This window comes from Danio aesculapii, chromosome 12, assembly GCF_903798145.1.
Source record: "Danio aesculapii chromosome 12, fDanAes4.1, whole genome shotgun sequence".
NCBI lineage: Eukaryota > Metazoa > Chordata > Actinopteri > Cypriniformes > Danionidae > Danio > Danio aesculapii.
Genome location: NC_079446.1, coordinates 12,698,386 through 12,770,474, shown reverse-complemented (window position 1 = coordinate 12,770,474; position 72,089 = coordinate 12,698,386). Strand labels below are relative to the sequence as shown.

Genomic DNA, 72,089 nt, shown 5'->3' with positions numbered 1-72,089 from the left:
TTTCATACGTGTCACTCCTGGTCCATAGAGAGCGGTGTCCTGTTCTTCCCTTTCTGTCTCTGTTCCTGTCTCAGTCTGCCCATCTGAATCTCCTGCAATTTCTTCCTCTTCTTCAACAACTTCTTGTATGTTACATTCAAATTCATCCTCATCTCTCTCATCATCTGACAGCTCTAAGTCTCCCTCAACTATCTTATAAAGAATCCTCTTTGCTTCAGTTCTGCCTCCTACAACATGAAGTCATTAATTACATTAGGATGGTCCTTGTGTCCACTAGTCGACATTTAAAAAAGGATGATATTTTGAAACACAAACCATTTAACAGCTTTCAAAGCTAAATGAATTGTTCCTAACACTTTAATAAACAAATATATATGTAATAATAATAGTAAAAAATCATTTAAAAACTAAAATGTTACATACCTCTCTCCTTCCCATAAAATTGTTTGTATGCCGGCCATTTTGGATGCAGTGTAAGAAGTGGTTCCTAGCCTGCCAGTCAATCAAATGACATATCACAAGAACAGGACTTGACAGAGTAGCTCAAAATTTTTAAAGAAAATTCATGAAAACACAAGGTCCACTACAGTGGACACAAGTCAATGGGCGGGGTCTCAGGAGGATACTGTTAAATGCAAAAGAGGAAAGCTGAAAACCTATAACTAGGGCCAGACAGAATATGCGGACATTTTTTGCTATTTCTGCAAAGAATTTTTTTAAAAATAAAAATTTGCAGATTTATGCCGGAAATTATTTTGGGAGTATCGTAACCAAAATCTTAATAAATGAAATAACTAATTTATATAATAAATGAAAAAAAAAATTTATTTATTTATTATATAATTTATTTATGCAATGCATATCTATCTAGATCCACTTATCTGAGTCTCCTGCAATTTCTTCCTCTTCTTCAACAACTTCTTGTATGTTACATTCAAATTTATCCTCATCTCTCTCATCATCTGACAGCTCTAAGTCTCCCTCAACAATCTTATAAAGAATCCTCTTTGCTTCAGTTCTGCCTCCTACAACATGAAGTCATTAATTACATTAGGATGGTCCTTGTGTCCACTAGTCGACATTTAAAAAGGATGATATTATTATATGAGTATTCATATATTATATGAGAGACTTGCTATATAATATATAGATAATATATCTATGAGTATTCTATACTCATATATCTATGATTATCTATGAATATATTTATGAATAAATTAAATGAACATTTGCATATTAGTCAATATTATTACTAAAATTAATCTAAAAACTGAATAAATATAATATATTTATAAATATATGATATAAGATAAATATATTTACACACAATTATACAAGTTAATAGACTCAATGATGGGATAAAAACTGCAGATTTCTGCACACACAGATTTCGTGTGGACCTACATTTAACCATTGATTTCCATAGTATTTGTTTTTCTTACTATGAAAGTCAATGGTTACAGGTTTTAGCTGTTCTCAAAATGGCTTCTTTTGTGTTCAACATATGAAAGAAACGTATAAGGGTTTGAAACCACTTGAGGGTGAGTAAATAGTGAGTACATTTTCATTTTGTGGGGAACTATGCCTTTAATCCAACACGAGCTCATTCTGAAAACATACTGCTACATACATTTCTGGAGAGCGCCAAATACGTCCCAGGAGCTACGTTTTTTGCAGTTTTTGGTTTTGCAAGTGACCGCTTTTTGTGATCTTAAATTTCTCTTGCCATTCTCATCTGCAAATCCACCAGAGGCCGCTGTCGACTGACTGAATGACTGACCCACCCTCGTGCAACCCCACCGATCCTACAGCACCAAACTTGCTTTGAGCTGTGAACGAACCGGTAACCTTCCGCATGGGAGTCAGTTGCTCTAACCAGGAGGCTAAAGACCATCACCCCTAGTGTCTGTCGCTAGAGCACCTTTAGAGGTCAAAGGAGTGAGGTTTACCTGCACAGCAGTTCACTAGCTGTCCTCCATTACACTCACTGTGGTCAACTCCTCTCTTCTTCTCAAGTCTGTCAACATAAAGAAACGGCATCATACCACCTTGTAGCATTCGTTTAAAAGACCAGATGCAGCCATACATACTTCGTGGCTACATAATTCACGATCTCTTGAAATGTATATAGGGGTATGTTTTCAGATTGAGCCTGTGTCACAACAATCTGTGTTTTTTCACCCCAAAGCTTTATAGTGGGGGTGACATGGTTGTGACTGACTTCTCCAAACAAGCCATTCGGTTTGGAATGATGTTGAATCAGGTGCAGTACATTTGCTTTCTACCCTTTGTTCATGCACTGTTACTGTCTTTACAATAAGATAAAAGTAAGTCAGTGCTCAGCCTTTCATGCAAATGCCCCCTTTTTTTTGATTGACTCATCTTTTGGATTTTTTTTTGTTGTTATTGTGTCACCATACAGGAACAAGAATGCTGCACTCAAACCATCAACCTGTATGGCTTTTACTTTATTCTCCAAGCTTCCAAAATGGGTGAATCTGATACATACATTTTCTCCATTGAGGTAAGATCACTGTTTAATATTATAAACAATAAGGCATTTTTGATTCATTTTAAATTGCATAAGATTATGTTGGGGGTGACACGGTGACTCAGTGGTTAGCACTGTCGCCTCACAGCAAGAAGGTCGCTGGTTCGAGTCCTGGCTGGATCAGTTGGCATTTCTGTGTTTGGAGTTTGTTCTCCCTGTGTTGACGTGAGTTTCCTTTGGATGTTCCGGTTTTCCCCACAGACATGCTCTGTAGGTGAATTGGGTAAGCTAAATTGTCCGTAGTGTATGAGTGTGTGGTTATAAGAGTGCATGGGTGTTTCCCAGTACTGTGTTGCAGCTGGAAGGGCATCTGCTATGTAAAACATATGCTGGATAAGTTGGTGGTTCAGTCTGCTTTGATGACACATGATGAATAAAGTGAATAAGCTGAAGGAAAACAAATGAATGAAAAATATTATGAGTCGAATTTTTGTAAATAGAAAATACTGTGATGTGTAAATTGTACAGTATCTTTATATAACTAAAGTATCCACCAGATGGCACATTGGGATTATAATGTGTTCAACTGTTACGTAAATTTGAAGATAAAAATTTTTACCCAGAATACTATCAATTATTATGTCCTAATAAGGCTTTTGGGACATGCATAAGTAGCTTTTTAAAATGGCTAAGCTGTTATTTTCAATGAGAGCTGGAGCTGTCAAACTAAAAAAAGATTTTTTTTTTTACTGAAGTGTGATAAAAGTGGACTACCCAATGGCTGTTTGATAGTTTAAAATTTAAATCATTATTCATGTTCATTATTGAAGCCAATGTGGTGTGGCACACCACACTGGAAAAAAAAAAAAGATTAATTGGATTTACTCAATTTTTTAAGGTAAGTGGTTGCAAACAGTTTATATGGGCAGAATTTAAACCAACAAATAAAATTTTAGAAATGTTCAACTTTATTTGTTTGACCACCTACCTTAAATTTAGTAAATCCAATGAATAATTTTTTTAGTGCATACTTAAATGTGTAACAAATTAACAATTTTTTTTATTCTTATTTTCTCTAAAACTGTGTTTATTTAAAAATATGATCATTCAAATATGATCATTTAAAGCATTTATTTTTCAACAACTGACAACTATATATTTTTGTTTGTTTGAAAATCAGGGTTATTCCTATTATTTTCTCTTCTGATGTTAAAACATCAGTATTTTGTTGTCTAAAAATGTTTTTGCTGTTTTATAAATAAAATGCTCTAAATGGCAACACTGTTATTTCGATTCAGAAGGAATGTTATCAGTAGTTTACAGCAGGGATGCCCAAACTTTATTGTATGAAGGACCAAAACCCAAATATCATTGAGAGCCATGGGTCAAAAGTTCAAGTTCATTCATTCATTCATATTCTTTTTGGCTTAGTCCCTTTATTAACCAGGGGTTGCCGAAGCAGAATGAACCGCCAACTTATCCAGCACATGTTTTGCACAGTGGATGCCCTTCCAGTCGCAAACCAACACTGGGAAACACCCATACACTCTTGCATTCACACACATACACTATGGTCAATTTAGCTTATTCAGTTGACCTATACCACATGTCTTTTGGACTATGGGGGAAACCGGAGCACTTGAAGGAAAACCATTCGAACACGGGGAGAACATACAAAATCTACACAGAAATGCCAACTGACCCAGCCGGGGCTCAAACCAGCGACCTTTATGCTGTGAGGCAATTGTGCTACCCACTGCTCCACCGTGACGCCCAAAAGTCTCTATAGGTAATTTCCTAGTTTATTTCCTAATGTAAAAAAAATATACAAAATAGTACTTTAAATCATATTAACTAATGCAGTATTATTTTAAATTATAACTTATTACAATAAAAACATAAACTATTCATAACACAGTAGAGTTCAATGCTGAATACACTAGTCAAGCAGAATTTGCCTTTGCTCACTGATGTGTCTGCATTGTCCTCTATCCGTCAGGTGACGTACAATAAAAAATTGAATCTGATTTAGTTACAACATTTAATTGAAACATTTCATTTCAGCTAAAACAAACAAACAAACAAAAAAGGTTATATTATATTAAATTAGAAATTGCAGTCTCTAAACCATCCTCATAATTCTCCTTCTCATATGGGATGGTGGGCCAAATCAAAAGCCCCTTTCCCCAGTAATACTGGTAAATATCCGGAAAATTTCCGGAATGACTTTACCGGTAATCCTCCTGCGTTCACACAGCGCGGCGTTCCGGCAAATTACCGGTAATGTTACAACTTCTCTTTCTGAAAAATAGAGGAACGAATTTACCGGTATTTTCAAAAAGGGCCTGTTCACATATACAGATCTTTCCGGAAAATTGCAGGTAATTTTCTGGAAGGGTCTGTATGTGTGAAAGAGGCTAAACTAACTTTGGTCTGTGGGCCCTAGTTTGGGCATCTCTGGTTTACCGAATAAAATACAAATTATTAATTAACTCAAATGAACAACTATAAATCGTAAATCCAGATAAACATAGACCTTTAGAGTGTTTTTTTTTTTATTATTGTTACCTTTTATTGTTTTTTTTTTTTTTACTAATTGCTGTGCATGGACCCCTTGGATGAGGAAAAATTCATAATGTCATGTAATTATTTCTGAGGGTAATTATTACTCGGAATACATCCTTTCCCATCCTACCTTCTCTGTGTGTAGAGGTTAAGACACTGGGATCCTGCTGTACCCCAGTCTTCCGCTGTGAGCCATCCGTACTGCATGAGAGCTGATCGATCAGTGCGCTTTCACATCACAGTGCAAAGCTATGCCAATGGAGAGTGGCAAGAGCACAGCAGTGGACCTGTCAATCAACACTTTGGCTTATGCAAGCGACTCTGCAGGAGCAAGGTACCAGCACAGAAAGCTGACAATCAACTAAAGAAAACTTCAACACAAAGTTAGACAAAAACAAAACAATAATCTAAACAGCAGTTGCTGATTGCCCAAAACATTGTTAAGATTTAGATTGCAGAACATTTTATAACAATAATAATAGCAATCAGTCTTTAGTATTAGTATTATTCATGCTAATGGGTTTTTAATTAGAAGGAGGAAAATTAATAGTTTCATAATTAGGATCAATCAAAGGGAAATAGAGAAAGTTAATGATTTTAAATATCTAGAAGTTTTAATTAATTAATTTTGCACGTGTAGTGGCTGCGTAGAACCACCTGAGGGGTACTGCATAAAGCAAGAAAAGGGACTAAGCTGGGATTTTCAAGCTATGGGGCATTGCTGGTTGAATAAAAGTAATGTAACTAGTTAATATTTTATATATATATATATATATATATATATATATATATATATATATATATATATATATATATATATATATATATATATATATATATATATGTATGTATATATATATATATATATATATATATATATATATATATATATATATATATATATATATACATTTGAAGTCAGAATTATTAGCCCCCTTTGATTTAACAGAGCAAGGACATTTTCACAGTATGTCTGATAATATATTTTCTTCTGGAGCAAGCCTTATTTGTTTTATTTCGTCTAGAATAAAAGCAGTTTTAAATTTTTTTAAAAGCTATTTTAAGGTCAAAAATATTATCCCCTTTAAGCTATATTTTTTTTTGATAGTCTACAGAACAAACCATCATTATACAATAACTTGCCTAATTGCCCTAACCTGCCTAGGTTAGGATAATTAGGCATATATAGGCAAAAAAATATATATATATTACATTTAAATGAAACATTTCATTTCAATTAGCTTTTTTGTATCTCAGCAATAAAACAAACAAACAAAAAAGTTTACATCAAATTAGAAATGTGATGATCTGTCTTAAAGGCATTGCCCCAACCCTCTCTTATCATTCTCAGATGGTATGGTGGGCCAAATCAAAGGTTACAATGGGCCAACTTTGGCCCGCGGGCCCTACTTTAGTCATTTCTAGTATATATCCATAAAAGCAACTGATAAAAGAAATCTACGTTTTCTTTGTTTTTTTTTACATATATCTGACTGTATGATTTGTCTCTCTGGAGTCAGGTTTTTCAGTTGACAGTTAAATCTGTTAGACTTAAATAAACAATAAAACTTGTCAAAATGATTTAGCTTCAGACATATTCCAGTTAACATGGGATCGATGAACATCACTGAACAGTTTAAACTGAAATGCAAGTAGAGTTTCCTTGAAATCCTAAGGTGCGTGAATAATGATAACTAAAGAGCCTCTTGTTTTTATAGTTTTTTCTTCAGTTATAAGTGTGTATACACCATAAGTAATGAAAACCATACATTTCACACACCCACACACACACACACTTGCCATATGTTTTGGTATAAATTTTGTAATTTTATAATTTCTTTTTTCTTCTAACAGCCATTCCAGATTGAAGGACTTTCTCCACCCATTCTGGTGACCTTTGCTTTGGCTTTTCCATTTTGTTGATGCATTTCCCTGTGCCTGTTGGAAGATATATAAAAGTAATATCAAACTGCTTCATTGTAAATATATTAATGTGTTACTATAAAATGCTTTTATGTTTATGCATGGTGGATGTCTGTGTAGCAGCAGCTACTTTACATCTAATGCCCTTAGAGTGAATTATACAACAGAAATTCACATGCTTGATATGCGTGTTTACTCAATAATGCATTATTCCAATACCAGTACTAAACAAAAGCAGCTTTTTGTGGGTTCAGCATGAAAAATTCTCCTTACTGCATTTTTTTATTTAACAGACAAGAGGTCGTACTATATGGAGAGCCACGACTGAACGGTGTTTTTCGGCATGGTAAATTGAAGTATTTATGCTATTGTTATGTTATGCATATATTCTGAAGCACACTGTACATACTGTATACAGTATGCTTACAGATATTTGATAAAGCACTGATCAACTCAGACAAAAATTTCTGATTCCTCCCAGTTATTAGTGTTAATTTGGCACTTAATTTCCTTAATTATCGGACAAATTCTATTTAGTTGACAGCCAATTGTAATAGAAGCTGGTTGTTTCATAATCTAGAACACAGGTGTCAAATACAGTTCCTGGAGGACCGCAGCTCTGCACAGTTTAGTTCCAACCCTGCTTTAACACACTTACCTGTAGGTTTGAAACTATAGATATTTACATTAGATGTCGCCTACGCTATTGTTGTCTATTGCGTTTATAGGAATGCATCAATAGAGCCCATATTTTAGTACAGGGTAGCTCTCTTTTGAAATGAATGTGAGAATTAGGCATACCTGCCAACACTCCCAGTTTTCCCAAGAGCCTCCCGTATTTCAGACCCAACTCCCGCCACCATCCCGTCTGGTTATTTTTCCTGGAAAACTCCTGTAATTTTTACTCAACAGTCAGCAGTGTTATTCAGACATCTCACCCCCGAACCTACCAAGACCACCCCCCCCCCAAACTCGGATTTTTATCCGCAGCGATAGATATATAAAGACATATACATGTAACTATGATGGGGAAATTTCCCGGTGGTCAGTATGCAAATATTTTTTTCAATTACGAATATTTTAATTTTACATAATTTTTCTATATCGATGGATAAGTGACCGCACGGGCATAGCCGAAAAAGACTCCCTACCTGTTAAATTTAATCTAATCCATGTCCTAAAACACACCTCCTCTCTTGCTTTCACTTCTCATTCTAATGGAAGGAGCAATTCGTTTGTGAATGAATCTCCATTATGAATGACTCGTTTAAACCATGGATATCCCTGCGTCTCAATGTGCTCATCCACCTTTCTGACCTATATGGTATATAACATTTGTAATATTCAATAATTTAGGGTGGACAGTATGCAAATTGAGGCACAGGCACTGTTATGTTATCAGGCACCCTTATAAGTTACTTTAAAAACTAGCTGTTACTTCACTTAGCCGACAATAATACAAATTTCTGAAACCGCAGCGTTTTGTTGTCATATTTCATTTACATTGTTTGCTGATTTTATTCAACAAAACTAGCATAAGCCTAGAATTTAGTGCATATTGGTGGTACTCTGCCTTATGGTGAATGCAGTAACTTACTGTAATAATAACTTACTTGCCAGTGAGTGACTGTATTATCATCAATAACGGTACTTGTTTAGCACAAAAGTTCGTAACTTGCAAATTCGTAAAAAAACTATATCTTACTTATGAAATGTTCTGCCTTTGTGCTTTGTTTGCTTGTTACAACACCCGTGCGCAGCACAAAATCCAGCATGTTTAGATTGGTCCTGGGAGCACTGAACAAATATGGCGGCGGTATTGATGCATGTTCAGGGTCCGTATGCGATATCTAGTGTATATATGGTTTCAAACAAGCCTTAAGGACTCAATTAGTTTGATCAGCTGTGCTTAATTAAGGTTAAAGCTAAACTGTGCAGAGCTAAGACCCTCCAGGAACTGGAATTGACACCTGTGATCTAGAATATTGAATCTTTACAATAGCCCATTTCAAACAGTACCAGTAAATATCCATAAAATTACTCGGACGACTTAATCATTACATTTAATAATGAGTTTTTCACACAGGCAAGGATGTTCCGTATTTTTTTCAGAAAAGCAACATTCACACATCCATTCCAAAATACTGGTGATTCTGATACATCAATAACCAGAAATTACCTCTATATGACTTGGCTGGTACTTGCAAGCATGAAGGGGTCAGATTTTTTGTTGAAGGTTTCATTTTTATTTCAAACTTTAACATTCATGCAGCTGCTTTTGACCCAAAATACTGAACTAGGAGAAAAAGGTTGTCGCTATTTGAAGGCAGAGGGGCCACCTGTTTTGTTTACACATTACACAATTCTACCAAATTCTACATGGCAGCAAGCAGCAGCTAAATGACAAAGTATTTAAAGGTTTTTGTTTTCATGAACAGCGTGGAAATTAATACGTCATCTGCATCAGGAAGTTCTAATTGGCGTGAGCAGATTTCTCACGTCAGTGCATTCTGAAGCTATTTTCCTTCTGCTTTTTTACAGAGCAGAATTCTGGGAATTTACTGGTAATGTTGGAACTTCTCATTCCGAAAAATTCCAGAACAAATTTACCAGTATTTTTAAAAAGAGCCTGTTAACAAATGAGCCCCTTTCACACATGTGTAAAAAAGTCCCTTTTAAAAATATTTGTAATATTTAAGTAAAATTACAGAATGTTGTTGCCTGTGTAAACAGGGCATTATTTTATTTACCAGTATAGTCCTTCTGGTAATTTTACAGATAATTACTGGTATTATGTGTGAAAGGGGCTATGATCTCTTTATAGGAATTTACTGGTTATTTTCTTTAAATGTATGCACGTGTGAAAGGGGCTATGGTCACCAACTTGTTCAAGTTCCCCTGGTCATTTATGAAAGACAAATGCACAAGAAGACAGGATAAATGCACATAATATCAATGAGCAATCAGATCAACGCTGCAGTTGATTGCAGAATTGCTCACCAGGTCATCTCTGAACAGGCAAAAAGTCTCTTAAAAGTTTTCATGATGTTTAAGAAAATCTGTAGTGAAAGCCTGCAGTGACCAAATTCCACTTCAATTTAGTCATGAAAGCAAGTTTAATTTATTCAAGTCCATTTGTAAAAAAAAAAAAAAGATCTAAGTCATCAGTCCAGAGTCCTGATCTAAACCTGACTGAAAATCTCTGAAAAATCCTTGTTTATGGCTAAGAACTGTGGAGCAGACTGAAGAAAAGATGATGAAGATCACAGCAAAGCAGTGTGAGTGAGTGATGTCCAGTGATGGTGTCCTGGGAAAGACTGGTAATGTCCTGAGAAACTAGCTATGTCCTGTAAGACAAGCGATGTACTGGGAGAGACTAGCGATAACCTGTGAAGGGCTTGCAGTGATGTCTCTGAAAGACTAGTGATGTGCCGTGTTAGACTAATGATTATCTTAAAGAAATTTGTGATGTTCTGTGTTATAACTTGTTCATTGCTATTTTATAATTATTTTTAATCATTCTGGTTTACATAAATAAAATGTATCCTTGTTATATACAATAGATTTATCGATGTTGTTGTTGAAGTTTCTAGGTTATTTACTTCCGTTCTATAGCCACAACTAATTTTTTTTCAAATTTGGAATGGTGAATATTATATTTCTAAAAGAAAATCAGGTGTTCATAAATTGTTTTCCAATTTTGATCTCAACTATATGTACATATATTCAATGTACACATAATTAGACTTCATTGCACCAATAGCTGTTGTTTTTAAAGCTTGTTTCTCAGGTCAGGCCACGTCAGTTCTGTGGGCTGTCGTCATTTGGCTCATGCAACCTCAAAATAGTTTCCCTCGTCTTGAAATGGTCTGCATTGCTATTGTTTTCAGGGGCTGCGAATTGAGGGAAGAGGAAGCGTGTTTTGCGTGGTGCGCTCTGTGTTTTCACATGGGCAAACTGCCACTGAGGAAGCAAAGCTATCCCGATCACAATACAAGTTGGAAAAGGCTCAGCAGTGCGGTGCGGATATACAACAGTCGTTCACAGACTACTGCCTGACCCGCTGACCTGCTGCATGCTTTAAATAAAGTCTGTCTGCTGCTTTGACCCACCAAATGACTTCCCATGACCCATATTTTCATTGGTAAGTGACTGTGAGAAAGCTAAAATAAATTAATAAATTATAAAAACCAACAGATTCTTATTTTTTTTTTTTTTTGTCACCAAGGAGGTTTAGGAATTAAAAATTAAAAAAAATGAAAATACAGAAAATACAATATATATATATATATATATATATATATATATATATATATATATATATATATATATATATATATATATATATATATATATATATATATATATATATATACACACAACTTTTAAAATTAAAATATTAAGAATGCTTTATATTATATATTAGACGTGTTCATAATTTTTTTATTAGAATTCAAAATTACTTAGTGTTTTTTATGTTTAAATATTTCATTTGTGATAGCAAAGCTGAATTAAGTTAATAGGATTTTTCAGGAACATTTTCAGTAACAAAACTATTCAATAACTTTCAAATGTATATATATATATATATATATATATATATATATATATATATATATATATATATATATATATATATATATATATATATATATATATATATATATATATATATATATATATATATAATTACGTGTATCAGGTCACTACAACCTCCAATAACCTTTACTCAAATCTGAAACGTGCACCTGAACAATAAGACACTTAAGAAGAGACCAGGCGAGGGGATTTCCAAAAATACAGCACTGTTTCCTTCTTTAGCACCGTCTCTTCAGTCATCACTGAAAGAAATATATAAAACATTTTTATGTTTTATATAATTAACAATTTGGCGAAATAGTGATATGACCGACTATAATTAAAATTTCTAAATAAAAGTGGATCAATAAACTATAAACAACTTACACATTTCGAAGCTGAACATTATTGTTATAGGACTACAATTCCCATCGTCCTGTTTTCTATATCCGGAAGAGGCCTTTTCCGCCTTCGTTATGAATTCCATAGACATTCTACTATGGCGAAGTCGTGGCTCATAAATAATAATTTGATGTCTTGAGATACGTCACCTGATAGGCTGAAAGAAGACCAAGAAACGTGGGTGTTTCTCAACCGCAAAACTGTCGAATCCAAACGCAGCGAAGGCTCGGCTCAGTTTTATTAATAAAGAAACGTGACTGGACGCTCTGGGAAGTTTATCCAGTGACGTACGCATTAAACTAGTTAATATTCATCAGCTAAACCTTGGTCATAGTAGAATTTGCAATTCCGCTCTCCACCCGTCAGTTGCGGGATAGGCAACCCGTCGGAAGTTTGTGGGAGATGGGCTGAAAGTCCAGCACAGGCAGACCGAAAACTGATGCACAGGAGTTTCACAGCTGCTTAGAAGTGTGTAAGTTATCTGCACATATACTGTCGAGATATACCTTTAAATATTAAACTTTGAATGTGGTGTTATTAATAGTAGCACCTATTTACTTAGAGCAGTTGACTAGCTGACTTTATGCAAAACTTGTCGCTATTTTAGACGGTGGGTCAAACATTAAGTTCGTTAGCTAACGTCCGGAACGTTTGCATGTAAAACCACTTCTACTTCACAAAAGGATAGATTAATTATGTCTGAGAATATGCCATTGATTCTTTATGCCTGTACATGGCTCCGTGCATCTCTGATTGCATGTCTGTCTTTCGAATGCTAGTGTATTACCTAACTAGACAGAATTTTTGGACATCAAAGAAATTAATGGAACCCATAAACGTGTCTATGATGCCCATAGTTGGTGATTTAACTGTACTAGCGTAATATCATGGTTCTGCGATGTAGGTATGGTATTATTACCATGTTACTGGTACTGCAGTGCATGATATAACTCGTCTGTGTTAGTACCATTTTTCTTTCTTTCTTTCTTTCTTTCTTTCTTTCTTTCTTTCTTTCTTTCTTTCTTTCTTTCTTTCTTTCTTTCTTGTTGGTGTAGTGTTTTACTAACAGCTGTCAATCAATGTTTTGATATATTGAGTTTAATAGTACACGCCCACTTTTTCAGCAGCCTTGGCTCTGGAAGTTTTTTTCTCATTCATTGTTTTTCCATAGGGGTTATAAAACGACTTGTTAAGTGCTGAATGTGTGTTTAATGCATGTATGGGGTCAAAGACAAAGAGGGGTTTTCAAGCATCATCAGCTTTTAGTTTTTCACACATTTGATTGTACCTGGTTTGATTTTATTGCTAATATTAAAATTAATTTTAAAAAGATGTAGATTTGAGTTTAATATTTTTATCTCAAGGCTGCAATTATGCAGTTGTTTAATATTATCATAAGTATATTATGCTGAATGAAGATTATATTACTAATAGGGATGTCCTGATCAGGTTTTTTTGCCCTTAAGTCATTTGATTTTGAATATGTACTGATACCGAAACCCGATCCGATACTTCTATAATACATAAAAAAAGAATAAAGAAGAGCGAAGAAACAGATCCAGGAGGTTCCTTGTTTTTTATTTAATTCACGTTATTTCAACATTCAACAACTCTGTTAATAAACAGAGCATTTCTTTGTGTTAGCTTGAAGTAATGAATAACATAAATTTTTCCCTTTTGGACTTTAGTGCAACAGTAAATCTAAAAGAAATCTAATATAAAAACAAATAACACCTCAACTTAAAATACCCGGCAGACAATCCCAAGTTTACATATCTCACAGTTTGCTATGGCAATGTTGTCGTCATCAACTTTATACTACCTCCAGACCGCAGACATACTTGCACTTACCGCTTTAATCTGCTTCCGTGTTCTACTTTACCGGCATTTAACCAATAGCGTCTCTGCAAACAAAGTGATGTCATGCCGCACGCATCAAGAAATCAAGAAAGAGGTCTAACTTTGTTTCACCACACACACTATAGATATATAAATATATTAGAGGCGTGATAAGACACTTACTCCACGAGAACGAGACGATTCTCGAGAAATCTTCAATGATGAAATTTATGAATGGAAAATATTTTATTAAACTGAAAAAAAACAAATTGCAAAACTATTTAGGTGGTTTTTTGAAATCAACTTGTAATGGATGTTATTTTACTTCTATTTTAATGGATTTTATGCAGTAAAGGACCTGCAAACACAGCAAAATATTTTAGTGATTTATGAATGGAAAATAGACTTTCCACAAATTGAACTTAAAAAAAAAATGAATCATGTCATTTTTGGTTTTTGATTTTCAACAGTTTCACTTTCAATTAGCAACAGCTTCCGTTTTTTTTTCCCGGACAGCATAATCGTGTGTTCGGTCATGATGATAATGACGACGACGGGTGTATGTGTCTCCAGGAGTTCACAGTGTGTGAGTGTGTGCACGCACTCGGAGGAGATGTGTCTGTGATCTTTTACTGACTGGATGGGTGCAGTGAAGTGTCAAACAGCTGAGTGTGTATGGCTTATCTTGTAGCAAAATGCAGCTAAAAGTCCTACACAACTGTAATAGTTTGATTACGTCATTTACATGTGCACTTCAATAATGCGACTGAAATAGGCATACTCCACATGTCTTAATTCGATTAGTGTTTACAACGATTATGGCTTTAAGCAAATCTTCAGTTCTGTTCCATCGTATGTTAAGAGTAGGCCCACACGGAATCTGCACGTGCAGAATTCCGCAGATTTTTTGCAGATTTCTGCAGATTTTTAGCCCATCATTAATTCTGCTTATTTACTTGTGTAAATGTGTGTAAATCTATATTTATTCAGTTTTTAAAATAATTACAGTATTATTATTGACTAATATGAAAATGTTCATCTGATTTATGTACTATGCAGTTTGTACAGTAATATTTTCTGTCTTTTAGTAGATATATTATATGAGAGACTTGCTTTGTTTACCAAATAAAGTGGATCTAATTGGATTTGCATTGTAAACATTAAATAAAGGTTAAAAAGATATATATTTTTTTTATTTTACATATTAAGGTTTTAGTTACGATACTCCCAAAATAATTCCGCAGATTTTTACCAAAGTTCTCAGCAGAAATAGCAAAAAATGTCCACAGATTCTGTCTGGCCCTAGTTATGAGCCGTGGTTAACACGTGTGGCTACAGTTGTAGCAGCCTCTACTTTTGAACACGGCAACGCTTGAACTCCAGTTATGTCACACTCACCCGCCCCAAACGAGTGACGTGCAATTCTGAGGCCAGCCTGTCAGGTGTGTGCAAAGCACTTGATGTGCGGTTCTAATCCAATCCTTCCTCCAATCTTCAGTGCTAAATTCACCCTCACGCTCCATCATAACATCACTCATAGACAACTTTTCACCTCGACGAGAAATCTCATTGTGATTTAGTCTCGCGAGATCTCGTGGCCCGAGATCTTGTCACATCCCTAATGCGTATATATATATTCAAGTTCTGATCATGAGGTAATGTCCGATTCCGATCGAGTCTGAAACCGTGTGATCGGGCCCATATTCCGATCATGTGATCAGATCTGGATATCTCTAATTACCAATATTTTGACAGTTTATTTTTACAGAAGTGAAAATAAAAGTTGAAGCACTAAATTAGACAGTTTACTTGCATTTAATATCTCTTCTGTTTGTATATAAAGTCACTTTTGCTGATTTCATTTGATGTGGACACCAAAATGGGATGTTTTGTCTCATGCATGTAACTCAAATCAATGGCAGGCATCCTTTTTAGAGAATAAAAAATTCAGAAAACAAAAACAAAACATGCTTGTGCTGGTTGAGGTTGAGGTTGAGGCATTGAGGTTTCATGTAATGATCACTTGGTGTGTGTGCATGCAACATTACTTTTAGGTCAGTGTGATTTGCTGGATAACCGATATCGGCCACTATACCCTTATGCACTATTCCCCATGCCTACATTACTCCACTGATTATTACATTACCTACATTAGTCTGATGATTGAATCAAGTGAGCGAATTCACCAGTGCTGCAAGTCATGGGAATTTAATTAGCAGTGCTAACATTGAATGGTCGTTCTCTAGTGTTCAGCCACTGAGAATATATTGGTTGTATACACAGGTGTATTATAGGGATTAAGTATATATGTTTGTACTTGATAATATCAGGTGCTTTTGGGTAATTTACAGTCAGATTGCACTATATAAGGGTGTAAAGCAGGGGTGTTAAATCCAGTTTCTGGAGGGCCGCAGCCCTGCAGAGTTTAGTTCCAGCCTTGTTTCAACACACCTATCTTAAGGTATTAGACAAGCCTAAAGAACTTAATTAGTTCGATCAGGTGTGTTTAATTATGGTTGGAACTAAACTGTGCAGAGCTGCAGCCCTCCAGGAAATGAGTTTGACAACCTGTGATTAAAATTATGTTAACTGATGGCTTCAATAAAAGAGCATACTATCATAGGGACTATACTCCTTATGGGAAAAAATGATAGAATTTTTATTATCGCAACCCAACTTTTTACCCTTCTATTTTTCAATGACACAAACACTATTCACCATCAAAACGTTCCATGTTAATACCATGCTAGTGGATGTATACAGTGATAGTACTATTGTGTTCTTTTTGTTTGTTCTTCACATTAGTCATATATGCTCTTTTCCACACAACACTCTTTCTCTGCATCCAAATATGCATGCTTTACTCTATAGTGTTCTAGAACTGCTTGATTGCACCAGATGAAATGAATAGCTCTATTTGGAAAGAATATAAAATTCTTAAGGGAGAAAAATATGGTAGGGAGTGCATTTAAAATCTAATAAACCAGTCACAAAGATACTGTACTAATAAAAATGCAGTGCTTTATGAATTTCTGGAAGACTAGCAATATTCAGATACACAAATTTAATATCCAAATGTAAATAACACCGGATAGTTTGCATCGTGTGTATACGCTGATATAAGTCTTGTCACCTATTCAAGTTTTAGGAACGACAAATAATAACTTGACTTCTAGTTGATCATTTGGTATCATAAGTGGCTAATATGAAAGGCAAAGGCCTCTAGATTATGCTTATTTTACCAAAATAAAATATGATCATGCCTTGATTTTTAATGATTTAATTAGGACAGTAATGTCTGACTTTATTTAGACAAAAGTCACTTAACATAAATAATGTACAGTATAGAAAATAAAGTCATGGTGCAGTGGAAAAATAATTAATAATGTGTATGACTCCCATTAGCCTGGCAGACTGCATCCATACATCTCTGCAATGACTCAAATAACTTTCCCAAGATTCTTTGAATTCATCTTTAATGACTTCTCCGTTTTACCCCAGACATGCTCAATGAGGTTCATGTCTTGTGACTGGGCTGGCCAATCCTGGAGCACCTTGACCTTCTTTGCTTTCAGGAACTTTGATGTGGAGGCTAAAGTATGAGAAATAGCGCTATTCTGCTGATAGATTTGCCCTTTCTCTTGTGATGTTTTTAATGTAATGGGCAGCACATACATCTTGATACCTCAGGCTGTTGTTGTTGCCATCCACTCTGCAGATCTCTCGCACACCCCCATACTGAGTGTAATCCCAAACCATGATTTTTCCTTTACCAAACTGGACTGATTTCTGTAAGAATTTTGGGTCCGTGAGGGTTCTAATAGGTCTTCTGCAGTATTTGTGATGATTGGAATATAGTTCAACAGATGATTCATCGGAAAATCCTTCTGACACTTTTCCAAATTATCAACTAGAAGTTGAGTTATTAATTGTTGCTCTTACAACTGGGGTAGAAGACAAGACTTTTGACAGGTAGTGTATATTTACAGTTGAAGTCAGAAAATCTTAGCCCCCCTTTGATTTACATATTTCCCAAGTGATGTTTAACAGAGCAAGGAAATTTTCACAGTATGTCTGATAATATTTTTTCTTCTGGAGAAAGTCTTATTTGTTTTATTTCAGCTAAAATAAAAGCAGTTTTTAATTAAAATTATTAGTCCCTTTAAGCTATATTTGGTTTCGATAGTCTGCAGAACAAACCATCGTTATACAATAAATTGCCTAATCACCCTAATCTGCCTAGTTAACCTAATAAGCCTAGTTATGTCTTTAAATGTCACTTTAAGCTGTATAGATGTGTCTTGAAGAATATCTAGTCAAATATTATTTACTGTCATCATGGCAAAGATAAAAGAAATCAGTTATTAAAAGTGAGTTATTAAAACTATTATGTTTAGAAATGTGTTGACAATCTTTTCTCCATTAAACAGAAATTGGTGAAAAAAATAAACGGGGGCTAATAATTCAAGGCTGCTAATAATTCTGACTTTATATACATACATGTATATACAATACGCCTGAATACTTTAAACTGACTTTAAATGTTCACACAATCAGGCCTTAAAACACACATAAATAATAAACATTTTGGTAAATTTATGGCTTAGCGCTGCAGTAACTCCACAAATTATGAGTGTTTTCAAATGTGGCTCCTGGTCAATTATAATGCGGATGACTTTGCAGGTGCACCTATTGCGATATCGATGCTGAAACGATATGTTGTGCAGCGTTAAGTGGCAGTTTGAATGCAGATCTGAATGTCTGTCCACTGTGATTATACTTGTAAAAGATTGAATGTCACATGAATGCTTTAATTGCCATCTTTAATAATAAATTATATGTGCGGCTCTGTTTTTTAGATTGTGAAAGGTGTGTAGAATGAGTAAATCCAGGCAAAAGAAATATGGATGGATGGATGGATAAATGGATGGATGGATGGATGGATGGATGGATGGATGGATGGATGGATGGATGGATGGATGGATGGATGGATGGATGGATGGATGGATGGATGGATGGATGGATAGATAGATAGATAGATAGATAGATAGATAGATAGATAGATAGATAGATAGATAGATAGATAGATAGATAGATAGAATAATTTTCGTTTTGTGTTACATGTAGCTGTCTGACACTCGTTTCTGTTTCCACAAATGCTCATGGGCTCTGATTTAGGAGCTGTGTGCACTGATGCATGCATGTGTTGTTTTATTATGCATGTTGCATGCATGCCTGCTAGGGCTGCACAATATATCAAACAATTATTGTTAACACCATAATAGTATATGCAATATGATTTATATTGCAGAGAGGTGTTTTATTAACATTTATTTGTGTGCCAAGCATTTGTGCATTGCATGCATAAGTCTTGTCCAATCAGATGGGAACTTATTTACATTACTTTGTACCCAACTCCCTAGTATAGGTGCTATTGGCTGGCTTGATTGTCAGGCCCAAAGGTGAACCTTCTAGTGCCTAATAGCAGAGAGCTGAGAATACATACTAATGTTAGGAGAAGCAAGGAAAAATACCATCACACAACTAAAACCTGTCAAGCAGGTAAGTCTAGGCTATCAAATATAAAAGTTCCTGGTGCTGTGCTGATATCTATCTTTACAGTTGTTCACTTACAGTAAAGCAACATTGTACACACAAGTTCTGCAGAGGGACAGCTGATTTATAAAATAAATTAATAAATTGACAATAGGAAATGCTTCATAGCAGCCTATCAGATTGATTTCTGAAGGTTCATGAGACATGAGGGGTATTGGCTGCAAGAAAATCAGATCCCAGTTGTAAGAGCAACAAATAATAACTTGACTTCCATTTGATCACTTGCAAAAGTGGCAGAAGGTAGATTAATCATCTGTTGAACTGCATCAATCATCACAATACCAAATCTTTCTGATACCAAATGACTAGACCCACACGGAACCTGCACAAACAGAACTCAGCAGATTTCCGCAGATTTCCACAGATTTTTAGCCCATCATTGATTCTGTTTATTTACTTGTGAAAAAGTGTGTCAATTTATATTTATTCTGTTTTTAAATTAATTTCAGTAATAATATTGACTAATATGAAAATATTCATATGATTTATTTACAATACAGCTTGTAAAGTAATATTTTCTGTCATTTAGTAAAGATATATGAGAGACTTGCTTTGTTTACCAAATAAAGTTTATCTAATTGGATTTGCATTTTAAACATTAAACAAAAGTTAAAAATGTATTATTTTTTGTTTCACATATTAAGGTTTTAGTAACGATACTCCCAAAATAATTCCACATAAAAAACTAGAAAACTTGGATAGGCGACAAAGCTTTTGTCATGTAGTGTATTTATTAAATTCACAAATTTTGTAATGTATTTAATTTACAAAACACTGGCTGTACTGTACTATTATATTGCTAAATGTCCAGAAAATCTTGGTTGTATCATGGTACCTATTGAAAAAACACAGGTATGTGGTACATATCCCAATTGCATAGTGATAGATGATTACAGAACAGATTATTGATTAATAATAGAACATTTTGACATGGCAATCTCAGTGTACCTTAAGTTTACATTAATTAACACTGCGTATGGGTTTTAGAGTAGTGTTTTGTATAGGGGTTATTTATTTTTAAAGACGCAATAGATCACCATTCTTATGCCATTAAAGTGCTTTACAATTGTGTAAGGGGGTCTTTCCTCACCACCACCAGTGTGCAGCATCAACTTGGATGACAACAGCAACAGGACAACGGTGGCAAATGCGCTCATCACACACCAGCTGTTTTCTACTCAGTGCATCTGGAAGCATATGGCATATATACTAATATTGGAAATAACGAACTTGTAAGCGGAAAATAAGCGATATGTGAACAGCCCGCTGCTATAGGTAATCCAGTGTGCGTGTGTAGTTGCCTTGGTGTAGCTATAAGCTCGGAATTTTAAACTAGTGCACAGGTGGCGTAACTGGCATTGGGAAACCTTTAAGCTTAAGGATCCAAATGTTTTCGGCTGCTCGCGCCACTCACTCGCTTAATGTCAGGTGACTCACGCTCTGCTTTAATTTTCTCATAATTGATTTATCAACTTTTAATACTTTTTAAGACCCTGCAGATACACTGTATTCAGGAAAAAAAACTATCAGCATATTAAAGAAGTGACATTCCAAACCAGATCTTTAAAACACTGCATCCTACTGCTGTCTTTGTAGTTCAGAACTTTTTCAAGAACTGTTCTGCTGTAACTCCTGGAAGTTGACACTGTGTATATAGGACCAAAAGATCACAATTGTACATTTTTCAGCATGGATGCTGTGGCTAACTGTGATTAGTTCAATTATAATCACTGATGGGCTGAACCATATCATGGGCTTCCATGTATTGATGTTTGTTTGGAGCCTTTTCTGCACCTGCTTTGCAGCCTCCAGAAGGAAATCCTGACATCTGGTCTTCACATTTGTTTCGACAGTGTTTCGATAGTGCTGTCCAGCTTTGCTTCACAAAGATCAATAGAAAACTGCTTGATGGAATTAACAAGAAACACAGGTGGATGATTGTCTATGTCATTTAAATTTACCTCAAGGAGTTTGGAATCAGAAAACGGAATGGCCGGTACTGGGTGTGATTACTCGTGGGATAAGCGTATGAAAAAAAAAAAACGGTAGGCAGTCCAACATTGTGAATGCATTTTAATGCTGGAACAGTTTGATGGGAAAACTCCAGCCTGATCTCACAAGAAAATATAAGTATTTTACATTTTGTCAGTTTGGTGGCTAATTGTGAATGTAAACTAGGGCTGCACGATACAACATGTATGTCGATTCATGATGTCGATTCATGCATAAATGCGATCTCATTTAGAAATGACAGCAATTCACTTCCATGTTTTCCGTACATTTAGGCCCAATCCCAATTCTACCCCTTAGCCCTTTCTCTTGCCTTCACGTGAAGGGGTAGTGGTGTCCCAATTCTCTTTAGCTTGAAGCCTCTAAGGGAAAGGGCTAGATAGCCACTGAAACAAAGATTTTTCAGGACCACACTCGAAACCAAGGGGTACGAAAACTTTCCAGATTACACCAGCGAAGCAGATATTTTTAAATCTTAAATTTTAAGCATATAATCAGAGTGTCATTTTTTAACAACTTGACGTACATGCCTGTGGATACAACTGCAATCTGTACATCACTAGATGGTACACGACACTTGTCTAGAAAGTAGGGCTGAAACGATTCTACAAATGTTGACCATGAAAATCTGTTGACAAATTTACTTGTCGAGTAGTCGTGTGATCACATGACCTAATGTAACATCCTGCAATATCACAATTTGACCACTGTGTTGTTGTGGCTCTAAAGTGGAATTCAGCCCTCCCAAATTTACAGAAAATATTAGCAATTTTTTTAAGCAATTAATTAATGTTGTTTTTTTTGTTTTGTTTTGTTTTTTTTTTTTTCCTGGGTTCTGCCAGTTGAATTACTTTTCCTGAATTTTCATGGTCAATCTTGAGCCAATCATTATAATTTATTTTGGTTCAATTTGGACTTTCCACACCCACTAGAGCCCAGGGGATCAGAGAGAGACTCTAGCCTGGCCCCTCCCTGATCCAGAATGTTATGTTTTAATAACTTGACATGCTCGCCTGTGAATAAAACTGCTATCTGCACACTCTTTTTCCTCATAAATGCAAAAATGTCAAATAAAAGAAAATAAATGATTTTTGTTCCATAGAGAGCCAACTATAGACTGTAAAAGATATGGACATAATATCCGTGACGTCCCCCATATGTTTCCGAAGAGCGCAAATGAGGCTACAAGTAGGCATGGCCAACTGTCGCCATTTTGTTCGTGCGTCATCGCACCCACCGGGGGTGACCAAATAAGGGCAAAGGGGCGGAGCGTCAGTGGAGCTATAAACGCTTCCTAGCGTTTTGCTTAGACAGGCTTTTATTTGGGAGAAACGCTTAATACGTCATTATCTGCAACTTGTTTGTTTTCTGACCACTTGTGCTTGGTTGTACACTATACCAATAAAGTGTTTAGTCTTTAGAAAACATGAATTACTTCCAAATACTTAGAATATAGTCTGTGTTAGTAAATGCAAGGCTATTTGCAGCTAATCAATCTGTCAGATTCTGGAGTGCATTTAAGTTCTAAAGAAAATTATAAATGATAAATGATCCTAAATAAAACAAAATACTTATAGACATCGTATAAAAGTATATAATTTCGCTCACTTGGAAAATCGAGTCAACTTGAACGGTTTGGAGCACAATTAAGTGCACACAGCATGCCATATCAACTGATAACTGTAGGAAATTTATGCAAAATGCAAATGACTGTAAAAAAGCCACATAAAACTACACAAAAATATTATGTATTTGCAGAGTGGCCATGCCCTTAATTATGCAGACTTAATAAAATTTAATAAAAACGAAACGGATGCATTATGAAAAAAATCTGTAAATCATCTGTAAAATTGGCCAACATTCAGTCAGTAAACATCTGGATTTCCTGGGGCAGCCCCGAAAGGCGAGTTGATGAATTGCAGTTTTAGTTACTTCCGTATTGGCTTCCTGAGGGAAAGCGGGTGGTTGCCGTTTGGAGCCGACTCGTATCCTTTTGATCGTATCCTCGCTGCATTCTCGCATACTTTTTTTGGTCACTTCCATGACGCATGCTTATTTGCCTGATTTAAAATAAAAAATATGCTTACAGATGAATATTTTTTCTGATCCCGTAACTCAGTGGTTAGCCTTGTAAAATGTAAACAGATGTTTGTTTCAATACAATGTTAACCCTTTTGTGCTGTTGGGGATGTTTCCATCCATTCTGTGGTGATTTTGGCTCTTAATTTGGCCACTACTTTCTCTGTTTCAGAAAATGGGATGATTTTTGATGACAAATCTTATTTTGACACATATTCGGAAAAATGCTTCAAAATGTTTCCAAAATTTTGCAATAAACTCTTGGCAATTTTAACACCCTTTCATTATGTTCAGGGCTGTTTCGCCCCATTGACTTTTATTATAATGATATTTGTTTAATTGCAAAACCGTGACACCATATAATAAAGCATTCTTGATTGTTGCTAGTTTTCCCTGTTGGTAGGAAATAAAATTTGTCATTTTTATTGTTAATCATCAGTTGCACTGCAAAATAAATCTTAGTTTCTGCCTTCTGTATGGAGTAAGTGTATTTATGCACACATGCTATAATCTGCTGTTTTACTCCATAGAACTCAATATAAAAGCCAGAAAGAGGGTTAATGCTGATGATCAACAGCAAAAAGTACACATTTTACCTCTTTCCAACAGGGAAAACAAGCAACAATTAAGAATGTATGATTATATGCTGTCATAGCTTGAAATGTCATTATAATGGAAGTCAATGCAAAAACATCTACAAACATAATGAAGACATAGTAAATTTGAACAGTACACAAGGATTAACATATACTTTTTCTGTAAATTTATGCTTTAAGTTTTTATTGCAAATGTCACTTTTATAACGCTGAATTTGCTCAATGGTAACCTTGTGGTATTCCCTCAAATCAGGTGATCAGTGGTCTTTCAGTGCTAATTGTAAAAAAACCTTCATCCAGTTATATGAGCAAACTCTGTCTCATCAATAGTAAATGGGTCCTTGGTAAATGAAACTGTGGTTGTGCTCAATCCATAAACCCTTGCAGCAAAGTTTCATCATATCTCTGCTAATTCTGAGGTGGTTACTCTATGAAGATCTGCAGTGCTGGAAAGGGTAGCTTGTATAGGGGGAAAGAAAACCTAGATCCATTGAGTGTTGCCACAATATTGCCATCCATTTTATTTTATCCTATCTCTAAAATCCCAGATTTAGGCTGTCGGAGTGATGGAAGCTGTCATTCAGAAAACACACTTTGGCCATAAAGTTTTCATCAAGGATTTGAGATGTGTGAAACTTGACAGCTTTTTTTTATTGATGGGAGCAGTGGTGATAAGCAACACTGACCTGTCTGAGTCCAGATCTCCTCCATTTCTCATGGCGTTTGCCATGGCCAAGGCAAGACTAACTTTATTTATAGAGCACAACTGTAGTTGATCTGAAGTGATTTATAATTAGGGATAGAATTCAAAATGGAAGGAAGAAAAGTATACAATAACAAGCGTGCGTCACTCGAAAGTCTTGAAATAGGATTTTTAAAAGAATCCAATGATGAATAAGTCCAGATGTTCTTTGTAGCTGCAGCACAGAAAGCTTGTGGTGAACCTGGAAATATGTTGTCATCACAAAATTAATTGTCCATTAATTAGACCATCCAGAGTATTTTCATAGACACTTTCCTATTAAGCTCATGGATCTACAGTTAGGTACATAAATATTGGGACATAGACACAATTTATTTTTGGCTCTTTACACCAACACAATGGATTTAAAATGAATTGACAACAGTTTGCATATGTGCCTCCCACTTGTTAAGGATCCAAAAGTAATTGGACAATTGGCTTATTCCCAGGTGTGTGTTATTCCCTCATTATTCCGATTACAATGAGCAGATAAAAGGTACAGAGTTCATTTCAAGTGTGCTATTTGCATTTGGAATCTGTTACTGTCAACTGTAAAGATGAGATCCAAAGAGCTGTCATTATCAGTCAAGCGAGCCATCATTAGGCTGAAAAGACAAAACAAACTCATCAGAGAGCTAGACCACGGAAAACAACTGTGGTGAATAACCAAAGAATAATTTTCCTGGTGAAGAAAACACCATTCAAAACAGTTTGCCAGATCAAGAACACTTTCCAGAAGGTAGGTGTATGTGTGTCAGAGTCAACAACCAAGAGAAGACTTCACCAGAGTGAATACAGATGGTTCACCACAAGATGTAAACCATTGGTGAGCCTCAGAAACAGGAAGGCCAGATTAAAGTGCTAAAAAAGCCTTTCACGGTACTGGAACAACATCACATGGACAGATGAGATTAGGATCAACTTGTACCAGAGTGATGGGAAAAGAAGAGTGTGGAGAAGAAAAGGAACTGCTCATGATCCGTAGCAGTGAAGCTTGGTGGTAGTAGTGTCATGGCGTGGGCAATGGAACTGGTTCTTTTGTGTTTATTGATGATGTGACTGCTGACAAAAGCAGCAGAATGAATTCTGAAGTGTTTCAAAAAATACTTTCTGCTCAAATTAAGCCAAATGCTTCAGAACTCATTGGACGGTGCTTCACAGTGCAGCTGGAGAATGACCCAAAGCATACTGCAAAAGCAAACAAAGAGTTTTTGAAGGGAAAGAAGTGAAATGTTATGCAATGGCCAAGTCAGTCGCCTGACCCAAATCTGATTGACCTGGCATTTCACTTGCTGAAGACAAAAGTATTAAAAAGTGAAAGTTCAATTTATGATTATTATTCTGTCAAAGTACTTTTGGACGTTTAACAAGTGGGAGGCACATATGCAAACTGTTGTAATTCCTACAGCGTTCACCTGATTTGGATGGAAGCACATCTTGGTCGTTTCATTTCAAGTCCGATATGTTGGTGTATAGAACCAAAGATGATAGAATTCTGTCAATGTCCAAATATTTATGGACCTAAATGTACATCATGGCGAGTTGCGGTCACCCATGTTTGTGGTCAAACACGGGCGCACCCAATGTAAGCCAATGGAAATCGCGACAGAAACACAGGGTTCCCACGCTTCTTAAAAGTCTTTAAAGTACTTGAATTTCAGACATTCAAGATCTGGAAACTACTTAAAAGCAAACATAGTTCTTTGAACAACAAATGGGATGCTGCGGGGGGGGGGGGGGGGGGGTGACACCAGCCCCCGTGTCAACAAGCTTGAATTTACAAACAGTGGGCAAGTACCAGAGAACAGATGCAACACACTGATCAAGTTTAGGTTTCAGTCACACTCATGTCAAAGTAATATTCAACTCGTTTAGTTTTGCCTTCATTCATTTTTGTTTTCAGTCGTGACATAAAGCACGAGTCTTCAAACACATGATTTATTTACAACACATTTTTAAGCATAATAGTTTAACAAATTTCTAATAACTACTTTTTTATCTTTCCCATGGTGATAGTCAGTGCATAATATTTTACTAGTTATTTTGCAAGATAGGTATATTCAGACAAAGTCCCTTTAGGTATTCTATAGTCTTTGATTTAGATTAAAGTGTAATTTAAAAACTTAAGTAGGTTATGTAAAATAGTAAAGTTAGAATAATTAGTCAAGTTATTGTATAACTGGTTTGTTGTGTAGACAATCAATAAAATATACAGTAAATATTGCTTAAGGAGGCAATAATACTGACCTAAAAAATTGTTTTTATTTTTTAATTAAAAACTGCTTTTATTCAAGACAAAGAAATAAGACTTATTATGATTCCAGAAGAATCATTTTTGTTTTACAGTAAATAGTGCGAAGATTTCCTTGGTTTGTTAAAGATCACTTTAGTGTTATCCCACTACAATACAAAATTACTTGTCAAATAAATTTACATGGAAGATTATTTTAAATTTTAGTTTTTTAATTATCTTGTTTATGAAGACTGCAGAGTGATGCATGAAAAAAAATGACTTTGAATAATTGTTTCAGTAGTTTGTGATGTATGTTAAAGTGTGCCCCCTAAAAGTACACTGGCCAAAGTTAATATAGGTCAATATTATGACCTTGCAATTTTGAAATTATTGTTTTTTGTTTTTTTTGTTTTTTTGAATAGGCTATTCTAAGATCAGTTCAAACTTTTATGACATTTTTAAATGTAATATATCGGTTATCGGCATCCAAATCTAAAGAGTTATCGGTTATCAATATCGGCCAAATAATCCATTTCGGTGCATCCCTAGTCAAAATTTTAGAAAATTACTTTTTAACTTAGATATTAAATCTGAGTGAAATGTTGGGGTATAAATTACAAAATTGCTTGATTTTTAAAATTGTGCTTTAAAAAGTCCTTAAATCTGCTGTTCATAGGAATCCTGGAAAAAGCTGACCGTTTTATACTAACATATTTTAAAAAACATCTCACACATCACTGAAAAAAGTGGACAAACATGTAGATACTTTTCAAAATGCTTTTTGTGTGTCTGAGAAGCTGAAAATATGCATTCCATAACTGTCTCCTGCGGTGAAGTGGAGCAAGCCGAGCACAGATGCAGAAAATGCGGAAATTAAACGAATCAAATTTTTATCCAAATCAAAGTTTATCCATAACTGAAAGGGCATCAACAAGCTTCCACAAGAAAACATTTGAGTATATGATTTTCTTGTTTATTTATTGCGAACGCTTATGCTGTGTTCACACCAGACGTGGCACAGGCAAATAAATTGCGATATTCGCGTGTCAAAAGACACATGAATATTTTGAGTTTCCTTGCTTCATTGCCGTGTCAAATTCGCCTTACAATAGAAGTGGATTCGCGTCATGGGCAGGGCTGGTGCCACCGTGTCAACAAGTTTGACCTCCCTAAATTCACAACTAAAACGCCATGTAGAAGCGAGATCAGCCATCGGTGGCAGACTGTGAAGATAGCGAATTTTATTTATTTATTTTTTTAACTTTAATATAGAAAGTCCTTGGCTATGCAAAGGCTATTATTAATCAGAAATTGAGTGTACATTGTGTTGAATTAACAAACAGTTGGCAAGTACCGGAGAACAGATGTAACACATTGATCAAATTTAGTTTTCAGTCACTCTCATGTAAAAGTAATATTCAACTCATTTGGTTTTGTGACATAAAGCACGAGTTTTCAAACACATGATTTTTTTACAAACCATTTTTAAACATAATAGTTTAACTAATTTCTAATAACTACTTTTTGTCTTTCTCATGCTAACAGTGCATAATATTTTACTAGTTGTTTTGCAAGATAGTTGTATTCAGATGAAAGTGTCATTTCCTTCTTTCCTTTCCTTCCTAATCTGCAACTGCCTCTCTGGCTATATCACTAACTGTACTCTCTCTCTCTCTCTCTCTCTCTCTCTCTCTCTCTCTCTCTCTCTCTCTCTCTCTCAAAAAAAAAAAAAAACATTAATATTGCTTTGCTTATTAGACTTTACACACATGAAACTTGCCTATAGCACTTATTCACTGTTGCTCTTATAGTTGTGTAAATTGCTTCCTTGTTCTCATTTGTAAGTCGCTTTGGATAAAAGCGTCTGCTAAATAACTAAATGTAAATGTAATTTAAAGACTTAACTAGGTTATGTTAACTAGGAAAGTTAGAATAATTTGTGAAGTTATTGTATAACTGGTCTGTTGTGAAGACAATCAAAAAATATAAATACTTCTTAAGGAGGCTAATAATACTGACCTTCAAATTGTTTACTATAAACTATAAGAAATAAGATTTATTATAACTCCAGAAGAATTATTTTGTTTTACAGGAAATACTGTGAAAATCTCCTTGGTTTGTAAAAGATCACTTGGCAAACATTATTTTAAATTAATGGGAGGATAAAAAAATTACTTCAACTGTATGTGTTATGCTGTGTTCATTCTGCGTCATTCACAGCCACTAGACATTACTAACAGGGTATTCGAGTGTCAGAATGTTGTGGGACTGCTGTACAGGAGTTATTATTAGGCATTATAGATCGTGAAAGTTAGCGGGTTTTATTTTAGCGTTTTTTTTAAGCATGATGGTAAAACATGAACGCGGTTATGAATATATTAAAACATATGCTTGTTTGTTGTAAAAATTCATAATAATGACAAAAAATACTAATTTATGGATCTCCTTACTTCCTGGTGCAGCTGTGGCTGGTGTATTCTGGGAAATTTTCTTACCCCTTGGTTTCGAGTGTGGTCCTGAAAAATCTTCGTTTGAAGGGGTGTGTACCCCTTGCCCTTAGCCCTACGCCTTTAAGCCAAAAAGAATTGGGACACCACTTCCCCTTCACGGGAACACGCAAAACGAGGGGTGAGGGGAAGGGCTAAGGGGTAGAATTAATATTGGGCCTAACTCCTCTAGAAACTTAAGCTGGATGATGGAGGCTTTCGCCAGTGCTTCTGACTGAGCCAAGCCCTGTTTGATCAACTGTTGTCGCTGTCAGCAGGAGGATTTCCCCACGGGACAACAACAACAGGCGTTATGTCATAATCATGCCCCTACAAGAGAAAGCTTCTGATTGGTTAACGCGACCTAAATGTCCGCTGAAGTTCAGATTTTTCCAACTCGAGCGTTTCGCGCAAAACACCTCTCAATCGCACAAAACGCTCAACTCGCGCCACAGGATGTCTATTCGCATCTTTGCATTGACTTAACATGTAAATCACTCACGCTTCTTCCACATCTGGTGTGAATGCAGCATTATAGTTTACAGGTGCAAAAATGTGCCTTGATGTACTTGAATGTTAAAAATGTGTTATCCTACACCAATACAAAGTTACTTGTCGAATAAATTAACCTGGAAGATTATTTTGAGTTTTAATTAGCTTGTTTAGGAAGACTGCAGAGTGATGCATGTAAAGAAATGACTTTGAATAATTGTTTAAGTAGTTTGTTAAGGATGTTCAAGCGTGCCCCTTAAAAGTACAAGTGGCCCATGCCATTTTCCCCTCGGGACACCAACAAAAAACAACAACAAACTCATGATTGGTTAACGAGGCATGAATGTCTGCTGAAGTTCAAATTTTCTGACTTGAGCGATTCAATACAAATTGTGCAAAATGCTCAACTCGCGCTGCCTCATTTGTGTGAATCATGCCGCAAAATGTCCATTCGTGTCTTTGCATTGACTTAACATGTAAATCACTCACGTTTGATGCTTGCTATTGCTGATGAGTATATATTTGATACAATAAATCAATATAGATAAATAGGAATCAAGCTCCCTTTTCCTAAACACCCAGAATGCACTGCACTGTAACGACACATTCCTATTCCCTTTATCATATTTACAGCTAGTGGCATTCTCTCTACAATTTATGTGTCTGTACGAGTGACAGTCATCAGTATTTTCTGAATAGATATGATGATGTTGTTTCTAACAGCATCACATCTCATCTAGAGTAGAGAACATCCAATCTTTCTGTGAGCCATAAACAGTTTCTTCTTCTTTTTTTTTTTTTTTTTTTTTTTGAGCATCTATGCTAGAAATTGTAGTGCCGAAAGAGCTTTTCTCTTTTGCTTGAAACATGATCTGACCGTGATAGCTTGTTAGGCTTTGCACTTTATGACAGCGAGCATAAGAGCCTCGAAGAAATTGTGTCATATTTGAGTGCTTAGACTTGAAGTGCCTTCTCGGGATGTAATCCTATATCACAGCACTTGAAACACAATTTTTTTTACTGAGTTGTTGTACTGGAACTCTGTCTATTTTTCTCTCTTTAAAGTTGGCAGGAAATCTAAATTTGCTCTTTTTAATTTGTATATTTATAGAATAGTGCTTGTTATTAATGTTGTATCTGTGCACTTCATTATTTTGTAAAAATGCCATTGCCATGATAATCTTTAATCAAATACCATAACATTCCCTGTCTCCTCAAAATGACTTTTGTTCACATCTGGTTATAGAATGCCTTTCAGAAGGGGTTATCAAAGCGTGTCTTGTTTCTGTCCTACTTTTGTCAATTTGTCAATCTTCCTTCATTTTATTAGCAACACCCATTTTCCAAAGATCCATTTGGTTCCCAAGGGATGAAATCATGCACTGCCCTACATTTTTTTTTATCATTTCAGGACCAATTGGATACCAATTGGAAGTTTCAATTGGATATATATCACAATATGGGGGAAAAAAAAGCACAATCTTAAAGGGCACCTAGTTTACCCATTTTTTTACGATTTAATAGTAATATTATGGTTATTCTGAGTGTGCCAGTGTAGGTTCAGTTCAAAACACAATTCAGATTTTTTTCATTATAATGTGTTAAAAAGTGTCATTTTAATGGTGTGTACACAGGTCGCTGTTTTAGGGGCGTGTTGCTTCACATGAAAATTAGTTTTGACTTCCCGCCCAACTTAACAAGGGGGCAGAGCCAAGATCTCCCCCACTTTGTGTATGGCAACAGACAGAGAGAAGCACCATGAGTGAGAGGACCAGCATTCAGACATACATGTACACAGACCAAGCGAGAGACTACAAAATAATTTGTGTCTTTATATAGTTTTACAGCCAACTGTGTGCTAGTTTAAAGCTTGTACACCGAGACTAATAACCACACACACTGAATTAACTTTGACTGAGGGTATAACTAAAGGGCATCACACACCGGATGCGCTGCTCAGAGCTGCGACACGGCACACCAGATGCACACATTCGCATGTTATTTAAAATGAAACTATTCAGATGGCGCTCTGTGGTGTGGCAGGAATATGAACAGTGTCCTGAGTCGTGGCTGGGCGCCACAGACAGCCAGCAACTTGCAGCGCCGTTGTGTGTACCCTGATAGAAACCTATGTTTAGAATTCTAAAATGCATGGCGCTGCGTGGCACGATGCGTCGCCGAGCGATGCTTCTGGTGTGCAACCTGCTTAAGACAAGTTTGTTATTTCCAATGGGACGCGCACATGAGGCATCGCGCTCTCACTTTCCAGCTGCACCTAGTTAAGATGACAGGGAGCTTCTGTGACCGCGGGAAATGCAAATGGCTGAAGTTTAAGGAAGACGCATTGAAAAGTACACATGTTTGCAAACCCACCTAAAGTTACAAACAATGTTGCCAATGAGAGCGATCATGTGGTGAATGTTGATCTTGTGTTGAGCCCAATGAGCCTTACATCTAAAAATAGAGCAAGGGTGTTTCTTTGGTGACACCGCTTTGACTCACATGCTGAATATGGCGGATTTGAAACAACAAACTGAGGATGTGGTAATGTGTGCCTGTCAATCAATATTGGTTGGTGGGGGGACCGCACTCCTATGTCAAGTTGCAGTCGATCTTAAAACCGCTCTAATTGGTCCACCGTTTTTATGTTGATAAATTGAAAAAAGTACTGGGTGTGTTTATATAACCCCAATATGGCGGTCTATACACTATACCTACACACATGTCTGTCCAAATAGCTTGAAAAGTAGATTTTTCACCATAAGTGCTCTTTAACTTCCGTTTCATGGTGATTTCTTTTATTTATTTCTGTATAAATACAATATTCATTCATTCATTCATTCATTTTCGGCTTAGTCTCTTTATTCATCAGGCATCACCACAGCAGAATGAACCGCAAACTTATCCAGCATATGTTTTACACAGCGGACGCACTTCCAACTGCAACCCAGTACTCAGAAACACCCATACACACTCATTCACACACCAATTTAGCCAATTTAGTTTATTCAATTCACCTATAGTGCATGTCTTTGGACAGTGGGGGAAACCGGAGCACCCGGAGGAAACCCATGTCAACACAGGGAACATGCAAACTCCACACAGAAATGCTAACTGACTCAGCCGGACTCGAACCAGTGATCTTCTTGCTGTGATTTTTTTTAAATGTGTAATATGAACAGTTTTCATGTACAGTCATGGCCAAAAATATTGGCAGTGACATCCATTTAATATTTTGATTACTGATTTTTGGTTTATTTTCTGGTTTTTATTCATTTATTTGTGTTAAGATTTTAAATAACTGAAAAAGCTTCACTGGCCAAAGTTGTTCATTGTTTTTAGGCCCTGGCACAAAACACATTTTAGTAATCACATCAGCATCACATGTGACAGTGGAAATGAGTACTAGTCAGGTGCAATCAGTCACACTGACTGGATTGTAACAGCAGACTGATTACTACCATGAGGGAACAAGTGCTTTCAATCACTGTGTTCTTTTCACCAGTGGTTACCTTCTCTTTGCATCAAGATAGCCTCACATACAAAGAAATAGCTACAAAGAAGATTGCATCTGAAAAAAAGCATCTTCAAAGAGAGTGGTTTAAATTCAGTGATTCAGGATAGGATTCAGGACGTCCCAGAATGTCCTGTAAGCACCATCTTCTTTTGCAGGATCATGTCACCACTAGTGCAGAGCTTGGTCAAGAACAGCAGCAGGTGGATTTACATGTACAGTGAGGGGAAGACTTTTGGATAGTGGCCTGATTTTAAGAAGGGTAGCAAAGAAGCCACTTTTCTTCAAGAAATACATCAAGGGCAGACTAAAAACCCTGCAGGATGTACAAGAATTGGACAGCAGAAGACTGGTGCTAAGTAGTTTTCTCTGATGAAGCTTCCTTCTGACTATTTGAGACCACTGGAAAATTGATTGTCTGGAGAAGAAAAGGTGAATGCTAGGGATTGCAACAATACAAACTCCTCACAGTTTGGTTTTTGGTATGGTTTGGTATATGTTCAGTAAAAAAAAAAGAAAAACAGGACACTGTCAAATAAAAAATAAAACTCGACAAGCAAAAAATAATACAAAATGGATACAATATAGCAAAGATACTACAAAAGATACAGTTTTTTTTTGAATATTACAGTAGTTTTCAGTTACGTAAGCTGGATAATATATTCAAATATAACACTGCATGCTGTATACAGTTGAAACCAGAAGTTTACATACTCTGTATGAAAAGGGGACATAACCATTTAAAAAAAAAAAAAGATGTTTATGTGACTAAACTTTTTTCTCTTTTAGGCAAGTTAGAATTATCAGATTTGTTTATGTTATGCTTAATAGCAGAATATTGAGAGGGATATTTTTTGAGAGAACTTTTGTTGAAAGTCAAGTTTACATACAATTAAATTATTATGCCTCTGAAAAAGCTTAGATGATGGTTTCAAGGTTTTGGAAGTTTCTGATTGGCTAATTGACAACATTTGAGTTAATTAGAGGCACAACTGAATAGTATTTGAGGAAAACCTCAAACACACTGCTTCCTTGTGTGACAACATGGGAAAATCAACAAGCCAGAATCAACAAAAAAGCCAGATTACAAGTTGCTAAATTACACTGGGAAAAAGACAAATTTTTGGAGACATGTCCTGTGGTCTGATGGAACTAAGATTGAACTGTTTGGTCATAATGACCAGTGTTACATTTGGAGGACAAAGGGGAAAGCTTACAAGGGCGGCAGCATCATGTTATGGGGCTGTTTTGCTGCAGGAGGGACTGGTACACTTCACAGCATAGATGGCCTCTTGAAGAAAGAAAGTTATGTAGAAATACTGAAGCAATATCTCAAGACATCAGCCAGGAAATTAAAACTTGGCCACAAATGGGTCTTCCAAACAGACCATGACCCTAAGCATACTGCCAAATTAGTTAAAATGTGCTTTAAGGACAACAGAGTGAATTTTTGGAGTGGCCATCACAAAGCCCTGATATCAATCCTATAGAAAATTTGTGGGCAGAGTTGAAAAAGCGTGAGCGAGCAAGACAGCCAACAAATCTGACTCAGTTACACAAATTCCATCAGGAGGAATGGGCCAAAGTTCCTTCAAGCTATTGTGAGAAGCTTGTGGAAGGATACCCAAAACATTTGACCAAAGTTATACAGTTTAAAAGCAAAGCTAAAAAAATACCAAGGAAATGTATGTAAACTTTTGACTGTCTAGAAATTAATAAAACATTCTCAAAAAAAAACAAATTTTCTCATTATTTTGGCATTTAGCATATGTCAATCATTTAGGTAATCCTAACGGACTTAAAATAGTAAACGTTTAGTAAGATTTACCATCAGACATTTAAAAAAAAATGGTTATGTTCCTTTTTTTAGAGTGTATGTAAACTTCTGGTTTCAACTGGATATTCTTCTCCGTAAATGAATGAATGAACGAACTTCATTCATCTGTTCACCTGAGGCACTTCTCAGATCTCCCGCACAAATGATATTTGTGCTTTGAGGTTCAATGTTTAAACAACAAAATAATTTATGAATTTAATTTAACAGGAATAGGGACATACAAGCCTAATCCCAATTCTATTTTTGTATTTCTATCCCTTCCCCTTGGCCCTTACAACCGAGGGAAGGGCTTCAAAATTTACCCCGAAGACTTGGGACGGCACTACAGCACCTGCACACGTCATCATATGTCATTGCGATCTCGTGCTTCATATGAGATCAGACAATCGCGACTGCTGTAGTTATCCCAGTTGTGTTATTTTTGGCATTTATCTTCAGGAAATCACTGAAGGCATATATTATGTTATCATAATGATCTAATGTGGCAATAAGATCATAACTATACTGTGCATTTAACACAGTGGCCATATTCATCTATATAAACACACACAAAAAAAGGACATCAGAGTGAATGTTTTGGAGTGGCCATCACACAGCCCTGATATCAATCCTATAGAAAATTTGTGGGCAGAGTTAAAAAAGCGTGAGCGAGCAAGACTCAGTTACACAAATTCTGTCAGGAGGAATGGGCCAAAGTTCCTTCAAGCTATTGTGAGAAGCTTGTGGAAGGATACCCAAAACATTTGACCAAAGTTATTCAGTTTAAAAGCAAAGCAAAAAAAATACCAAGGAAATGTATGTAAACTTTTGACTGTTTGTCAAAAACACACAAAAACAACATTAACATTATAGCAGACACTGTAAAAAGCTCATTCCCAGGCACTAGACTTTTCTGACAGGGTATTTCAGTGTCATCGAGTGGCAGAATGTTGTGGGACTGCTGTACAGGAGTTATTATTATGGATTATAGATCCAGAAATTTAGCGGTTTTTATTTTAGCCTTTTTTTTCAAAGCATGACCTTAAAACACAAACGCGGTTATGAATATATTACAACATATCCTTGCTTGTTGTAAAAATTTGTAATAATGACAAAAAAAATATTTATTTGTGGATCTCCTTACTTCCTCATGCAGTGATTCTGCGGTTGTGGCTGGTGTGTTCTGGGAAATTTTCTTACCTCTTGGTTTCGAGTGTGGTCCTGAAAAATTTCATTCGAAGGGGTATTTACTCCTTCCCCTTAGGCCTACGCCTTTAAGCTAAAGAGAATTGGGACACCTCTACCCCTACGTGAATGTGCAAAATGAGGGGTATAAGGGGACGGCTATGGGGTAGAATTGGGATTGGGCCTTAATCTCTGAATAAATAGAGAATTGTATTTCTTGAGTTGCGTGTCCTGTCTTAGTTGATGATCCCTCCCTAGACGAGCATTATCAATTGGGGTTCGTAGCGTAGGATGTTTACTTGCCAGGAGCTGTGTTTTAGCACATGGACATACATTCAAACATGCACAAAGCCAGTTCAGAGAGTAAATAAAGCAATAATAAAATTCTAAAAAATATATATATATATATATATTATTATTTTTTTTTTTTTTATGAAAAAATACAATGTCCATATGTGTATTGAACCATGGAGGTTGTACCTAATGGTTCAATATTATATTGATAATTGTGGCACCCCTAATGCTAGTCCTGTCACGTCATGCCAACAGTGTTTAGTGACACTTTTTTGAGTGGACAAGCAGAATCTCTCAAATTGTGATGAACTGTACTAATAATGCAAGAATGGATAGCCATCAGTCGCAATTTAGGCCAGAAGCTAATATCTAGCATGCCAGAGTGATTTGCAAAGGTTACACTACACTAAGGCCCAATTACAATTCTACCCTTTAGCCCTTCCCCCTACCCCTTGTTTAAATTCAGTTTAGTTCAGTTCATTGTGGTTTAATTTTCACTGCTGAGAGTTCAAACCATGCACGTGTATCACCACTCTGATACACTCTATTCATACTGTATGTTTAAAATGAATCTAAAAGCCACATGAAAATCACTGACCACTGGTTAGTCCAAGTAGGGCTGGGTAATAAAATTGGTATCGATATTTATTGACCAAATACCATTGTTAATATCGATTAAAAAAAGGTTCGGTATGAAGTTTCAGTATGAAGCGCTTTAGTTTAATTAAAATGTGGCTGCTGAGCACACGTCTTGGAAGCAATGCCAATAAGCTTAGGGTGTAAGTTTGTCATTTTCAATAGAGGTCGATGTGCACATGTTGTGCAATTTCCAGCAGCACCTAGTTGACAAACATCTGAACTTTTCCGAATGCTGCAAGCACAACGCGATTTATGTGAATAGAACTAAACAATCTGCTTCACACTTTGTATGGAATACACACATTTTCGGAATAACGGCAGACTAATTACCTCAAACAAACACAGCGCATCCAAACGCTGCAGCACTTTTTACTTTTCTCCATAAATGTGCATCAGAGCTGCAGCAATAATTTGTCCGTTTGTCATTTGCTAAGAAAACAAGAAAACTATTTACGAGAGACGCCAGGGAAGCGCGAGCGCAAAGCCCATTGTAGATGGTCAAGAAAACCAAAACAACACGCTCACGCATATCAGAAGTGATTGTAAACAAAAAAGGATGTAAGAATGTTGCCAGAGTGACTTTTTGGTTTCTTTTCTTGTGTATCCCAGCCACTAGCTCCCCATCTGAAAGGGTTTTTAGCATAGTGGGTAATATATTCATCCAACTTCACAATCGGTAATGTGGCAGTATGTATTTGGATAATGGCGGTTTGTTCCTTTACTTGAAAGCTCAGATTTGATTATCATAATTTGTGTTGTTGACAGAGTTTGAGGTTTACTGTATCATTATTATTCACACTTTACAGATGTTGATCTACCTTAAAGTTTGCTTTGATTGTTCAGCATTTACGCTTTACTATTGCACACACTTTGTAACATTTTATTTATTAAGTTTAAGAGTGTCTTTAACACTTCTGTTTATTTTATTATAAAGAAATATATTTTATTTAAATATTGACTATTAAAACTGTTTGCCTTAGTAATGCTTATTAAAATAACGTGGTTAAATAAAAAATCCTAATATTCCTAAATGTATTGTTAAAAAATATTCAATAATTATCAATTTCGAATGATATGAAATGTGATATCATGATAATTTCTTTTTTTTTGCAATATCGCTGAGCCCCAAATTCAACATTTTAAATATTGTTGGCATCTTCAGCACTTTTGGTGGCTTTTTCTGTCCACCTGACCAATCGCTAATGTCTTACTAAAATTGGTATAGCCAAAGTCTCTTTAAGGCAAGTTTAATTAATATGGACCTTTTAGGTACAAATTTGTACCTTTTGAAAAGGTACCACTCCAGTGACAGCTCACGTACCTTTATTTCTAAGAGTGTAGGAATCACCAATAAAATTAAACAACAACTGTCTCTTTAGTTACATTTCTAAACATTCTAATCACACAAAATTAGCAGAAACTCAAGTCTGGTTCGAGCCCCTCCCCCGGAGAATCTTCAGTCTATATCGCTGATAGGCTTTTGTATTAGAAGGCAGAGCTTCCTTTGGCATATGATCGTTACACTTTTCTCCATTCAAAACTATACGAGTGACATATCTTGTGTATTCTAGAGTCTTTGGTATAACTTCTGCACAGTTATCAAACTGTTTTGACATTGAGAGAAGCTGCAGGTAAATGGAAAATTTCAGTTTAAGTACACACAAAAAAAAAATGATTCAAAGATGATTTCTTGGATTTTTTTAAGTGGTTGTAAACAATGGGCTGAATTTTAAACAAACAAATTGAGTTACTACAATACAAAATTTTATTTGTTTGTTTAAATTCAACACATAAATTGTTTGCAACAATTTTGCAGACATCATTTTTTTTTTTTTTGTGTATGCGTGCGCTGCATCTCAGCTGTGGGAATGTCACAGTGAAGTCATTTATATTCATACATCTTAGTATGACAGGGTTTTCATCAGCACAGAGGTCTGAAATGAAATAAGTGTCACTTCCTTGGAGCATGACCAAGAGTGACATCATAGGAAATAACTACTAGTGTTTTACCAGACAATTACACACAAAGGCGGCAAATTATTTTTAATTACCATCCTCCACCTCTTTCTCTACCCTTCACAGTCTCTCATCTCCTCCTAATCAGTTGTTCTCTTTGTGTTGCAGGGTAATGCTTAGTCTCAGAAATGCCGTACGTAGATCGTCAGAACCGGATATGTGGCTTTTTAGACATCGAGGAAACGGAGAACAGTGGCAAGTTTTTACGACGCTACTTTATTCTGGATGCGCTGGACGGCAGCCTGATGTGGTACATGGATAACCCTCAGGTACCAATTATTCTACTTCTTATTCACTCAGTCAATGCGTAGCTAAATGTAGTTGCTGTCAATTTGACATTTTCCTGCCCTTGCTTTCACTCCTGTAAAAGTCATTACATTTCAAACATGTACATTTATTAAATATGGCAGTGTTCTGCTCATCTGGGTCTTTGGTCCATTTTAGTTTCACACAGTGATGTTATGGTAATGCTCTATATATTGGCCACAGTGGTGTAAAGTTACAAATTACAAATACTCAAATTACTGTAATTGAGTAGTTTTTTCAGGAATTGTAATTTACTAAGTAGTTTTAAAAATGTGTACTTTTACTTACTATTGAGTTAATTTTTAGTGCTGTATCAGTACTTTTACTACTTTCTTTCAACCTCCAGTCACTACTTAATTTTTTCTTGTCTACTGTATGGGGATTAGAAAAATCAGTCCTGTGATTCCTGTCCAATTAAATCCCACATAGAAGGTAAATCACATTATAATGAACAACCTCAAGACATCGGCGATTTATTATTGCAGCAAACTGTTTGCTGACCAAATATCAACGTGTAATGATGTTACAGCTTGATGTTGTGTGGACGTTACCACCATGACGTCTATCAGATTTTAGTTTTTCGGAGTTTGGTTGCCAGACTTGATGAATAAGGATTCTTTCACACCTGTTGTTTGGTTCATTTGGTTCGGACCAAAGGCAACAAATGATACATAGCATTTCTCTGCCGTTTTGGGTCCTTTTCACACCACACTGATTGCTTTGGTCTTAACCAGTTGAAAAGAACCCAAATGCAGTCATGGGATAAAATCCACATCACTCATTGGCCAGATGTTATTGAACGTGTTTCCTAAACTTCTTTTCGTTTGGTCAGAATTAATATGCAGAAAAAGGCCAACAGAACCGCAAGTAAACAAACCGGCAGACACAAAATATCCCTGCACTGGCTGATTGTATCCCTGGTCACAATATACTATATAGTTTGTAAACACCCTTAAGACAAACTGTACATTTCGAGAATGAAGCACAGCTGCAGCTGAAAAACAATGTTTTAATGCATTGCGAACGGCGAAGGTGTTGGGAGGAGGCGTGAATTAATTAAGCTAAACTGCGACATGGTCATCTTCCGGAAATACTACCAAAGATCCACCAGGTAATGTTTTTCTTTCTCTCTCTCTCACTCTCTCTCTTTGTTTAAAACTGTTGGTAAAGCCCTGTCAACAAGTATTTTTCCTTCAAACTCCATAAAATGGGACAGCGCATCAGACTACGTCAGCTGGATTGGTCCAAAAGGTGCAGTACTTTTTGCGGTTGGGTCTGTTTTAGTTTGGATCATGTTTTCACCACAAACGAACCGCTCCAGGGTTCGTTTGAAAGCGTACTGAGACCACCTCCTCAAGTAGGTCTCGGAATGCTTTTTTGGTCCGCTTTTGGTGCACACTCGAGTACGATTGCTACATTCACACCTGCCCAAACTAATCGCACCAAGATGGAAAACGAAATCTAGTGTGATTCAACCGAACTAAATAATGCAGGTGTGAAAGCACTGTAAATGTCAGTATTTGACGTCAATTTGACGTTGGTTTAAGATGTTGGATTTTGGTCACTTTCCAGCACAACCTAAAATCAACCAAATATCAACGTCATTTGACATCATTATTGGACTTGAAAATAACATTGTCCTTAAATGCTGGCTAGACATTGAATTTTGGTCACCTGACATCACAGCCTAAATATAATCTAATATTAACGTCTTATGATGTTGTGTGCCTGCTGGGCAATAACTAGATGCATCAGCTTTTTACAGTGTAATACTTTTAAAAGGCTTTTTACTCATAATTTGAGCAATATTTACAACAGATACAGTACTTTTACTCTACTTGCACTACATTTTTAGGCAAGTAATGGTACTTTTATTTAAGTATGATTTTTCAGTACTCTGTCCACCACAGATTGGCCAGCAATGGCTTGAAATGAAAATATCGGCATTAAGCCGATTATTATTAAAATTATGAGGATGTGCCCAAAGACTCTAGAATACACAAGGCATGTCACTCGTATAGTTTTAAATGGGGAAAAGTGTAATGGTCAACATAGCAGATGAAGCCCTGCTTTCTAGTACAGGAGCCAATCAGCGATCGCTATATACTGAAGATTTTCCAGGGGAGGGGCATGGACCAGACGTGAGTTTCTGCAGATTTTGATGATTTGAATGTTTAGAAATGAAACTAAAAAAGACAGTTGTTGTGTACTTTTATTGGTGATACCTTATATGAAATTTAATAGTAAGCTTGGCAAGCCATTTTGGAGAATTTGATGTTTCCCCATTCAAACAGAATGTCTGCACATACTGCCCAAGAGGTGTTTCAAAGATGGCCACCGAGTGAAATGATTGACTTAAAGGGACTTTGATGTGCCTTGTTTATAAGATGATGTAATGTAGGCTGCAGTGACTAATCGTTACTCATGAGTGCTAGCATTAAGATCAGATAAGCAGTCTAAAGGGAATATTCACCTGTATGGAGATTTATGGCCACTGTTTTGGATTGCCAACTTAAAGCTGCGATTGTGAGTACAGAATAACTCTATATACATAACCTCTCAGTAAGTTAGCGTCCTCTCAACTGACAGCCTCCCTCAGGTCCTAATGCCCACCAGGTTGTACGATTAGTTCACATAGGGTGCTGTAAGACTTACGACACTTCATCTCCACAGTACCACTTTTTACGGCAGTTTAGTACTGCTAAGACATTCTCTATTACCTTATTCAGTGCCCGCTGGATCTGCTTCTTAGCCACCTGTTAATGATGACATTACTTCAATATGATTTTTTTTAATTGCATGCCATTATTTTGCAGACTCTGAGTTACATGTGTGCATGTGAGTGTTTAGGGGCAGAGAGAGAGCTCAGATGAGTGATCACAGCTTGCACTGGTGCTGATCGTTAATTAGATGGTCAAACCAAAAATTCTGATTGTGACTTTTAAAAAGAAATTACATTTGCCTTTGTGGAAAGAAAATGTATTAATGCCCGACACAATTTAGTCCACATTACAAAACATTCAAATCTTTGAAATGACTCTCTATCTATGAATTATAATTTCTTTATTAATTTTTTAAAGCATCATGTGGAAAAGAGTTTGAATGGGGGTTGGTAGATTCATTACAAATTAAAACATGTCCCTAAATCAGATATGGTAGTAATGTGCTCCTCAAGGGCTTGTCATTGGCCCAGTTTAGTTTCATATACAGGTTCATATACATCAGGTTACAAAGACCCAAACCAAAAAAATCTAATATACTTTTTTTTAAAATATAGGAATATACTGTTTACTATTATATTCTTTATTTTTACATTTTTCCAATGTGAATAGAAAATTTAGTTCTGACACAGATAGTCTTGTAATTCCCAATTAATGAATCTGAGCTTTTTAGTGAAACAAAAACAACAGATTTTATTTACTAATAAATATATATTCTTTACTCTGTGACCTCACCTTATAGGCAGAAGTAAGCAGTATGGTTAAAGCAAGCAGCAAACAAATTAGAGTAATGTCATGATTTAATGTAATGATATTGCACAATGCATGCATTAAAGAGTATCTGTCAGTATGTGAGGTAGTAATCTCTTTTGTATGTGCGGTTACTTTTAAAAAGTGAAAGTACGTCTAAATTTGTTAATGTGAAATATCTTTAACTTGTTTTAATGTATTTATGTGCGTTAGATTTGTTTATTTGATATATTTAAAGATCAGAAATGTGCAGCATTTATTCTGAGAAGTAATAAAAGCATTTTGATTTATTAATTGTCATCTAATGAGAATCTGAAGTTCAGACTGAATGACTGTGAATAAAGACTGTATGACTTTGGGGCAATAATTGTGGAGATCTATACCCTCAGTGTTTTCAGAAAATTCCATGGTTGATGTTTTATAGATATCAGGGTTTGAATAATGATATGCAAAAAATGTGTGGGATGCTATCATTTCCTCTCCTACACATCTTGGTATTATTATAATTTAGGAAAGCATCGTTTTGTGAACCCTCAGCATAGGCTAGATCTTGTCTGTATTTACTCTGAAACTTTTCTGAAAGAGGCTTAGAGAGATTTCACTTCCAATGAGCTTGTGGTCAATGAATATGGCCTATGGACTTCATGATCTCATAAAGTGTTGGAGAGCATTGATCTTTCATTGCCTTCAGACCGCTTTAACCATTCAAAGCGAGCATGGTTGCAGTGTGTGTAAATGAATTTGCATCTGTGTGGGCCACTCTTTACTTTAGTGTGCCTCTTTTATGAGAGTATCTTTGTTTGAGAGTCCAGACCTTCAAACGAGATTGTTTATGAATATTTTAGAGTTTAGAGATGCTGAGTTCGGATTTTTTGGAAAGTCTAATTTGCCGATTACAAATTGACATCACATACAAACAAAAATAAACGTTTTTGCGTTTTATAGTTTTTATAATAAAACATTTTTACAGAACTATTTTAAATGAAAGTAAATGAGGTAAAGCACTTGCTGACAACTTAAACATGACATTTTTAAAAATAGCTTGAAATTTTATTTGAAACCAGATAGTATTAATCTATTAAAATTGTTGCTGTTTTTAACTTTGGATGCATGTAGACCTCCAAAACAAAATAAGGAACATTTAAAATACATAATACAGACAGTTAACTGTTAGTTATTATTTATTAACCAAATCTGATTGTAAAGTTTTAGAGTGTGGTCATATTTGTTGGTGAATTTCCTCTTGAAAAGTTCTCTTAATTTCGAGTATCTCCAGTTGCACATGACAATCAAAAAGCTGCTTCATGGTACTTTTGTGTGAGCACTGTGGTTCACTGTGAATCTAATTCTCAAAAAGGCTAGTTTCATCATTCTCATGTATGCTGACGTGAAATCATTTGTTTACATTATGATGTTTAAAAGTTGTGTGTTCATAAAACAATGTTGTCAAATGATCTCCATTCAAACAGATGTGTAAAAAGAACTAAAAATGCTGTATAATGCATGAAAGACCAGTTGTTGATGTTTCCTCGGTGCTGATGCACTTTCATTTTCTCCATCTCACTCATGGCGAGATTTGGCGAGGGAGTGTTTAATAAGTAAAACTGGCCTCAGACAGTTTAGTTTAGTCTGCGTCAAACCTGCAAGAAAATATCAGGCTTTGCTAAAAGGCTGGTTATTTTCCATCAATGAGGGTCAATAGTGGTAGCCTATTACAGATTTCAAAGAAAAATCTTATTATTAAAAAAGGAAACAAGCTGGACCACAACCAATCAGATCAATGTCATAATGAATTCTTAAATAATGTAGCCTAGTTTACAGCAAGCATTGTGTTTTTAGTTAGATTGTGTCATCTAATTCTCAAAAAAGGCTAGTTTCATCATTCTCATGTATGCTGACGTGAAATCATTTGTTTACATTATGATGTTTAAAAGTTGTGTGTTCATAAAACTACGTTGTCAAATGATCTCCATTCAAACAGATGTGTAAAAAGAACTAAAAATGCTGTATAATGCATGAAAGACCAGTTGTTGATGTTTCCTCGGTGCTGATGCGCTTTCATTTTCTCCATCTCACTCATGGCGAGATTTAGCGAGGGAGTGTTTAATGAGTAAAACTGGCCTCAGACAGTTTAGTTTAGTCTGCGTCAAACCTGCAAGAAAATATCAGGCTTTGCTAAAAGGAATTCAAAGGGGAGCTAGTAATTCTGACTTCAACTTTACATATACAAATAGGAAGAATACATTTTGAATTCATGTCAACTTTTACATAGAAAAATCTGATTTATGAGGTCGAAACAGACAGAAAATTTTGATATGATCTATTCTGATGCTTTCAGGGTCTTAATGTCATTTAGCTTAAAGCAAAAGAAGAAATCTGAACAAAAAATGAAGAAGAAAAATGTGACCAGGAGTCTGTGTCAGGACCCGACTTTCTGATATTTCACATTCTTTCTTTGTTTATTTTAATGGATTCTCTCTTTTCTCCCAGCTGGTGTAGGTTCTGTACCAATCACTTTATCTAAGACCAGCCCCAGCCTGCATCTTTTATTGATGCCACGTCTGACTTTGAATAATTTACCTCACCGCATCTGTAGATGTGTGCTGAAACTTTCATAGACCTTGTGCCATTTTACAACTTTGGAAAATGCCATACACTCACCATGAGTGTATTCTGTCCATGTTTATTTTCAGATACTTCTCCAAACACGCACACAAACACACTGCTCAAATCAAGTCAGCGGCTGTCATTTTATATTCCCAACTTCAGCCCTAATGACTTTCCTTTCCTTCCACAGAATCTTCCAGAAGGAACGTCCAATGTCGGCTCAATCAAACTAACATACATATCCAAGGTTTGTCATTGCTTTGTTATTTCGACTGTTGCCAACTTGATGTTCACAGACATGAATGAGCTTCTTGTTTTGAAAATGCATGCTTTTCTACATGTTCCAGATGCACTGTTTTCTCCAGAGAAAAAGAGAAGGGGAAAATGTAATTGCTAGTCTTGTGTTGTTACCTTAAATTTGACAGCCATGAGAGGTCCATCTATCGCTATGTATTATTAAACAGCCTTTTCTAGACTGCTATATAACGGGAGTCTTCATTTAATGCTAATGCACATGCAGCCGTGTCCTTCAGGACCATAATCTATTTATGGTTGAAAATGATTCAGAATATATATACAGTTGAAGTTAGAATTATTAGCCCCCCCCCCCCCCCCCCCCTCTTTTTATTTTTTCCACAATTTCTGTTTAACGGAGAGAATATTTTCTCTACACATTTCTAAACATAATAGTTTTAATAACTCATTTCTAATAACTGATTTCTTTTATCTTTGCTATGATGAAAGTAAATAATATTTGACTAGATATTTTTCAAGACACTTCTTTACAGCTTAAAGTGACATTTAAAGGCTTAATTAGGTTAACTAGGCAGGTTAGAGTAATTAAGCAAGTTTTTGTATAATGATTTCTGTAGGTTTGTTCTGTAGACAGTCGGGAAAAAAATGCTTAAAGGGGATAATAATATGGACCTTAAAATGTTTCATAAAAAAAGAAAAACTGCTTTTATTCTAGCTGAAATAAAACAAATAAGACTTTCTCCAGAAGAAAAAAATATTATCAGACATACTGTGAAAATTTCCTTGCTTTGTTAAATATCATTTGGGAAATATTTAAAAAAGAGAAAAAATTCAAAGGGGGGCTAATAATTCTGACTTCAACTGTATATAAAGCCTATAGGGCTTTGCAATTATGTGTTGTCTATAATGACATTATTGACAAGTGTGTCTCTTGCTCTTCAAAAATAAACCAAACCTTGAAAATGAATACTTTCACTGAGTGATATAGTCTATTTTAAAGGGGACCTATTATGCCCATTTTTACAAGATCTAATATAAGTCTCTGATGTCCCTGGAGTGTGTATGTTGAAGTTTTAGCTCAAAATTCCACACAAATAATGTTTTTATATCTTTTAGAAACTGCCCCCTTTGTGCTTTGATCCAGATTGTGCCATTTTGGTGACTGTCACTTTAAATTCAAAAGAGATTGTGCTCTTTTTCAAAAGGGGGCGGGGCTACAAATGCCAATGCATCAGCATAGTGGCAGATTTAAAACAGGACTACCTTTAACTTTCAGTTTTTCACAGAAATAAAGTGTCCTTCCAGCTGCAACCCATCACTGGGAAATATCCATACACACTATGTCACACACATACACTACATCCTATTTAGTTTATTTAATTCACTTGTACTGCATGTCTTTGGACTGTGAGGGGAAACCGGAGCACCCAGAGAAAACCCACGCTAACATGGGGAGAACATGCAAACTGCACACAGAAATGCCAACTGACCCAGCCGAGGCTCGAACCAGCGACCTTTTTGCTGTTAGGCGATTTTGGTACCCACCGTGCTGACCATTTTCTTCACCAGTAAAATGAAATATTTGTCATCAAATTCCCAGTTGCATTCAATGTTATATATGCTTACAGTAGTTATACTGACCCGTAAACATTTATTTTCATGCACAACACTTCGGCACCTTGGAATTATAAGGTGCTATCTGCGTTCAAAATGATTTTTAGATATTAAGCTACAAAGTTTTGGCATTATATATAGCAAAAAATATGTGTGTCAGCTCTCTTTTATACATTAACATGACAGAGACCCTAAATGTACTCTAAATGTAAATGATCAAAGTTCTCTTACATTTGCAAATTGGAGTAAAAAAAAAACACGGAAAATGCAGATAGAACCTTCTAATTCTGAAAAGTCATCTTCCACTTGGAGTTATAAGGTTCTATTTGGCAGATCATTCATTGAAACATTACTACTCAAGAAATACAATCAAAAAATATATAAATTAGTGTTGTAACAATATGTTGGTGCTTGAGAAAGTTACAATTTTGCTTTCTATAACATTTATTTCATGTTTTAGGATGAATATTTTTTATTGCATACAAGGCTGTGCTCAAAATTATGTCCAGCGCAGCTGTTAATTTGATCTAATTAATATGGAAAATTTATTAAATGTTATGCTTTATATGAATTATTGTTATTATTATTATTATATGTCCCATGAATTAAAGTATTATATTTATGTATTTGCCCTTCGAGGCTTAATATTAAATTTAAAGACTTTAAAAGAAAACAGACAATGAGCAAATGAGTTTAATAAACATTAAAACATGTTTCACTGACTGTATATATACAAATAAAAAAAATCACATTTAATATATTACATTTTTAATATTCCTTTCTTTTTCAACAATTTAAAATTCAACATTTCATCTCAATGTCAAAAAATGTTTGTAAATCATCATATCACATCTTAATTTTGTGTGGTGCGGCATTATTTAGCCGACTCTGATTTTGTGTGATTTTGACTTACTGGTCTTTACCGCTGTCAGTGGAGCAGTCCGGCGAAATGACAAAGAAAGCTGATCCTGATTGGTCCTCGTGCCATTAAAAATGCTGATTGGCTGACAGAAAGAACCTTATAGAGCCAAGCTAGAGTTTAACTTTGTAAATAAAAGCTTTTTTGTTTATTAAAAAAAAAGTCTTAAAATGTAAACAACTTATAAAAAACATCACAATGTAAATAAGATGTCATTTAATAAGAATAAGTGAATAACTCAGTTTTGATAACTCAGTCGTCAGATAGAACCTTATAACTCTAAGGTGAGGACTTTGTGTTCTCTATGAAAGAAAAAAACACAATAAATGCTTGTCGTAATCATAACTCTAAAATGCGATATGATCATTTAAATGATGTGCGTGATTTCAGTTTTAGTTTTTACTGCCGAGTGAGGCTCATGTCATGGCTGCCGTCACTCTGAGTTCATTTTCCAACAAACTGAACATTAACAACAACTTTATTACCTGTTATTCACAGCCTATGCAGGTTCTGTTCACTAAAGTAGACATCATTGGCAGGTACGCGCACATCCACTTGGTAGTAAACAGTGTGATTTCACATGTGATTTTTGCGGCCGAGAATACATCATTACATTTAGACAGAAATGACATTTTTGGGTGAATCAACCTTATAAATACAGTATTTGACTTTTTCAACACCATTTGGAGGTGTCCATGTTGCTGAGCAACGTATCTAAAACATTGTGAAGACTTGTGCGACCGCCTGCTTCTCTCCTGACCGTGAAAATATAATTGGCTGAATGTTGATATTTATATTGCCTTTTAGTCCATTATCTTTGGCTCAAGTTTACAGCTTAAAAATTATAATGTGGACAGCTACTTCTCACTCAGTGCTGTTTATGCTAATGAGGGTGAGATTGCCACTAATTGGTTGGGCTTTTCCCTTATGATGACATCTACAACGGGAGAATGTCAATCAAAGTGTTTTTCTGCAGACTGTTTTTATGTAGTATGGATATAAGAATTAGTATGAATTGATTTTTACCATTATAGGCTCACTAATTATAGGCTCACACACGGTTGCCACACAATTGTTTAAACATCTTTTAAAAAAGATTTTTGCATAACAGGTCCCCTTTAAGGATTTCACATTCTCTGAAATTCAAGATACATTTTTCTCTCTTTTTGTGTTAAATGTAATTTCTTACTTACTGACTAAAAGTTGCCAGTTAAAGGGTTAAAAGACAATGTTAAACAATCACACAAGTACGATTTTAAATGTCATTTGAATTTGTTTAAAAGTTTGATTAACAAGTAATTTTGAGTTACAGTTCAGATCAAATAGAGTAAAGTTTACATTTGCTATGCATGATTTAAAGGGATAGTTCACTCGAAGGAAAATTATGTCATCATTAGCTATGTTTCCATCCAAAAATGCTAATTGAATTTATGTGCAAAACTGAAATATTGCATAAAATATGTGCAAATAAAGCACCATTTCCATCCAACGAGTCAAAGAGAACAAAATATGATTAACTTGCACCAAATTTCAACAGTAAAAACGGAATTTGCTGTGGTTGGAGAAGCTGCGTGAATCTTTTCTTCATTTATTAAATGACTTGCGCCTCAGAAGACAGTGCCTGCACGCAATAAGCACAACATTTGAAGGCTTGAGATGCAGAGCACAGACGATCTTGATCTCTTATAACAAAATCACATGACTTTTTTTAATGAGCATACTGGAATTTGTTCGGTAAGTGTTTCAATCATGGTTTATGCACATTTTCTTTTATTGAATAAAAAGTTTATCCTACTCCGTTATGTGCATACATTTTTATGCGCATTTTCAATATTTGCACATCTTGGCATTTCCATCAACTGTTTTTTAGGCGCATATCCAAAATGTGCATAAAATGGGTGGATGGAAACATAGCTATTTACTTATTTACAAGAGAATATTCGATCTGTCCACTGTTCACATTTAGAGTTATTCAATTTCCACGAATTAAATAAAAAATTTGGAACGCCCAAACTTTTTTTTTTCTAATTGCATGTTAAGGGTACTATATACACTCTATGCCTCATTGGATGGAAAAAAATCTTAATTGGCGTTTTGTACAATGTAATGTAAATCTGGTCTAAAAAAGTGACAAGTCACCATTTACTGGCTGTTTTAATTTATTTATTTTTTGTCATATTGTAATCTTAATGCATTTGTTAATATTATGCAGATGTGTAAATACAGTGTAAATGCATTCAGCCTACATATGAGCTGCAAATTACTCTAAACGCCTATAAACTTATGTTTTGCCACTTAACACACTTTTGCAAAGTAAGATTTTTATTTAAAAAATGTATTATTTTATAAATTAATAATTTTACTGTTAATCAAATTGAATGTTTTAATTGTGTTTGATGATTAAATGTAATAAATTAACACATGGTTAGAAATGAAAGGCATTTATAAAAGCCTTAAACTATTTTCCAATATATTTAAAGCACAAAACACTTCTCAAAATATTCTCCATTTATTGCCAAAATATTTTCTTGTGAGTATGCCACTACTTCAGTGTACCTTTAGGTGTATGTGTGTGTGTAGTGTTGTGTTGTGTTATTTATCTGCTCTTATTTTGTCATTAAAGGTTAGCGATGCCACCAAATTGCGACCAAAGGCAGAGTTCTGCTTCGGTAAGCAAGCGATTCTCTCTCCATGTCAGACAGAGGAAGCACTATGTGGAAAATAGAGGCGATTAGAGAGCGTGTTAGACCATGAACCTTAACCCTGAGCTATTGTTTCTGAGATCAGGACCAGAGAGAATCACACACTGGGGGTTTTGGGACTGTACCGGGTGGAGAAGCCACTGTCAACAGTGTGTGTGAAACAGCATTTATGTGTGATCAACGTAATACAGAAACAAAACCTGGTCATAAAATGAGACTCTGTTGAAGTGTTAAAGGCAGGAGGTGTTTTCTCTTTGGTGTTTTACTACTTCTGCTTTTTTATTAGGTTTATCTGTAAATGTTTTTGATGTTTGTCTTTGATGCTGTGCTTGCATCATGTTTTTTTTTTTTTTTTTTGCATTCTAAAATGCAATTCTAAAGATATAAGAACTTTTCTAGGAGACCCTGCATTTTTTTTAAAGGGGTATACTTTGAAATTAGAAGACTTTTCTGGTTTGTCAGTCCTGTCAGGGCAGAGCCCAGGTTTACCGTATCAAATGTCAATAATAGTGGCTCACTTCCACAATATAGACTGGTTTCATGAAGATCAGAAACAATGTCACGTTAGTACCTTTTCAGTTTTTTCCTTATTTTTCTTAGGGCTACAAGTGATTTTAAACATCATTTACAATTCAATATTCATTTTGAATGAAGTTTTGCTAATTTTGATGTCTTTAATTAATTTATGTTAATGTTAATAAATTTGTGTTTACCTTATGATTAAATTTGTTGCATCTCTGCTGGTTCCCGCCTCTTATTAAGCTAGTTTTAGCTTCTTATACATTAGGGTAGCGTTCAGGAAAAATAAAACCTCCGCTCAGAAACTCGACACAGGAATATAAAAACCCGCTGCCAGCTAGTGTTTCAGAAGTGTTATTGCAGAGCAGCACAAACAGAAGTATAAATGCACGACGTATACAGTTGAAGCCAGAATTATTAGCCCCCCTGTTTATTTTTTTTTCCCCAATTTTTGTTTAACAGGGAAAAGATTTTTACAACACATTTCTAAACGTAATAGTTTTAATAACTCATTTATAATAACTGATTTATTCTATCTTTGCCATGATCACAGTACATAATATTTTACTAGATCTATTTTACTTTTCAAGGCACTATCTATTTACATCTATTTTAGCACACAGCATTGAATGTAATGTTTGCTAAGTTCCTTCACTAAAATACACCAAGTTGTGAACTGATTATGAACAACAAACAAGAACTGAGTGATTTATTTATTTATTTTTTCATGTTCCAGAAACAAGGGTACTGGATTTCAATGTGAACACAGCTTTAGACAGAAAAAGACTACCTGACTGACACATAATACCACCAAATCCATGATGCCACATTAATTACTATATTTGTGTGTCGCCCCACAGTCATCAACGCTGGAATGAGGAAGTTTTACTTGCAGGCGAATGATAAGCAAGATTTAGTGGAGTGGGTCAGTGCGCTGAACAACGCCACCAAAATCACAGTAAGTCCCTGATCCTGGATCTTTTTTCTGACCTAATCAAACTGCAGATTTGAAGAACTGTATGCATCAGCATTCAAGGCAGGCTTCACGATTACTTTCATTAGAGGCTAAATGAAAATTCCAATTTTGTCATAAATATATGCACAAAACATCATTCAAAACTCTAAAGGCTTTGCATTAATTTGTGTATAATGTCCTGGTTACGTACGTAACCCACGTTCCCCGAATAGGGAACGGAGATGTGTGTCTGTTATTAAACAGACTTTTGGGAGTGCTTTAGACGACCAATCACATCTGAAGATAAGAAAACGGGCCAATGAAATGCCAATTGAATTGGCGGAGCTTAGCTCCACAGCTGAAACTGATGAGCCAATTAGGGCTATATCAGTCGGCTGCTGGAGCCAGCTCATCAGAATTTGCCTGCTGAAGAGCCGATCGCTCAGCTCCCAGCTGGAGACTCAGGTGCTGTGGCAGTGGAGACACACGTCTCCGTTCCCTATTCGGGGAACGTGGGTTACGTACGTAACCAGGACGTTCCCCTTCATATGGGAACTTCAACGTGTGTCTGTTATTAAACAGACTTTTGGGAGACTGTATGGAAAGCGCCACAGCAGCTAAGCCTGTCGCGTCCCTGATGTGTAGTTTGCCAAGCCAAAGCGTGAGCGCACTGACATCACCAAGAGCGCAACCTTCCAACGTCCCCTAGGCCCAACATATTACCATTACATGGGAATAAAAGTTTTAAATCGGGGGTCGTAAGTGTGCTTTTACCTAGCTAATATAGACTAGGGATTTTGGAAATACGACAGTACGTTGGGAAAGCGTGCCAGTCCCCGAAGGGGGAGGACGCAGCGGAGACCACCTGCTACCCTAAAAGGGGAGACCTGATGGTAAGGAGACATATGGACTAGCCCTAATGAGGGGGAGTGCTACATATGATAAGCTGGTTAGCGGTTTAGGGAAGACACGGGACCGCCTAATAAGGGAGAACACACCGTGGTAATAATGCATATGACATCACCAAATGGGGATGCACATAGCTGGCACCGATCCTCAATATGCGTGTAGACCTAATGGGCATACCAACCGCACACTGAGCCATGCACTCGACTCCTCCGCTGAGTCGATGCTGGGGGCCTCGGAGGAATTCTCTAGGGTTCGCCTGAGAAGGGAAACTTACTAGTAGAATTGGAAAAAGCGCACGCATCTCCGGTTTAGGGAGCCTGGCGCAGCAAGCGTTTGTGACACCGAGCTTAATTCTCCCCCGATTGATTGGGATTTCCCAATAACCGGGAGAAAACGGCTCCACTCGGAGGTTATAAAACCTCGCAAATGTGTTAGATGTCGCCCAATCCGCAGCTCTGCAGATATCTGTGAGAGAGGCGCCGCGTGCTAACGCCAATGAGGAAGCGACACCTCTAGTGGAGTGCGCTCTCATGTTAGGAGGGCGCGGCTCGCCCTGGCATTGATAAGCGAGGGCGATGGCATCAACTAACCAGTGGCCAACCTCTGTTTTGACACGGCACTTCCCTTCTGCCGGCCACCATAACAGATAAAGAGGTGTTCACATGATCTTACATTTTGCGTTCGTTCCACGTAAAGGCGCAAAGCGCGAACGGGACAAAGCAGTGAGTGGGCTGAGCCTGCCTCCTCCGCAGGCAGCGCTTGCAGGTTCACCACCTGATCTATAAATGGGGTGGTAGGAACCTTGGGCACATAGCCAGGTCGGGGTCTCAGGACAACGTGAGAGTAACCCGGCCCGAATTCAAGGCACGATTCGCTGACCGAAAATGCCTCCAGATCCCCAACTCTCTTGAATGGCGCCAATGCGATCAGCAGAGCTGTCATAATGACAGAATACAGAATCGAGTGGCTAAAACAGATCTCTCTGCAGCCACCAGGACTAAGGAGAGATCCAAGAGGGCATGAGAGGGGGGCGGGATGGATTTAATCGCCGCGCGCCTCTGAGGAATCGGGTGATTAGATCATGCTTCCCGAGCGTGTTGCCATCCACCGCGTCATGATGAGCGGAGATGCCGCCACGTAAACCTTCAGTGTGGAGGGTGACAGCCTACGCTCCAGCTTATCCTGAAGGAAGGATAACACAATGCTAATCTGGCAAGTTCGGGGGTCTTCTCGGGGAGAAGCGCACCACTCAGAGAATAGACTCCACTTCAGGGCGTAGGCATGCCTCGTAGAGGGTGCTCTAGCCTGAGTGATGGTGTTAAGTACCGCGGGCGGTAAGTCACCAAAGTCCTCCGCGCTCCGTCTATGGACCACACGTGGAGGTTCCAGAGATCTGGGCGTGGGTGCCAGATGGTGCCCCGTCCCTGAGAGAGGAGGTCCTCCCTTAGGGGAATGCGCCAAGGAGGGGCCGCCGCGAGGAGTGTGAGCTCTGAAACCCAGGTCCGGTTGGGCCAGAGGGGCGCAACAAACAAGACCTGCTCCTCGTCCTCCCTGACTTTGCACAAAGTTTGTGCGATTAGGCTCACTGGGGGAAACGCATATTTGCGCGTGCCCGATGGCCAGCTGTGAGCCAGTGCATCCGTGCCTAGGGGGGCCTCGGTCAGGGAATAAAACAGCTGGCAATGTGCGTTCTCGGTGGAAGCAACAGATCGATCTGGGCTTCCCCAAAGCGCGCCCATATCAGCTGGACCGAATCGGGGTGGAGTCTCCATTCTCCTCGGGACACTAGCTGCCGTGAGAGCGCATCGGCTGCACGGTTGAGCTCGCCCGGGATGTGAATGGCACACAGTGATTTCAGCCGCGTGTGACTCCAAAGGAGCAGACGGCGAGCGAGCTGAGGCATGCGGCGAGAGCGCATACCCTCCATATGGTTGATATAAGCCACCGCCGCCATGCTGTCCGTCCTGACCAGCATGTGTTTCTGCTCCAACACCGGAAAAAAAGCGGCGGAGAGCCAGATACACTGCCAACAGCTCCAGGCAGTTGATATGCCAATGCAGGCGGGGTCCGGACCACGAACCCGCGGCTGCATGCTCGTTGCACACGGCCCCCCAGCCCGTGCTGGAGGCATGTGTCATTACGACAACATGCCTGGATACTAGCCCTAGGGGCACTCCGGCCCGTAGAAAAGCCAGATCCGTCCAGGGGCTGAGGGTGCGGAGACACAGCAGAGTGATGTTCACCCGGTGCGTACCCGCGCGCCATGCCCGTCTGGGGACTCGATCGCGAAGCCAACGCTGAAGTGGTCTCATATGAAGCAAACCGAGCGGCGAGACCGCGGCTGCGGATGCCATATGCCCCAGGAGCCTCTGAAAACATTTCAGTGGGACCACTATTTTCCTGTGGAGCTCGTTACACAGGAAAGCATTAGCCTGGCGCGCTCCTCGGAGAGGCGCGCAACCATAGCAACCGAATCCAGCTCCAGCCCGAGATAAGAGATCCTCTGCACAGGGCAAAGTTTGCTCTTCTCTCGGTTGACCTGAAACCCCAACTGGTCGAGGTGCCGAAGCACTTTGACTCTGTGCATAATCAACTGATCGCGAGAGGAGGCTAAAATGAGCCAGTCATCGAGATAGTTGAGTGTGCGGATGTCCGCAAGCCGCAGTGGCGCAGAGCACCCTCCGCGAGCTTGGTGAAAACCCGCGGAGACAGAGAGAGCCCGAAGGGGAGGACTTTGTACTGCCACGCTCGTCCTTCGAACGCAAACCGGAGAAAAGGGCGGTGGCGTGGAAGAATAGAGACATGAAAATACGCGTCCTTCAGGTCTATGGCTGCAGACCAATCTTGTGGACGGACGCTCTGAAGCAAGCGTTTCTGCGTAAGCATTCTGAAAGCATTTAGTATAAATGACAGTTCAGTCTGCGCAGATCTAGGATTGGTCTTAACCCCCCGCTCTTTTTTGGGCACGATGAAATACGGGCTGTAGAACCCGGACTCCATCTCGGCTGGAGGGACCTGCTCGATTGCGTCCTTCGCCAGGAGGACCGCAATCTCCTCTCGCAAGACAGGGGCGCTCACGGGGATCACCCTCGTGAAAAGGACACCCGTGAACTTGGGAGGGCGAATAGCGAACTGAATCGCATAGCCGAGTCTGACCGTCCGTATGAGCCACCGCGATGCGCTGGGCAGCGCTAACCAGGCTGGCAGAGCGCGCGCTAATGGCACCATCGGAGCGATCACTGACGTGCCAGCGGAGGGGCAGCTCGGGATGGGAGTGCTCATCCCGGGAAGCGGTGCGTCCCGGGGAAGAGCTGAAAATAAGAGAATTTCTCTTACCTTCCTCCCTGGATCCCGCGGTGAGGCCAGAGTGAGAGAAAGGAGTCCGTCCTGCTGCACTCTGAGGGCCTGAGGCGAAGGGTCCCGGTGCTGCGAGCTGAAAGGCGGAGCGTCCCAGACTGGCAGTACTCAGGCTCGCGCATGCGGAGAGAGAGGAAACTGCTCTTTTGGAAATTTGGTTGCCGCCAGCCCAGGGGCCGACAGCGAGGAGTTTAAAGTCGTTGTGGACTGATTTAATAATCCTCGGCCCCCCACCGAGGAAAGAGCAGGTCCCCTCTTTTCCGAATGGCCCGTCCCAGGAACGCTTCGCGGTCCGTTTACTGGACTTAGCGGCGCCCTGGGGCGGGGGCGTTGCAGTCCTGCGGGAGGCTCGGCATTGCCGCCTGGCTGGAGCGGGCAGCGAAAGCGGAGCAGATGAAGCCGCGGGTGGACACCCTCGGCGAAGAGCAACCGCAGCGGAAGGGGCAGCGGGAGGAGCAGTTTTTCGAGCCCGCTGATAGATGACCTCACCCCTCGCCTTGGACTGCTTTTCACCGCGGAGAATTCCTGGGTGAACTCCCCGACGGTGTCGCCGAAAAGGCCGGCCTGGGATACGGGAGCGTTAAGAAAGCAAGCTTTGTCAACGTCTCTCATATAGCCAAGCTCAGCCAGGGGTGGCATTCCTGGACCACTAATGTGGCCATCGTCTTCCCCAGGGCACGAGCAGCCGATTTAATAGTCATGAGAGCATAATCGGTTGCCGTGCGGAGCTCATGCAGCAAGCCTGGGGGAGAACCGCCCTCCTGCATCTTGGCCAGCTTCTCGGCTTGGTAGCGTTGATAGGTGGCCATAGCGTGCAGAGCGGAGGTGGCCTGGCCCGCAGCAGTGCAGGCTCTGGCCGTGAGAGACTCAGATAACCTGCACGCTTTGGAAGGGAGTGAGGGCGGACCTCTCCGAGTGGAGCAGCTCTGCGGACAGAGCACGCTCCGCCTGGGGAATCGCCTCATAACCCCTGGCCGCTCCGTCATCGAGGGAGGTGAGAGCGGGAGCGCACGAGGACCGGGCAGAAAAATGTGCCCTCCATGCCTGCGTGAGCTCTCTGTGTACCTCCGGGAAGAAGGGGACGGGGGGTCTAAAAGGCTTCGCCTTCTTCACCCCCACGTAACACCCATCTAAGCGGTCCGGCCCCGGTTCTGGGGGACAAGCCATCTCCAGTCCCACGGCCGAAGCAGCCCGGAATAACACGGCTAACATGTCCGACTCCAGATCCGAAACCTCACTGATAACCCCGGAGGGTGGCAGGGGGTCCGGATCTTCATCAGAGCATGTCAGCCCGCCCTCCGATGCAGTGATGGACATCACGTCCCCGGTGTCATCTAATGAGAGCGCGGCCAACCCAGAGGATGGACCAGCGCTAACACTCGAAGCAGAAACAGAGCGCACTGACGAGGAGCGAGGGGTCCGCGGGCCCGAAGGCGACGGATTAGCCCCCACTGTAACCCTCAGGCCTGCCCGAGTGCTAACCGCTTGGCGGGGAGCAGCAGGGGTGACTTGCCCTAATAAAAGAGCTCGCCGCGACCTCAGTTGCGCAACAGTCAAGCCATCGCAATGCGGGCAAGAACTGTCCGCGAGCACCGCATCAACATGTTGGACCCCCAAGCATGTGACGCAGTACTCGTGCCTGTCATCCGGGGAGAGGAAACCACCGCATCCAGAAACGCACGGTCGAAACGACATCTTTAAAAAGACGCGCTGCACGACCGTGTGCTCTCTTAGGGAATTCTGCTCTTTTAACAAACTGCTCTTTCAGGTCACCAGCGAAACGCCAAGGGGACGGGAAACCCAGCTCGACCGCCGCTAGAACGTCTTCCCTCGCACTGGTGAGAATAATGCTTTCTTCAATGTTGGAAGTCAGCTCAGCAGAAGGGTTCTTCAGTCTCAGATCGGGTCTGAAGCAACAATTCTGATGAGCTGGCTCCAGCAGCCGACTGATATAGCCCTAATTGGCTCATCAGTTTCAGCTGTGGAGCTAAGCTCCGCCAATTCAATTGGCATTTCATTGGCCCGTTTTCTTATCTTCAGATGTGATTGGTCGTCTAAAGCACTCCCAAAAGTCTGTTTAATAACAGACACACGTTGAAGTTCCCATATGAAGGGGAACCTACTCTCAACAAGTTTGGCCAGCGGAGAAATGGTCGTGCCCAACTGAGCCTGGTTTCTCTTAATAATAATAATAATAATAATAATAATAATAATAATAATAATAATAATAATACATTTCATTTATAGGCGCCTTTCAAAGCACTCAAGGACACCTTACAGCAGATCACAAGCACATCATAAAAATACAAGCAGTAAAAATAACAATAAGCATAATATTTGACCAGCAAATCATTAAAAGCTATACTAAACATAGGGCTGGACGATATGGCAAAAATTTATATCACGATATATTTCTTAATTTCGGTCGATATGATATAATTCTGAGATTGATATGGACAATATTAAAAAGCCAGGAAAAAACTGCCAAGAACGCATACATTGGATGTCTGTACCCACAAATGTCTGCAAATTGAATTTGTAAAGTCTATAATACCTCCAGGTTCTTACAACTTTTTTAAAAATAAAAACAGTACAAAAAAATTATGTTCACTTTTTATTTGTATTTAGCCTTGACAAACAAGAAATGTGAAATAAACTATCAAATAAATAAAACTCTCAGACTCAGCTATAGAGCAGCTTTTTTATGTATATGCTGAATATTTAGCAATCAAAATAATACCAAACTCTTAAAACTATGACATCCACATCGTAAAACAAAACATAGAAAAAGAATAATAATTATAATAATAAAAAATCAAAAAGAGTATAGGCTACATTAATATTTGCAATAGAAAAGAGTTTGAGTATAATCATAGTTCTGGTTGCTTTTCATCTTGAACGCCCTTTAAGGGTGCTATCTGTCTACTTATTTTTGTGGATAATTACCCAATTAAATTAAAAAGGTTTAACATAAAAATAGTTCTTATATATTTTATATAGTCTATTTATATAAAGTAATATTTTATATTATTTTATATAACACATTTTCATTATTTAACAGACTTAATACCTCTATTAATCGCATTTCATTTCATCAGCTTTGCAGTAACCATATTCTTGATAAATATGTTTGTGAATTATATTTGTAAGTTTGCGCGAGTGCTATATGCCAGCATGTGGTGAGTTTATATGTATGTGAGTGTTAATTTAGGTGTTTATGCGAGGATCGAGTATATGCAAGGATTGAGTTGTACGTGTGTGTGTTAATGTGGGTGTTTATGCAAGGATCGAGTTTATACAGTATCTACGTGCGTGTGTATGCAGGTATATGCATGCATCAAGTTTATATGTATATGCGCAAGTTTCATACATGTTTTGAACATTCAATAGTATAGGTGTACATGCAAGTAATTTATAGGTGTATATGCAGGTGTTATGTATGTGTTGATGAGCGAAGTTTGATTTAAATCCTACATGGCGCCTCATAGCCATCTGTGTTTGCTTCATTGCCTTCTCTTCTGACACCACTGGTTTGAAGCTGCAGAGCACCGAAACTATGAGTGTCTGTGATGTACATCGTCACACAAGTGACATCACGCTCTTTCTGACGGCTAAGCACTGCCCGTCATTCAATGATAATGTATAAGTATTTATATATATAATAAAATCTATATATGCAAATTTATATCGAAAAACCGGAAATGGGTTTAAAAATCATATCAGCGTAATTAAAAATATATATATATTGCGATATATATTGATATCGAATTATTGTCCAGCCCTAGCTAAACATAAATGTTTTTATCTGATATTTAAAATTGGAAATGGAGTCCACCTGGCGAATGAAAGGCAGGGAATTCCATAACGTTGGTGCTGTACAACTAAAAGCCCTGCCACCAAATGACATCATCTTAAAGTTTGGAACACAGAACAGTTCAGCAGAAGATGGTCTCAGTGAGCGAAAGGAGTGTACAAATGAAGAAGATCAGAAAGATGGTGAGGGGCCAAGTTATGAAGAGCTTTGTGTGTTAAGAGGAGGATTTTGTATTGTATAAGATAGTGAACAGGGAGCCAGTGAAGGAGAAAGAGAACTGGAGTTATGTGATCAGAAGTACGCAAACAGGTAACTTTCCTAGCTGCTGAATTCTAAATTAACTGTAGTCTATGATGTTGCTTATCAGGGATGCCAGATAGGAGAGAGTTAGAGTAATCAATTTGTAATGTAATCAAAGCATAAACAAGCACTTCAGTACGTTGTTGAGATAGTGAAGAGCGAAGTCTTGCAAGGTTACGCAAATGAAAAAAGGCAGAACGTCAGATATTATTAATATGAGAACCAAACGAGAGCATGCCATCCAGTATAACCCCAAGACTTTTTACGCGGGTTGAGAAATTGACTGGGGAGTTATCAGTAAACAGGGTAAAAGATTGAGCTTTGGATAAAACAGACTTAGAGCCAACTTGAGGTCTTGCGTCAAATCAAATCTTGCTTTTTTTTTTTTCTTCACTTCCATCAATTGGTGAATTATGTTCTTCGCCACTGTCATCACTGGCTTGCTTGGTTAGGGACTTTTAGAACTGCGCATCGATGGATTTGCTGTTCAATGTTTGGAACAGCAGTTCGTAGTGTAGTTTTGCTGAATGACTAAAAAGTTATCAGTATGATGGTAAAAACTGCCTTTCTAGTCAAACCATGCTTCTGCAATCTTATACCAAAAATGGAAATAAGGGCAGTTATGATAGCTTTAAATGTGAGAGAGCGTTGATATTATGTGATTGTTTTGTATCGCAATATGGAGCAATGAAGTGTTGATGTTAAGTCAAAAGTAATTCACAAATACTTGAAAATGAAATGATTTAATGACAATAATTATCTATGGTTACAACTCAGTTAGTTACAAAATAACTGTATAAAATGATAAAACATGAAAAGAAAAAAACACATGATATTAATTGTACCTGGCTTTAATGTAAAATAAAGTTACATGAGAACGAGGGAGAGACAGGGGGAGAGAGATAGAGGCAAAGAGACTAGGCCCCAAAGAGAGCCTGATAGCTGTTGAGTCCAGAGCAGTAGAGGAGCAGAGCAAGAAAAGTGCAGAGCAGAAAACGAGCCAGAGCAAAGTTGATCAACTATTTTGTCTTTCTTGACCATATGACCAAAGCCCAAATACTGAGACATACAAACTGACCAATCAACATGTGACAACATTGTAAAACCCCCAAAGTCCACATACTAATCAGGCCCTGATCTTATCAGTATCTGCCTTTACAATCTGCACGGTCCTTCTTGGTAAAAAAGACGTTTTGCGATATAAACAAATATGATAATTTGCCTTCCTACAACTGCATTTGCTGGACCATAAAAACTATTTATTAATTTCCTCATTCAGAGAGGATAAAAATACAATTTAAACAGAAACAAAAAACTATAGTGCTTTTATTTTTTGCTTTTTTCCTTTTTTGGTTGCTTGGTCTTGTTAACATTTTGTAACTCCCCTTCCACTCTCTACCTACCCACAAAAAAGAAACAAAGCAAGTAAAAATAATGATGAACCACCGAATCTGTTTGTTCTGAATAGCTTTGTGACATCAGACTGGTAAAAACATCAGTACATGTTTTTATTTGCATATACTGGGTGATTAAAAATGAGCTGATCAGAAGATTAGTGCCCAGCATATTTGAGTGCACCCATTTTATAAAAGAATATTTTTACTAATTTCTCAGTAAATACAGTGTAACCGGAAAGTATTCATAGTCCTTTCCTTTTTCACATTTTTTGTGTTACAGCCTTATTCCAAAATGGATTAAATTTATTTATTTCCTCAAAATTCTACTCACAATACCCCATAATGACTATGTGAAAAAATATTTTTTTGAAAAGGTTGCAAATGTATTAAAAATAAAAAACCTGAAAAAAAAAATCACATGTACAGAAGTATTCACAGCCTTTGCTCAATACTTTTGTTGATGCACCTTTGACAGCAATTACAGCCTCAAGTCTTTTTTAATATGATGCCACAAGCTTGGCACACCTGTCTTTGGGAATTTTTGCCCATTGCTCTTTGCAGTACCTCTCAAGCTCTATCAGGTTGGATGGGAAGCGACGGTGTACAGCCATTTTCAGATCTCTCGAGAGATGGTCAATAGGATTTAGGTCTGGGCTCTGGCTGAACTACTCAAGGACATTAATCGAGTTGTTATGAAGCCACTCCATTGGTATTTTGGCGGTGTGCTTTGGGTCATTGTCCTGCTGGAAGATAAACCATTGCCCCAGTCTAAGGTCAAGAGCACGCTGAAGCAGGTTTTCACTCAGGATGTCTCTGTACATTGCTGCATTCATCTTTCCCTCTATTCTGACTAGTCTTCCAGTTCCTGCTGCTGAAAAAACATCCCCACAGCATGATGCTGCCACCACCATGCTTCACTGTAGGGATGGTATTAGCCTGGTGATAAGCGGTGCCTGGTTTTCTCCAAACGTAACGTCTGGCATTTACTCCAAAGAGTTCAATTTTACTCTCATCAGACCAGAGTGTTTAGTTTCTTATGGTCTGAGAGTCTTTTAGATGCCTTTTGGAAAATTCCAGCCAAGGAGTGGTTTCCGTCTGGCCACTCTACCATACAGGTCTGATTGGTGGATTGCTGCACAGATGGTTGTCCTTCTGTAAGGTTGTCCTCTCTCCACAGAAGAATGCTGGAGCTCAAACAGTGACGATCAGGTTATTGATCACTTCCCTGACTAAGACCTTTCTCCCCCGATCACTCAGCTTAGATGGCCGGCAAGCTCTAGGAAGAGTCCTGGTGGTTCCAAACATCTTCCACTTACGGATGATGGAGGCCACTGTGCTCATTGGAACTTTCAGAGCAGCAGAAATTTTTCTGTAACCTTCCACAGCCTTGTGCCTCGAGACAATCCTGTCTTGGAGGTCTACAGACAATTCCTTTGTCTTCATGCTTGGTTTGTGCTTTGTCATTCACTGTCAATCCTGGGACCTTATATAGACAGGTGAAGTCAATTAAGCTGCTGAAACATCTCAAGAATGATCAGTGGAAACAGAATGTACCTGCAAAGGCTGTGAATGCAAAGGCTGTGTTTTTCAGGTTTAATATTTTTAATAAATTTGCAACAGTTTAAAAAAAAAAATTATTCACATTATTATTATGGTGTATTGTGTGTAGAATCTTGAGAAAATAAATGAATTTAATTCATTTTAGAAAAGGCTGTAACATAAATAAATGTGGAAAAAGTGAAACGCTATGAATACTTTCCGGATGCACTGTAGAAAATAATTGTGGTTGCATTTGAACAAAATACTTTTATTAGACAGTTATATTCATTAAAGAGGAAGTTTGGAAACCTAATATGTTTAGTAATAGAAATATGATACATTTAAATTCAAATGAGCTATTGTAAAAAAATAAATTTCATATTGATTATGCTTCTTTAGATTTTTTCCCCCAACATATTAATTTTGGTGTACTAATTGTTTATTTTTTTATTTAAGTTTTTTAGATTAAGTTCAAGTTAATATTAAAAAGCCAAGCTAAATAGGTACGTTTTTAGGAGTGATTTAAAAATAAACCGTGATGGAGCCATTCTAATCTCAAGGGGCACAGTGTTCCATAATGAAGGACCCATAATGAGAAATGGTACATCACTACAACACCTGCACACATCATCATATGTCATCGCAATCTCTTACTTCATATGAGATCAGACGATCGCAACTGCTGTAGGTATTCTAGTTGTGTTATTTTTTGGTATTTATCTTCAGGAAATCACTGAAGGCAAGGATATCATGTTATCATAATGATATAATGGGGCAATAAGATCATAACTATACTGTGCATTTACAAAGTGACCATATTCATCTATATAAACACAAGAAAACAACATTAACATTATAGCAGACACTGTAAAAAATCATTGCCAGCCACTAGACTTTTCTGACAGGGGATTCGAGTGTTATCAAGTGACAGCATGTTGTAGAACTGCTATACAGGAGTTATTATTATGGATTATAGATTTATTTTAGTGGGTTTTTTTTAAATCATGACCGTAAAACATGAACATATTAAAACATAAGCTTGTTTGTTCTAAATATTCGTAATAATGACAAAAATACTTGTGCATCTCTTTACTTCCATGTGCAGCCGTGCTGCCGTTGTGGCTGGTGTATTCTGGGAAATTTTCTTACCTCTTGGTTTGGAGTGTGGTCCTGAAAAATCTTCATTTCAAGGGGTATCTAGCCCTTCCCCTTAGCCCTACGCCTTCAAGCTAAAGAGAATTGGGACACCCCTACCCCTTCACGTGAATGCACAAAACAATTGGTAGGAGTAAGGGGAAAGGCTAAGGGGTACCAGAATTGAGATTGAGCCTAAAAGAAGATTTTGATCACTTGATATAAAAGATCTTACGAGAGTGTAAAAATACAGCAGCTCTGAGATGGGTTAAGGCTAGATTATGAAGGCATTTATATACCAGTAAAAGAATAGGCTTTGGTACTGACTTATCTAATGTATATGCACAAATATATTATTGTAAAGCATCCTATAGAAAATATTAAGCTCAAAGAAAGATCTGTGAGGGGTATACTCATTTATGCTAAGTGCTATACAGTATTATAATCCCTGAACACTTATGCTCACAAATGCTGCATGTTTTTGTTAAAAATATGTGCTCAAACTGGAATAGTTTCTGAAATTGATAGTCCTGGTGTAAGTTTCGTAAATGCTCACTCTTAAGTTCTCATTTAAAGGAAGCAGCTGCTGCACCGGCTTGTTTATTTATACCTGTTTGTCTTTTTCTTGCAGGTGCCAAAGTCAGGCGAGCAGGTGGCTCAGAATACAGCAGAAGCCTGTGTGGACACGTCCTCCAGTGCCACGAAACAAGTGTCCTACAAGACTGAGATCGTCGCAGGAGTGCCCATTATCACAACCACACAGGTCACACAGCAGCCTTTAACCCTAAATAGACAGTTAGACAGACCTAAAAATGAAAGTTCTGTCAATGATTTGTACTCAAACTCAATTTGTTTCAAGCATGTATTTTCTGTTATCTGTTGAACACTGTGAATGTAAAATCTTTATTTTTGGGAGAGCTATTTCTGCTAGCACTTTAAAATAATAGTCTATTAGTTAATGTATTTACTAACATGAACAAACAATTAGTAATACATTTATTATGGTATTAATTAATCTTTGTTAACATTAGTTAATGTTCATTCATTCATTTTATTTTCGGCTTAGTCCCTTTATAATCTGGGGTCGCCACAGCAGAATGAACCGCCAACTTATCCAGCATATGTTTTACCCTTTGCCCTTCCAGCTGCAACCCATCACTGGGAAACATCCATACACACCCATTCACACACATACACTACGGACAATTTAGCTTACCCAATTCACCTATAGCGCATGTCTTTGGACTGTGAGGGAAACCGGAGCACCCGGCGGAAACCGGAGCAAACACAGGGAGAACATGCAAACTCCATACTGAAATGCCAACTGAGCTAGCCGAGGCTGGAACCAGTGCCACCGTGACGCACATAGCTAATGTTATAAGTTAAATAAGGTTAGTTCATGTTAACTCACAGTGCATTAACTAATGCTAATAAGCACAACTTTGGATTTTAATAATGCATTAGTAAATGTTGAACTGTGATTAATTAATGCTTTATAAGATTATTCATATTTAATCTTAGTAAGTGCATTAACTAATGCACCCTGATTCTAAAGTGTTCCCTATTTCTTTAACATATAGCTTTTGATTCTTTATATTTTAGTTTGTATCTAAAAACCAATTCTGTGCTTGGTAACACAGTGTGTTAAAAATAGCAAACAACGCACAACTGTATTTTCATGAACTAATATCAACAAAAGGGTTCACAAAGTTTCTAAATCCCCGGTAGCCTTTTGAGCAAGCACACATCAGTTTTTGTTAGACCAAACTAAAATTCAAGTGAGCCCAATAGAAAGGACATTTTTTACTAAATAAAAAGAAATATACACACTACCGGTTAAAAGTTTGTGGTCAGTAGGATTTTTAAATGTTTTAATATAAGCTTATTCTGCTCAACAAGGCTGCATTTATTTAATCAATAATACAGTACAAATTGTAAATTGTGAAATGTTACTGCACTATAAAATAACTGTTCAAAAGTAGTTTAATTTAATAAAAAAAAATTTCCAGTGATTTTTAAAATGAGTTTACAACTACTCAGTTTTCATTACTCCAGTCTTCAGTAATTATTATTATTATTATTATTATTATTATTATTATTATTATTATTTTTATTATTATTATTATTATTATTGTTATTATTATTATTATTATTATTATTATTATTATTATTATTATTATTAATATTATTATTCATGGTAATAGTAAGAAAAGCAATGATGACTGGAGTAATAAATTCATTTGTTGGCTACATATATACACTGTTGAAGTCAGAATTATTAGCCCCCCTTTGGATTTCTTTTTCACAGTATGTCTGATAATATATTTTCTTCTGGAGAAAGTCTTATTTGTTTTGTTTTTTTCGGCTAGAATAAAAGCAGTTTTTATTTTTTAAAAAGCATTTTAAGGTCAAAATTATTAGCCCCTTTAAACTATATATTTTTTCTATAGTCTACAGAACAAACCATCCTTATACAATAACTTGCCTAATTACCCTAACCTGCCTAGTTAACCTAATTAACCTAGTTAAGCCATTAAATGTCACTAAGCTGTATAGAAGTGTCTTGAAAAATATCTAGTCAAATATTATGTACTGTCATCATGGCGAAGATAAAATAAATCAGTTATTAGAAATGAGTTATTAAAACTATTATGTTTAGAAACATGTTGAAAAAATCTTCTCTCCGTTAAACAGAAATTGGGGGGAAAAAAACAGGGGGGCTAATAATTCTGACTTCAACTGTATATATTTTTTGAAAATAATCTAACCTTATCAAAATATTTGTATTGATTTATTTATTTATTATTTATATATATATATATATATATATATATATATATATATATATATATATATATATATATATATATATATATATATATATATAAATATATATATATATATATATATATATATATATATATATATATATATATATATATATATATATATATATATATATTTTTTTTTTTTTTTTTTTTTTTTTTTTTTTTTTATTATTGCCCCTAAAATCATTTGAAAACCTGGTAGGCCCAGCTTTATTTATTTATTTATTTTTAATCAACTTGGTACCAAAGTACTGGTTCTTTTGACAGAAATGCAAACTCAAACATATACTGATGATGGTTCTTCGTGAAAATTACATCCAACATAACTACCTAATGTGTAAAAGAATGCAAAAGCAATGCAATATGCTAGATTTTTTTCTAAGATAGTTCAACAAGCAGGGTGGATTCATTTTTGGTAGCCCGACTGGAAAAACTTATAGTCGAGTTTTGCAAGCTCTGCAACAAACACGGATAAAAACAGTAATAAATGTGTTGTTTGTTATATGTTCACCTTAGTAAAAACATCAACTAAAATTAACTACGTGTCCTGTATTGTAAAGTCTTAACAAATTATGCATATTCTACATTTGTTCTGTGTCACTGGGTTTCAGGAAAAGGGTGAAGGTCAGAATGGTGCAGACAAGAGTGGACTGAGGAAACCTCCTGGTCAACTGCCATATTACCTGAGCCGCAGTAACCAAGACCAGTCAGTCATTAAACTGGATATTGTGTCAAACAGGGAGCTGTGGTGAGTTACATTAAAAACTTTAATTATATAAAACTGTTTATTAAAAGGTGTGTTAAGTCTTTAAATAAATACAAAATTAAATACAAAAAACTAAAGTGTTGTCAATAGCTTAGCAATGATCTAACACCAGCTTTTCTTCTGTAGTCTTTACAACATACGATCTTGGTGTGGAAAAGGAACCTTGAATGGTCCCTTGGTCGGTCTAATCCTTTTGTTCACTGACTCTGACACAGACTGTATCTTCTTGTCTTAATGAAGGCAAGTTTCTCACTCCATTTAAGCGATTATAGAAGAATGCTTGTTTACCTTTTGCTAGAGCATAATCCCTTCTGACTTTTTCATCTTCAGGCCAGGCAGGTTTAAATTCTCTTACAGTGTTGGGATTGTTGTCCTTATCTTTCTTCCCATTAACAGTTCCGCTGGGCTGTACCCTGTGTATGCAGATGGAGTGACCCTGTAAGACATGAGAGCCAGCAGAGGGTTTTGGTCAAAATATTCTTTGCTAACTGCCCAGCTCTCTCTGCATGACCATTGCTTTGAGGGAAGTGTGGGCTAGAAGTAATACGGGCAAAGTCATATTCAGAACTGAAGTCTTTGAATTCTTTACTTGCAAACTGTGGGCCATTATCACTTCTTAGCTCACTTGCAATCCCAAAATGAGCAAATATGGATTTGAGTTTTTCGATCACTTGAGCCATGGAAGGGGCAGGAAGGGACAAGAACTCAATATATCTGGAATAATAATCTGATATGACTAAGTACTGGGTTTTTGTGTGTTTTCACTACACCTATTTTCTCCCAGGGTCTACAGGGTAGTTCACTTGGAATTAGCGGTTGGCATTAATGACAAACTATAGGACTGACTGTAGCTGACTGTCTTCTTTGTTTTTAATTTTTATAAATGTCCATTTTTTGTGGTGTGGTGGGGAAATTGCTGATGACAGGCAATATACGTGGTTACCTCCAAATGGCTGTCTCTGCTTTCGGTGATATTATTGGGACCCCTTGACAGTGCATCAGTTATGGCCAGTGTCTTTACTGGTGCGTACTCTGCATAGCAACTGTACCTCATCAACCTCATTAAGGCCCAGTCCCAATTCTACCCCTTAGCCCTTCCCCCTCATTTTGCGCATGCACACCAAGGGGTAGGAGTGTCCCAATTCTCTTTAGCTTGAAGGCGTAGGGCTAAGGGGAAGGAGTAAATACCCCTTCGAACAAAGATTTTTCAGGACCACACTCAAAACCAAGGGGTAAGAAAATTTCCCGGAATACTCCAGCCACAACGGCAGTATTGCTGAACCCGGAAGTAAGGAGATCCACAAATTTGTATTTTTTGTCATTATTACAAATTTTTACAACAAACAAACATGTTTTAATATATTCATAACCACGTTCATGTTTTACCGTCATGCTTTTTTTTTTAAAAAAAAAAGCTAAATTTCGCAATCTATAATCCCTATTAATAACTCCTGTACAACAGCCCCACAACATTCTGTCACTCAATGACACTGGAATACCCTGTCAGTAATGTCTAGTGGCTGAGAATGAGCTTTTTGCAGTGTCTACTATAATGTTAATGTTGTGTTTGAGTGTTTACATAGATGCGTAAATACACAGTACATTACGATCTTATTGCCACAGATCGTTATGATAACATAAAATATGCCTTCAGTGATTTCTTGAAGATAAATACAAAATAAATAAATAAATAAATAAAATAAAATATAGCACATCTGGAATAACTACAGCAGCCGGGATCGTCTGATCTCACATGAAGCAAGAGATCGCGATGACATACAGTATGACGACATGTGCAGGTGCTGTAGTGCTGTCCCAATTCTTAGGGGTAAACTTTGAAATTTTGAACATTATCGAGAGCTTTATTGTTGATGAGTAGAACTAGGGGTTTGTAGTCTGTGATTAATCTGAAGCTATCTAGCCCATAAAGATATTTTTCGAACCGTTCGCAGGCTCACACCCCTGCTAAACACTCCTTTTCTATTTGTGCGTATCTTGAGTCAGCATCCCTTAAGCAATACACCACTGGTCCCCACTCGAAATTATCCTTTTGAAGCAAGACTCCACCTACTCTGTAGCTGCTTGCATCTGCAGAAACTGTTGTGGGTTTGCAGGCATCAAAAACTGAGGACTGAAGAACACAGAGCATTCTTTACTTTTTGAAAAGCAATATCTTGACTTGGACCCCAATTCCACATTACTTTGGTTCTCAAAAGGTTATACCTGGGTTGACTGATCGCGGCTAAATTAGGAATATGCTTGTGCAAAACAGGGATTTAACACAAAAATAGGTACAATAAAACCAAGTCTTCCAACAATCACAAAACAAATTTCCCTGAATCAAACTGTCATTCGGTTCTGTTGAACAATTCAGAGCGATTCAAATGAACCAATTCAATGGCAGTTCAAACAAAAAGTCTTAAACAGTCGCAGTTTTACAACTTAAAAAGTATATATGTTTCTCTTTTGTGTGCGTGCGTGCGTGTGTGTGTGTGTGTGTGTGTTATTCGTTGGGGCCCAGTACCGTTGGTGCACATGTTGGTGCCACGTTACTCACGTACTGTATATATATAACCAGTTGACCATCGTTTAGCGAGGCTAGCAGGATTGCTGTGTTTTCTGTGTTGTGGACCAAAGCTTCATGTTATACAGAAGACGGACGTCTACATTAGGCTACATTTGCCGTCGCCCGGGAAACTTTTGAGTGACGACTTACGATTGAGCGCCGTTCTACTCCAACGCATTTCCAGGTGACTTTACTTTTATGTGGTCAAATATTTCGATCATCTTCAGCTGCTGATATCAACTAAAAGTGTCATCAAGGCATGGATGGTTTCTGCCGCAGGGACCTTTCGATGATTGTTGCATAAGGGTTTGTGAGTAACGTGGCACCAACATGTGCACCAACCAAAATATAATTTTTTTTTTGTTTGTTTTGTTTCTTTTCCCGTGAGAAAGGCACAGGCAACGGTGTTGTCTTCTCCTCCCTTTTTTTTCTCATGCTCTCCTCTCATTGGCCAATGTAACCAATCAATCAACTTTGTTAAACACACTCATTGGCTCAAGCTATTAGTACAGATTAGTACAAAAATACATTAACCAAAATTGGCCTTTTTCACACTTACTGGTTCCGGTAAGCAAAACGCCGTTTCACAACATCCGGTTCCCATGCAACGGAGTAA

The 72,089-nt window shown here is 37.3% G+C and overlaps 2 protein-coding genes across 2 annotated transcripts in view; both read left to right on the top strand.

Annotated features, from left to right (window-relative positions):
* The window catches only part of btbd16 (BTB (POZ) domain containing 16), a 67,721-nt gene extending 60,606 nt beyond the window's left edge, over window positions 1-7,115 (top strand). The window contains exons 14-17 of the mRNA XM_056470189.1: window positions 2,189-2,263; window positions 2,423-2,524; window positions 5,202-5,390; window positions 6,911-7,115. Coding sequence (XP_056326164.1) covers window positions 2,189-2,263; window positions 2,423-2,524; window positions 5,202-5,390; window positions 6,911-6,979 — 435 coding nt within the window. The 3' untranslated portion in view covers window positions 6,980-7,115. The remainder of the gene's footprint in view (window positions 1-2,188; window positions 2,264-2,422; window positions 2,525-5,201; window positions 5,391-6,910) is intronic.
* Window positions 7,116-12,303: 5,188 nt separating this feature from the next.
* On the top strand, window positions 12,304-69,349 carry plekha1b (pleckstrin homology domain containing, family A (phosphoinositide binding specific) member 1b). Its single transcript, XM_056469959.1, has 8 exons — window positions 12,304-12,427; window positions 39,625-39,785; window positions 46,090-46,146; window positions 51,311-51,356; window positions 52,769-52,866; window positions 65,945-66,076; window positions 68,753-68,889; window positions 69,304-69,349. Exons 2-8 carry the CDS (start codon window positions 39,645-39,647, stop codon window positions 69,347-69,349), a joined length of 657 nt encoding a protein of 218 aa, XP_056325934.1. The 5' UTR covers window positions 12,304-12,427; window positions 39,625-39,644.
* Window positions 69,350-72,089: the final 2,740 nt, after the last annotated feature.

Coding starts and splice junctions, on each gene's coding strand:
- plekha1b (XM_056469959.1), top strand. CDS start 39,645: ATGCCGTACGTAGATCGTCAGAACCGGATATGTGGCTTTTTAGACATC. Junction 52,867..65,944: donor ACAACGCCACCAAAATCACA/GTAAGTCCCTGA, acceptor TTTTTCTTGCAG/GTGCCAAAGTCAGGCGAGCA. Junction 68,890..69,303: donor GTGTCAAACAGGGAGCTGTG/GTGAGTTACATT, acceptor TCCCATTAACAG/TTCCGCTGGGCTGTACCCTG.